The 67183-nt window shown below is 36.0% G+C and overlaps 6 protein-coding genes across 6 annotated transcripts; 3 read left to right on the top strand and 3 right to left on the bottom strand.

Annotated features, from left to right (window-relative positions):
* The first annotated feature begins 7459 nt into the window (after nt 1–7459).
* Nucleotides 7460–11067, top strand: LOC144448883 (coiled-coil-helix-coiled-coil-helix domain-containing protein 2-like). Its single transcript, XM_078139224.1, has 3 exons — nt 7460–7635; nt 9096–9496; nt 10685–11067. The coding sequence occupies exons 1-3, from the start codon at nt 7589–7591 to the stop codon at nt 10693–10695; spliced, it is 459 nt and encodes a 152-aa protein (XP_077995350.1). The 5' UTR covers nt 7460–7588; the 3' UTR covers nt 10696–11067.
* A 723-nt stretch (nt 11068–11790) lies between these two features.
* On the bottom strand, nt 11791–17125 carry LOC144449343 (DNA-directed RNA polymerase III subunit RPC9-like). The gene is made up of 6 exons (XM_078139871.1): nt 16996–17125; nt 15808–15844; nt 15212–15304; nt 14673–14767; nt 13146–13203; nt 11791–13003 (listed from the first exon to the last, which is right to left on the bottom strand). Exons 1-6 carry the CDS (start codon nt 17001–17003, stop codon nt 12863–12865), a joined length of 432 nt encoding a protein of 143 aa, XP_077995997.1. The 5' UTR covers nt 17004–17125; the 3' UTR covers nt 11791–12862.
* A 367-nt stretch (nt 17126–17492) lies between these two features.
* LOC144448957 (serine/threonine-protein kinase Chk2-like) lies at nt 17493–29762 on the top strand. Its single transcript, XM_078139345.1, has 13 exons — nt 17493–17796; nt 19214–19341; nt 19804–19876; nt 20462–20618; nt 21504–21612; nt 22286–22339; nt 22947–23011; nt 23851–23950; nt 25010–25048; nt 25463–25674; nt 26462–26577; nt 26940–27103; nt 27899–29762. Exons 1-13 carry the CDS (start codon nt 17622–17624, stop codon nt 28016–28018), a joined length of 1512 nt encoding a protein of 503 aa, XP_077995471.1. The 5' UTR covers nt 17493–17621; the 3' UTR covers nt 28019–29762.
* A 398-nt stretch (nt 29763–30160) lies between these two features.
* LOC144449577 (glutathione S-transferase theta-1-like) lies at nt 30161–34669 on the bottom strand. Its single transcript, XM_078140139.1, has 5 exons — nt 34413–34669; nt 32626–32713; nt 32275–32425; nt 31595–31762; nt 30161–30328 (listed from the first exon to the last, which is right to left on the bottom strand). The coding sequence occupies exons 1-5, from the start codon at nt 34522–34524 to the stop codon at nt 30161–30163; spliced, it is 687 nt and encodes a 228-aa protein (XP_077996265.1). The 5' UTR covers nt 34525–34669.
* A 630-nt stretch (nt 34670–35299) lies between these two features.
* Nucleotides 35300–39240, bottom strand: LOC144449427 (glutathione S-transferase theta-1-like). The gene is made up of 5 exons (XM_078139958.1): nt 39079–39240; nt 37861–37948; nt 36995–37145; nt 36177–36344; nt 35300–35470 (listed from the first exon to the last, which is right to left on the bottom strand). Exons 1-5 carry the CDS (start codon nt 39188–39190, stop codon nt 35300–35302), a joined length of 690 nt encoding a protein of 229 aa, XP_077996084.1. The 5' UTR covers nt 39191–39240.
* Nucleotides 39241–39443: 203 nt separating this feature from the next.
* On the top strand, nt 39444–60456 carry LOC144449772 (unconventional myosin-XIX-like). The gene is made up of 23 exons (XM_078140348.1): nt 39444–39530; nt 41116–41166; nt 41932–42036; nt 43037–43142; nt 44257–44402; nt 44822–44935; nt 46162–46220; nt 46780–46853; nt 47317–47386; nt 47751–47853; nt 48812–49015; nt 49530–49620; nt 49757–49943; nt 52034–52229; nt 52466–52576; nt 54680–54856; nt 55085–55177; nt 56381–56449; nt 56628–56806; nt 57776–57831; nt 58391–58527; nt 59272–59580; nt 59989–60456. The coding sequence occupies exons 1-23, from the start codon at nt 39444–39446 to the stop codon at nt 60454–60456; spliced, it is 3192 nt and encodes a 1063-aa protein (XP_077996474.1).
* Nucleotides 60457–67183: the final 6727 nt, after the last annotated feature.

The following is a 67183-nucleotide window of genomic DNA, read 5'->3' as shown; positions in this document are numbered from 1 at the left end:
GCTTTCCTCATGATTTGCAGTAAATTACGCTGTCACTCTATGAAGCATTGACACTGGTAACCTATGACCTTTACATGTACTTGTAGAGGATTATTCAGAGTCATGATGTCCAGCATTGTCAGCAAAAAACGTGTTTCAAACAACAAGATGCTTATTTTTTTGTCAACTTTTTTTGAGAATTTGAACTGTTTGTCACTCTGATCAATGAAATATTGTTGTCAAAAATTGAATCAAACGATACAAATGAATGTTGATGATACCTTTTTACAGTTAGTTATGAAAATTTCTACTCACTGAGTCAAAATATTTCTTGGAAGTGACTCCCACATTTTTGCTGACGTCTTGTTACCAATTGTCAGGGAAAATGCTTCCAAGAAATTTTGTGACTCTGTGAGTAGAAATTTTCGTTACTAAGTATGAACCTAGAGTCCATGAACATTCATTCTCACAACTTTACAAGTGTTTAGCTGGAAACAAAGAAAGTGTGGGAGAAAGCATGGCTTGAGCTTTTTGTCATATCCGGAATCTGCATCAGGGATAGCGTAAAGATTCCATACTCTGAACTACTGGCATTTAGAAGTTAATGGGTAATATAATCCGTATGTTGTGTTGGTGTCAGTTTATCAAGTACCCATGGGTTAAATCTCATGTATTAGTTTGAATCCCATAGTCGCCAACACTAATCTCATAACATTTAGTGATATTGCAGTCTCTTGCGAATTGACCACTATCACATCAAAATAGCTATCAACCATGATCTTGCTGTGTTCTGTCTGAAATTACTAAAAAAATTATTCATATCCGTTTAGATAATCAGGAGTTATGAACTTCATATGAAGGAGATGATTCAAGTACCTTTGTAGAGTTGCACCATACAACACTTTCTGCCTGTGAGGGCGCTACAGCGTAAAATCACAAAATAGTTTAGGTCAGCTACATCAACAGGTGGCACCTAAATTTAGTTTTTGAATTCTTTACTCTGAAAGTTATGTAAGTTGCAAGTTATACAGTATAAATTCTGCCATGTTAAACAGAATTTGATTGAAATTGGAAAAGCCTTTCAACTCATTATCAAGGCCAGTCTATATACCCACAAGTGTACTTTTGCTACCTTGTCACACAGGTGGATGTTATTTATAGAGCAATGCATTCCCTTGAGTTTGCAATAAGGATGTAATGTATGAACCAGTTTGTGCAATGAGAACTCATAGCTTCAAATCCGTTGCATCAAATTGAACACTCAAATTATGCATATGTTGTTCAAGATGCAATGTGATACTCTACTGTAGATTTTACGAATTAATTGTTCAATTTTGCCGAATGAACATTACACCAAACCATTTCTGGAAATGGGTCAGTCCTTCGAATTAGCTGAATTACCTGCCTACAACTACTAGCCATTGATGGTAGTGTGTACACTGGTTTGCTGTCCATGTGTAAACAGTTGAAACCCACCTGTATACTAGCCATTGATGGCAGTGTATAAACAGTATTAGTACACAGTCCAGACTGTGTAATCATTTGTCAACAAACAATTAATTTCTGTATTTTGATAAAGTTCAATAATTAGGCAATCATGCGGTTTTTGGGAATACAATGTGAAATTTTGTAAAAAATGAACAAAATTTGTGAAAGGAAAATATTCAGTTTATACTGATACTATAGCATCAGTTTAAGGGCTTGTTTCACATTGATTTGAAAGAACAATGCAATGTATGACATTACATTCACATATCTTCTAGAAAGAACACAGCAGCAGTATCATTACATGGCAGTTCCTCAGCTTGCCATAACGCCAGATAAAACCCCACCACATTGGATGTTTTCTCTGGGAGCATCGTGGACAAAAAAATGTATCAAAAATCCCATGAACCTACTGCAATGCTTGTGAGCAATTTTATGTTGGAACCCATTTTAAAAGTGTGCAATCTTCTTGGATGATAGAAATATTACTGTAAATGGTAGTCGACTTTTTGTTTCATTCATTTTTACCAAAAGCGTCTACGCTGTTTACAACTAGTATTTGAAAGCAATGTATTTGATGTTCAAAACTTTGTACATGTTATGATGTAAGAATTCAAAAGAAAAATATAAATTTAAGATTTTTTTTTAAAAAAATTAAAAAAATTTAATGTGATGTAACTGTACCTCACAGATTTTATGGTGTAAATACAACTGTTGATAGGATAGTGAAAGATTATTTAAGAAGTGGTGTTCATTAGTATCAGACCACAGTGTTACTGTCATATTGACAGTATCAGTATCATGTGTGGTATGATACTTTTAGCCTTTTGTAGAACGGAATGAATTTACTTCATTTTCTAAAAAGTACCGACATCACTGAAAAGACTACATAATTTAATAATGATCTAGTTAAAAGAACATTGATGTAGTGCTTCAAACACTCTGCTGATAATTGTCTTTTGTAAAATACTTTCTTATAGTTTTTTTCTCTATTTTCTATTCCAAATTGTCTTGAAGATGATTCTGTATATGTTATATATTGTCTGATAAGAGTTGTTTTACATGACTTGTTTGCTAGCTACAGCTGATTTAAGAAAATATGGAATGATGATGTTTACATAGATATTGTTAGATTACTAGAATTGGTTTCAAACTCTTGTCTCTACATTTGCAACATTGACAGTCAGTGTCAAAGTTACACTAAAACTTAGAGATAATATCAGCAGTAAACACCAGGGTGCACACATTTAGTAGTTGCCTTGTCTGGAAATACTAGTCCCATGTATTTCTGAATGATATGGCTGCTACAGTAGTAAGTAATTCTACTTTGAACCTGTGCATTCTTTCATAGCATAGTTATAATATACAGGTATTTACGAGGACTCATTCAAACACAAAGTTGATGAGCATATGTATCTCTGAAAAAAAATCAAGACTTAGTCAAGGAAAAGCAGACACCTCCTTGTATAAAGTTGTCTATTCATTCAGGTATATCCATTGACTGTTTATCAGTATCCGAATCTTCAAGTACTTTACTGTACACTTCCACAAGTGAAGTAAACTTGGAGACTAACTCTGAAACCAATACTATTAATCTATCAGTATATATGTAAACATTTTTGTTCAAGGCTAGATCAAATCAGCTGTAACTGCTTCCTGGTATAATTGTCATTAATTTTTATTTCACCAAATAGATACACATGTGAATAAAATCCGGTGTGTTTGCTTGCGCGTGCCACTCGGGATTGAGACATGCAAAGACATACAGTGTAGTTAGTGTCGGTAACTTATCAAAGTATGAACATCAGGGCATCCCAGATCCCATAACTCTGTTTACTGATTAGAACGTTGCATGAGATAACAATTCAGTACGACTGTTACTTAATTCAAAATACATCAGCTGGTACTACTACATCAACATATCAAATGACGACCTTCTATAGATATAAACGAATTGTTGAAAACATTGCGTCAACGTACAATCAGAGGCACTCGCTGTTGTTTTTGTATCAGTATATAATCCTGTTGTCTTTACCTAATATGTCTTTGTGTGAAGTTAATAGCTCACTTTATTCAAGCAAATGCACCGGCGATTTTTCACGAGTTGTAGGTTATTTACAAAGGGTATGCAATGAGGTGATGCATGTAATGCCCCCATTACAAGAATAGATAGAAATTTTGAGATAAAGCAGACAGAACAGTACTCTAAATGGCTAGATATGAAGTGTAGAAATTCATTAGAAATCAAGACATTTGCACTCCTCTTTCTTGTTTTTCTTCACATAATGACAATTCTGTTTATTTGTATGATATTTGGAGGATGTTTTACATATCAGGTCAGGTAGCCACATACTTGAAATTTGTGAAGTTTAGCCAACTTCAGTTTTAAAAAAAAAATTGTGGGCCTGACAAAAGCACAAGATTTGGAGAGAGAAATTTGTATGACTCAGGACAAAGTGAGAATGACGAAGGGAAATGCTTTTTAAAAGTACATTAATTTGATTATTAAAGTTTATTGATTGGATATCAAAAAGCCAGTACAGCACAAAATCTTTATACTCAGGATTAGGGATAGCAACCTAGAGTCCAGTCTTGTGGGGAAATTGCTCTTGTCACTCCCCTACCATGCCTGGTATTTCGCTAGTGGCCATTTATCGAAACCTATTATTAGATTATGATTTCCTGCAGCAACAAGTGAATATGGTAGTTATGTTTACATCGTATGGCTCAAGCCTCTGAGTTGGTTCTAATCACATGGTGATGCTACTGATGACATTTCACAGGGGGGAAATATTTACAACCCATGAATTTGTGCCTGATTTCTGGCCGAAGTGTCTTTAAATAAAACAGTCACTTACGTGGTAGGGGGAAAGCGAGAGCAAAAGCCCCAAATGATAGGCTAAGGTTACAGTACAGCAGCAGAAGGAAGGTACATTTTGTTTGAATTTTCTGTTTGGATATCTAGAATCCAAAATCTGTAAGAATTGCTTGAAAAACTTTGATGATGTTATAGGAAAGTGAACTGAGAAACATATGTATTGTCATGTTGCTGGTTTCAAGATACAAATACCTTCCTCACATCATGTATGCCATGAATAGAGGAAGCTGGACATGCAATCCTCAGGGCTATGTTGTTACACAACTGGTAAACATAGCCTGTGACTTTATATACCCAGGATTTACATATCAAACTGTTTGTTTTCTCAATTACACGAATTCAACAAGTCCAAACAAGTCTATACAATTTTCCATACTTTCCTGGCACAAAAATTTATTTCTTGTGAATTTAAGGACAAAGGAATGTCCACAGGAGCAGTATCCATTTGGGCAATACATCTTGGAATCGAAAGGCTGAACAATGCAAGTGTTGAAATAGTTTTAAAATATGTCACGTTTTGATGGAGGGCATTGTTTGTTGCATCCTGTACTCTAACTGAAATGAACAACATATATTTTATTGTTTATATGTATCACAGTGACAACATTTTACGTTGCAAAGACTGCTTGCTAGTTTGGTCTGTTATTCGACTAAACATACACCAACTTTCTCTGTCACTGTACAACTTTGATTATTACAGACTTGTTATATGTATTTGTGAAGTTATCGTGTCTGATTGATTCGTGACACCCTTTCTTTTCTGTCTTGTATGCGTTACATTTCAGTGATTGTGAGGCAAGTGGCATCACCAGTCACACTTTGTATGATGACAACTGTGGTATCATTTTGTTTGGTGTAAAGTCAGTTTATATAGTTGAGCATCAGATGAAAACACTTCTAGGTAATGTTAGTATGAAAACACGGGTATATGAAATGGTACATATCTGATAAATTCAAGCCAATGTTTTACAGTCTTCTGTACAGAAACAATAAAAAATGTAATATTTCTGTAATTTTTGCGTCTTGTGTTGTATATTCTGATTGTCCAGGTGTGTCTTTTTAAGGGGGGAAACTACTCCCGGAATTAAGGTATTTCCAGTTCAGGATTTGACATCACATAAATTTCATGTGATTGGCAAGAAATACCAACTTTAAACTTGTCTTCACCTTTGTTGTTCCAGCAGTGGTCCGGTGTTGCCTCATAGGAGTCTGCATTCATGCATATATAATGAGAAGATTAATGAATATTCATGAAGGTGATAATCACTTGTGAGTCATGAATATTCATATGTATGTATGTATGTATGTCTGCTGACTTCCATGAGGCAACACTGGGTATATTGTTAGAACAAAGAAAAAGTGAAGAAAAAAAGTTTTGAATTTGATGTGTCTTGACAATCATGTGAAATTTATGTGATCATGAAGTGATTGAATCAAATGCCTTGATTGTGTTGAGTGGTATTTACCTTAAACCATTCTCTCTTTCTCTTATCTTGCATTGAGGTCTTTTAAATGTGCATCTGAAAGAAGCACTGATTCATACTGTTAAGGCCGGTCACCCTACCCAACCTAGTTTTTCACTACTGACCCTAAACTTATTTTGCGTATTTTGAGAAAAATTAAATGGTGGATGCGGAAACTGACAATACAAAACTTCCAATCTATAATCTCTGTACATCTGATGGGAAGAAACCAATAACACAGAGACAATATGGAAAACAATGGAAAACATAACTACCTGAACTAGACACACATAAAAAAAATCTGCCCCACCTATTCTAAAATTGAGCGATATCGGAACATATTCAGGCCTAAATATAGATTTGACCCCTATCATAAAGGAATCTCAGAAATTTGACAGAAGAACGAGATATGAAACAATCGTGTTTCAATTATTGACAAGTGGTTGGTCTGAGTATGTATTCTGAGGCTAAAGTTAAAAACGTCTTACTCACAATGTGCAATGACATCATATATTGTAATCCCATTTATGTTGCCAAAGAGGAAAAAAATAGTAACTTTCATTTATGTAACAAACTTCTGTTCGTTATGCACTTTTGGTCATCACACCAAGAATGTATAAGAATTGTGTGCCCCTAAGACTTGGCCCAGGCTTCGCCTTTCTAACATATATAGTGTATCAGTATATCTAGATCTCACTTGCCTACTTTATATTCATTTCAAAGAGTCAAACTGCCAGTGGTATTCATCAGGTAACAACATCTGAGATAACATTACAACTAGCAATACTTCAGTGAGCATCACTGGTACATGGTGACAACTAGTGGCAGTAGACTGCAAGACATGCCGTGTTGCTCCGCCCTCACCGACCTGCTGTGGGGGATTGACCGATGTGTGAGGGCGCCCCGTCAAAGCGTGCCTGACAACACATTGACAGCCAGGTCGCTTGAAGTTTACCAAGTATGGCAAATATATCTATTAGTGCATACATGTAAAGAGCCATGGTTCAATACGTTATTTTCCAACCCAAGACTTTATAATCATCATTTGTGATTCCAATGAATGTTATGTATGGATCCATAAAAGTAGGTTTTACCAAGAGGAAGATAACAGTGATCTGTATGTTCCCCAATGGATCGAAGGGCCACGTTGTTCCATATGGTTAAACTGACCGTAAAGAAACTGAGAATTTATATATTGTACTGAAAGTATGTAAAAACATTGGCAAACATGTAGGGAAGGCCAAGGTATGTTGCAATGACCTCGCCAGTATGCTTGCCAGTTTATCAAAACCATAATGTGTAGATGAAAAAAACTGAAATGACAAGAAATCATATGTTTCACCATAGACCCTACACCAGGTGTAGGGTCTATGGTTTCACTGTGACGAAATTTGAAGTCAAGTCGTCTAATAGAAGTGCAGCAAATCGAGATTGTATTTGTAAAACAACTTCTTAATAGACTTCATTCTGAACTTCCAAAAATTAAAAAATTCAGTTATGTATTACATCCACGGTTTAGCAATAATTACTTCCCTCCCAAACGTAACATTCACGTATTTCTTTTCAAAGTTAGCGGCAATGTGCTGCATTGTGGGTAACTTGCATTTTCAGCCAATCACAACTGATTCACACTGAGTTTGCGCATTTCAGCAGTCGCCATTTTGAGAAAGTTCCAGACGAATTCTAAAAACGTGTGTCTGCAAAACGAAGTATCATAACAATCGTATCCAGTCCCTAATTATCACGTAATAGCAACACATAGCTTTCTTAACCATTAGCTAACATGCCACGAGGAGGAAGAAGTAGGGGAAGAGCTGCCTCTCCGGTCAGGTAAGTAAAATTCACCGACGAAAATGAAACATCACAGCGCTGGCGTCATCATGTCGTGCGCCGGTTGACGGTTGCACGCGCGCATGTCGCTCCTGGCCGTATGATATTGAGTTTAATGGTGGATTGACAAGGGTAACATCCAGTTTTATCATTGGTGTAGTGATTTCTTAACTAGTTCTCTTTTACCAAGTTTTAAGTGTGCGTTAATTATCATTGTAATTTCGACACAGAGATGATATTATTATGAATATGAACGGGCGTCTGCCAAAGAGGTTCACACGGTATGCAACGTCAATGATAGCTTGCGTAAGCATTACTCATGACGTAGTTTGAAATGCTCATCCATGTTTTGGTGGGAGACGAGTTCACTTGGATGTTTTAAAAATAATAATAAATAAAATAAGTCCTTCAATGAAGTCGAAATGAACCTATGTGAAATCAGAAGCAAGTTCAGCTCTACAGCAGAGTTTATCGAAAAGTGAAGTAAGGAAAACCAAAATCTCATTTCACAAATCAAGACAATTTTGTTTCTCACACTCGGCATTCGTGAACTGAAAATGAAATTTTGATTTTGACAATTGCATTCAAAGATAAGATGTATTGAAATTTAATTGCAAGTTCTTTGCTTACAAAAATTACATCCCACATACACTGTCAGACAGACACACTGATTCAGTGTCCAAAATCAAATTGCAAACAACAGATCAGATCTTGAGTCCAAATCCATACATAAATCTCAAATTGGTCAGATTCATATAACAGTATACATGTCTTATGGTGTAAGGGCTGTGAGAAAAGCCATACTGCAGATGTCTGCATATATACTATTCAAATATATAATAATGATAATAAATACGCTTTCATAGCGGCCATATATCCAGAAAGTGTTCATAGGCACTTTAAACAAACTACTGAAAGAAAGAACATTAAAAAGACCCAGAGAAATTAAATTGAAAAATGAATCAGATGTTGGAAAAACTCTTTATAAAAACAAACTGATAATCTAAAAAAAAGAGCGGCTGAACTCAAAGTTAACATGGCAAGAAAATGGATGTTTTAAAGTCATTGTTCACACACCTTACTTACAGAGAGCACAAAATGAAGAAAAGTTGGGACTTATTTTACTTATTTATTATTATTTCAAATCACCATGACTTCCGTATGTATACATTGACACTTAGTAGGCAATATATATTAATGACAAGAATATGGAATTTGTGATACTTTGTGATATTCATCATACTTCTTTCTACTATGAATTAGAGTATTTATCTCTCGACTGCATTTGAGTCTACTACATAATCCAATAATCGTATGAATGGTTTACTGCAGATGGTAGTTTTGGTCAGATAGTAGTTCAGCAATTCATAGGAGTGTGACAATAGGGGTTGTGATTACAGGTGTATGAAAAAAATGTAACTTAAGGTCAGCAACACTAACAATGATATTCTGTTATACAGGTCGTCACCACCTAGGACGTATGCCCCAGCACCACCCGTCCAACAAAGAGCTCCAGTTGCTCAAGCACCTCAACCAACAGCAGTAGGTCAACCTCAAGCTAGACAACCAGGACTTATGGCTCAGATGGCCACAACTGCTGCAGGCGTTGCTGTAGGTTCTGCTATTGGTCATACAATAGGACATGCCATGACTGGTGGTGGTGGTGGTGGAAGCCAACAAGATGTTACATACCAAGAACAAGCACCAGCACAGCAGTACCAACCTATGCAACAACAACAACAACAACCACAAGTTTGTTCCTTCGAAATGAAGCAGTTCTTAGAATGTGCACAGAGTTCACATGATATTTCATTATGTGAAGGTTTCAACCAAGCTCTCAAGGATTGTAAAATGCAGTATGGTAAGTCAGAAAATACTTCATTTCATGGTTGTTGAGGAGAAACTCAACTAACTCTTGGTTATGAAAACTTGTCATTCATAATTTTTGCATTGATTTCTTTCATAAGACCACCTCGGGGTATTGAAATATCAGTTCAAGTGTTTCTTCAGCAAAGACGGTGTATGAACTACAGCCTACAGGTGTTTAAGAAACTGAACTGATTAACTGCACTGCCTTTACTTTTGCCATGTCCTCGAAATATGAATATGTAGAATATAGATTGATAAAGATTGTTCTTTTGAAATGATAGAACTACTATAACATAATCCAGGTAGTAGCGATAACAGTCTATGAGTTCCTACAATATATTAAAGGGACACATGGTACAGATCCAGTGTGCCCTCTGGTGATAGCCAAATTTTGTTGTTGTGAGTCAAAATGAGAAAAACTGGGATTTCTTGTGAGTCGTAAGAGATAGGGGAACACCAAATTTTGGTGCGTCACTAGAAATTGTGTGCATCAATGGCACACTGTACAGATCTTAACATTTTGTAACAGGATATCCCCATATGAATTACCGATATCCCTCTACTTTGCTTGACCATATTTTGTCATGGTGTATGAGTAACGAGATCTGATGCATCTCAGTTTCAAATGCTGTGAGTGACAATTTGATGAAATTTGATAATGGGATTGAGATTGTGTGATGTTATGTCCACTTAAAGACTCAAATTAACGTGAATGTGATACTAAATGAGTCATATAGAAGATATTCATTTATGATAATAATTATGATAATAATTTCAATACATTTATAAAATGCCTTCACAATAGACATTGATCATAGCACTTTACAATTGTTACTCTAGCACAGACTTAGATTGGCGCAATGGCCATATAAAACCTCAGTTCCCTTAGGAACATGCGATTCATTGCAGCCTCTGAAGTGCATAGGATTAACGCACACACATAACCTCTGTCCTACCAGGTCCCCAGTTATACAGTTTGGTTGACTTGACACAATCGTGATTCAAATCTTGCCCAAGGACTTTAGCCATTCACAAACAAATGGCTGCAGCAAGGCTCAAACCTGCAAACTGTAGATTCAAAGCAATTCGGTGCATACTTTAACCATTGAACTGTCACGACTCTACATGTATTATGTCAAGGTGGAATTAGTAACTTTTAATAATTTCTTCTCACCAACAGGTCTCCAGTGATGAAAGGAGTTTCTCTCAATAGATCTTATATTCCACTGTGGATATGTAATGGCTTGGTGTGTGTTGTATGACTAGGATGCTGCTAAGTGGACGAACGGTGCAAAACAATGACAAATGACACTTTGATCTGAACAATTTTTAATGTACTATACTATACATAGTTGTATGGTTGGAATAGTCTGTGTTTTCTAATTTATGCTATCTCTCGGAATGGTTGATAGGAAAGGTACATCATGTCTCTATTTATGATTTATACCATCAATCCTGTACTTACTTTGTGGGTGTAGCTTTAATAAAAGAAACGATTGGAGAGTGATCATTCGTTGTAGATCAGACAGGTTGTTTTGAATAAAAGGAGAGTTTAATTTTGAATATTTGAGTTACTGCATTATCTTTAGTGTGATAGCGGGTGTGTTTTTTTTTTTTTATCCACACTGACCTTTGCCCTTGTTAGATAACAGAACACTTGATAACTTGATCTCTTTGCAGAGCATGATAAAATCTACATGTTCCCTCCAAACATACAGTACAAGTTATGGAAATCTATGCTAGTTTTACCTCACTTTCCCCTCTGTCACTGGGTCCCCCAACCTCAGCAAAAGTACTGTAGCTACTGTACGTATTGTCATCTGAATAGCCCTGAGACTTGACATACAATGTCTGATTAACAACACTGTGGCTCAAGCCAAATAGCAGTCTCTGGGCTACACCACAGTCCAGGAATGATTGGTGATACTAGCTAAATGAGCTCACAAAGCTAAGATGGTTAAACAACAATTACAAAATTAACCGTTCCATTGTCTTTATGTTTGTAATACCCATGGACATTGGCAATTTTGTGTGATAATTTTCATAGATGCTTGTCAAAAATAGCAGGATCAGGCAACATTGACTGCCAGATGTGTCACATTTTGACCCATGGTGTGATTCTGCATCAACATGTTGACATTGCTGTTCTATGTTGGTATATTATTGGCAATTAATGGCACAATTGCCCCTGAAAACACTGAGGCAGAGTATCCAGTATCTTAAATTGCACTTTTATTATAAAAAGTATGTATGAATACACAAACACAATATGATGATATCTGAAATAAGAATACAAACGGTAATTTGAAATTGTCACAATGGCCACTAGGGGGCGCTGTACTCTTGGTCCAGGACAAAACCTTGCATGTGGGTTCCAATGTGGTCGTATTTAGACGACATCAAAGGATAGCCGACCATTATTGTACAAGAAAATTATCATAATGCCAATACTAATGATTTGAATTAGAAAAAGTACTTGTATGCGCAAGTTTTCATGCTGCAGTGCTGGCATCAAACTAGTTTAAAGTTGTACCCATCAACTATCATCTATGTTCACCTATCCTACATTTCAAAATGACTGAAAAGTTCAATATCACATTCAAAATTTCTATTTTAAAGCAGGACCTGTTCTATTCTAATAAATACAGAGAGTGTGACATACAAGTACTGGAAAGTTGGTCACGATAGCTACCGCATACGGTACTTTTACAAAAGTTACATAATTGTAAACACAATTGTAAACTTTTCAATAATTGAACCAATTTTTTTTCATTTTTATAGCCAATTATATACTGCATCCACATTAAAGGTGTTATTACATCACAAACCATTTCGATCAAAACACATGGTGGGACATAAAAGTCCTATAGCATGGGTTGTAAGATGAGATTAGCGCTGGTACAAACAGAACCTCCAGCTGGCAGTCTTTGAAATAACGATTGATCTAAGTGAATCTTACACTCAGTTCCCTGGCTATTGTGTGCAATTGCTGTTCTGCACCCTCGACTGTCTTTTGTTCACTCCATACCGAAAAGTCTGTAGCTACTTAGTTGATGCCTGATCTGTTTGTTGTTCTGCATCCCAACTGTCTCTTCTGTGTCGGTGTCAGGCAAATTTTTCGCTTCTCAGTCCATTTGTTGTTCTACACCCTTGACAGTCTTTTTTCAGTCGATAACAAGCAACTTTGTAGCTTCTTGGTCTATGACATATCAATTTGATTTTGTGCACCCCCCCCACCCCCATCTGTTGTGTCAATGTCAGGCAAATTGTAGTTGCTACAAAGTCAAACATCCCATCTAATCTGTTGTTCTACACCCATGACAATTTCTTCTGTGTCAATGTCAGGCAAACCTAGCTGTTAAATAGCTGACTGATCCATCTGTTGTTCTGCACCCCCAACTGTCTCTTCTGTGTCCATACCTGGCAGCTTTGTAGATATCAAATCCAGTAATTCTTCAATTTGTTCTTCTGTTAATCTCTCCTCACTTTCCTCGATGATCTGAAAGAAAACATATAACTGGTTAGTGATATTAAAGATACCAGCATTGAGTCTCGGGGACAGATTTCACTGAAAATCAACATACAAACAGACAGTATGATTTCTCAACAGTAGAATTTTTGTCTGTGTCGACATTACTTACCAGTTGTATTTCAACTGCACTTGTTGGTCTTTGATTTAATAATTGTAACTTCTCAGCTCTGCAGTCAAAGAAAGAAAAAGTTTACATATAGCAAAAAAATATAAAGTAGAATTAAAATCATGAAACCTGAAACATAATGCCTGGCTCCACAAATATCTTACTAACACTGGTCCATTTTATCGTCTGACTCAACAAAAATCTTACCAACACTGCTACATTTTATCACTGGCTCAACAAAAGTCTTAACAACACTGCTACATTTTATCATTGGCTCAACAAAAATCTTACCAACACTGCTACATTTTATCATTGGCTCAACAAAAATCTTATCAACATTGCTACATTTTATCATTGGCTCAACAAAAATCTTACCAACACTGCTACATTTTATCATTGGCTCAACAAAAATCTTACCAACATTGCTACATTTTATCATTGGCTCAACAAAAGTCTTATCAACACTGCTACATTTTATCATTGGCTCAACAAAAGTTTTACCAACACTGCTACATTTTATCATTGGCTCAACAAAAGTCTTATTAACACTGCTACATTTTATCATTGGCTCAACAAAAATCTTATCAACACTGCTACATTTTATCATTGGCTCAACAAAAGTCTTACCAACACTGCTACATTTTATCATTGGCTCAACAAAAATCTTATCAACACTGCTACATTTTATCATTGGCTCAACAAAAGTCTTACCAACACTGCTACATTTTATCATTGGCTCAACAAAAATCTTATCAACACTGCTACATTTTATCATTGGCTCAACAAAAATCTTATCAAAACTGCTACATTTTATCATTGGCTCAACAAAAGTCTTACCAACACTGCTACATTTTATCATTGGCTCAACAAAAATCTTATCAAAACTGCTACATTTTATCACTGGCTCAACAAAAATCTTACCAACACTGCTACATTTTATCATTGGCTCAACAAAAGTCTTACCAACATTGCTACATTTTATCATTGGCTCAACAAAAATCTTATCAACACTGCTACATTTTATCATTGGCTCAACAAAAGTCTTACCAACATTGCTACATTTTATCATTGGCTCAACAAAAATCTTATCAACACTGCTACATTTTATCATTGGCTCAACAAAAATCTTATCAACACTGCTACATTTTATCATTGGCTCAACAAAAGTCTTACCAACATTGCTACATTTTATCACTGGCTCAACAAAAATCTTATCAACACTGCTACATTTTATCATTGGCTCAACAAAAGTCTTATCAAAACTGCTACATTTTATCACTGGCTCAACAAAAATCTTACCAACACTGCTACATTTTATCATTGGCTCAACAAAAGTCTTACCAACATTGCTACATTTTATCATTGGCTCAACAAAAATCTTACCAACACTGCTACATTTTATCATTGGCTCAACAAAAATCTTACCAACACTGCTACATTTTATCATCTGACTCAACAAAAATCTCTGCATGTTGTACAGAAAAGAACCTTGAATACAATAATAATGTTTTCTACAACTGACATACTTACTTTGTTAGATTGAAAGGTTGAAGTGACTTTAGAAATTCACCAATGATTTCTTTACTTTGCAGTGAACACGGTGTTTTCTTCAAATATTTTATTGTCTGTTGGGAAAAGAGAGCATATTTTTACATTTGCACACAATATACATATACAGCATTCAATTCCAAACAAGAAGTGCTTGACTTTGGAGAAAGTGACGTAACAAACGAAGGTATCAAAGGTTAACGTTTGTTCAAAATACAACGTAGAAAGTTAATACATGTATCTCTGAAATTTTTTTATTGCACATGTCATAAGTACACATACATATTTTATTTTCTCTTAAGATGTATTGTAACTATTTTCCTGATGTCTCTTTTCTGTTGAAAAAGTCCATGTATTATGCATGTCAAGTGTAAGCGTAAGTGTCTGTGTGTATGTGTGTGTGTGTCTGTGTACAAATGAAAATTGTACGAAATATATAGCATCACCACAAGAATGGTATGGTGAGATGTATGTCTTTGGTATATGTGAATTAGAGTGTATATTATATTTTATGTTTTTACCTCATATGATATGGTTGCCAGGTTCTGTTGGCCAGCGTTTGCTTTTCTTTTGCCTTTCATATTAGTTGTCAGTTCACTGAGTAGGGTAAAGACCTGAAAATGCATACCATATCATGATTATAATCATATAGGACTGCTATTTGTACCAAAAAATAAAGTCTTGCTCACTACTAGCTCTGAACATATATACTTCGATAAATCTGACACATCTCTGTTTCTCCACTATGATTCCTCCTATAAGGAAAATGCACAACTGTGCACAGATTTCATGTGCATTGATTTTGGGTATAAACATACCGCCAATGACACTGTAGCACAACTGTAGTTGGCTGTTGCTATGGGTGTGGTCGTGTTACTTAGATTTATGATGCAGTCATATACATATAGTCATTAACTTGAAATCTGTGTGCATTCTTGCGTTTTCCTTATACGAGGAACCATAGCGGAAAAATGGAGATGTGTCAGAGTAATTGAAGCACATATATCCAGAGCTAGCTCACTAGACACCGTAACTTTCGGTAACTTCTCCATTAAGAACTCTTTTACAGCAAATATTCATTTGTTATTAGAAAAAAAAAAAACTTTGATAAACTAACCTCATAATTGCTCAGCATAGCAGCATTCTCATCTTCTCTGTGAAAGTTAAAGAGTAAATTTTTTAAAAATCCAATAAATTCTGTTGACAGTTAACAGTTATTCCACACTTATTTAGTCCATTTGCCAACTGCTTGTCTTTAGCTGTTATCTGTTAATTCTCTACTACAGTTGTAATAAGAGTACTAATAAGGTGTTAATTTGATTGGCACACATGTATCTCTCCTCTGTCACCATTCTTGATAGCATGGAGGTAGATAATCCTGCTTGTAGTAAGTCAGGACTCGATTTTGACAATGACATTGTCCCTTTTCTTTCTCCGTTCTGCAATGAGACAGACACATTTCCTACCTCCATGTTCATATGACAGTGGTAGACAAAAAAAGTATGTTCAGGGATTGACAAATGGGTAAAAGCTTGTTTGGTGGTCTGGGGTGAAAGGAAAGCGGACAGTCGCAATGTCAGAATCAAGTCCCAATTAACTAAAATCTACAAGGAGGACTAAATGTGCTAGTGGTGAATGGAGTGATACTACATGACATAGCTGCGACATTGGAGACATGGCTTGAGACCGAGGGAAAGGGGGAGGGGGGGGGGGTTTACTCCCGCTTATTGGGTATATGTATATGTGACGCCCTTTGGGGTGGGGTTTTTCTACCTTTGGTCTAAAATGGGCACTGACTACTGCATTTTTTAGAGATAAGGAGTCCAAAATGGGGTCAATTTTACACAATTTTCTATTTTGTTTGGTCTGAAATGAGGTCTTGTAAGGAACCTCATAATAAATTCTCGATTAGTTCGAAATTTTTCTCGGAATTTCCTCCAGCTAATTCGCTGGTTGACAATTTATTTTTCATATCGCATCGGTGATTATGTATTTTGCTCTACAAAATTGTACAATGGGGGGGGGGGGGGTGTCTTCTAAAAAAATGAATGGTTTAAAATAGGGTACTTGTTTTTGGTCAAAATGGGTCTAAAATGGGGCCTGGGGTTGACAGCATCGGCCACACACCCCTACCCTTACTCCAAGACCAGACGTAGCCAGTGTAGTGGTAACCCCCCCCCCCCCCGCCCCCGGGCTCTGTCTCGAGTACAATCGAGATTCGAGTAACTCGTCCGCACAGTTACACAAGCGAGTCCCGTGATAATTCCAGAATTAATCATAACCAAGAGTAATTTCTAATACTTACACTTCCATTCTAGAGTAGCACTCAGAGGAGAATACTCCGTATATACGATGAAACACGTCTACTTTTCAAAACAAACAAAAATCTTCAAATGTCAAAATGTAATCATGCAGCTCATGGGCGCCGCCATTGGTATCCCACAATCACATTGTGGAATGTACGATGTTCAGAGAGGGGTGTCGATGCATGATAATAAAAAAATATATCACATTATTCAAGATTTTTCATCTTATCGTACATCCATGATTACAGAATCTTATTTAGTTAGCATAATGATGGTTTCAAATAGTTTTTCTTTCGAAATTTGTAATGATAGCAACTACTATAGAATGTCCCTCTCCCGTTACATCCTTTCGTTGCCCGCAGACACTTCCGCTTTTCCATCAAGGGGTCTCACGCCACGCATTCATTACGAAGTCGTACTACCGATGTGTTTGTGGGACGGTTTTCCAGGGAAGATACCACATTCACTCCACAAAGTGAGAGAATTTTCGTCCTTATTGAACGCCTTTGATATTCGACAGATATCAGTGTTTATATATGCGTTAATCTCGGAGTAAATTTCACCGGGGTACAAACGCAAAACAAGTTTGTACATGTTTCATACTTATACGTCAAAATAGTTCACCATGAGTCAGAGCGGCCATAATACGAGTAGCAGCTTGTCGAGCGGGGGAACCCTATCAAGTATGGAAACTTTACCAACGCAGGACGTTGTTGATGGCGATTTTGAAGACGAAGTTGACAACGGTGAAGTCATATGGGGGCGTCTTTTTCCTCTAGGCAAAAATTTTACAGCTCTTGGTAAGAAATTGTGACTTATTTTTGTGGCAAAGTAAAGCTCGGTGTCGACAGGTGAATCTGAATAAAAATGTGTATGACGTGAGACCAAGTTGTAGGTGATAGTCACAAGCCTTTCTGCTTTCTATGCCTGTTTATAAAACCGAATGTCGCCCACATAATAAAGATTGCTAAAGACATGTAACCAGATCTAGGATCATTTGTTTTCGCGAATGTAAAAAGTAAATACTAATACACCGTATCAGACTTAAAATGATAATATATGCATGTCATTTAACTGGGTCAAACAAAATTTAGATTTCACTTTCCGCAAGCAAGCTAGCAAGACTCTTTACCATAACACACGCACAACGATAAACAGAACCATGGTCTCATGGTGTAAAAGTGCAATATAAATACAGAAAGTTACACTTAATTTATTAATATCCATTAGGGTACATGTAGCTCTGGGCATGGATGTATTAGTGACTAATACATCCATGCTCTGGGTATGGATCACAGTCCCTCTATCAGTATCACATATGCACTCTGATAACGCCAACATATTTCTGTTTCTCCAGATATGTGTTGGAATTATTGGAGTGCATATATCCAGGACTTGGGTACAGGTAATCAAGAAGTACACACACAACACACCAGTTGTCATATATACTGTTGTGATGTACATACATTCACACCCCTGTGTCTCGAGGTCAAGGGTCACCATGTGAAATATGTGTATGTATCCAACTGATATCATGTATTCCAGTCAAATGAGCTACCATTGTCAACATTTAAAAATAAATAAATATCAGAATTCATGGACCATCCAGCACTGATCACCATGTGTGTGGTATTAGATAAGTACACACACAGACGATTTCTTCCTTATCTGTGGTACAGAGATGACATGGCAAACCCTAGAAATTTGTTTTCAAAACCATTTCAGTTATAACAGTGTAGAAATAGTGTATGATAGTATTTACTAGTTTAGATGGAATTGGAAGGTGTTTTTTATAGTCTTTGGGTTTGGTAGTTTACTAAGACTTATTCTCAGTCACTGACTTCACTGTTTGTCATTCCATTGTAGTAGTAATTGTAATACAGTGTAGCTGTATAGCTATGTCTATAACCCCGTAGAGACACTATGGTGTAATGATCACTTTTAACAAGACTAACCATTTTTAGGGATTGCTTACTTAGATTTATTCATTATATTTTCAGTAACTATCATAATTGTTTTGTTTCATTACAAGTGTACTGATCATTATTCATCGTCATTACACACACACACACACACACACATTTTTCAACCTCCCCCCACCACACACACACAATTTTTAACCCCCCCCCCCCACACACACACTCTATTTACCACTCTATTTACCATTATTCCCCATCAATTTACATATGTTCCCTGGCCTTTTGTGTTCATATTCAGATCTAATCAAAGAGGACTACTTATTTGGTAGGGAGACGTCATGTGACTACTGCTTTGATACACCACAGGTCAAGAAAAATGTCACTTTTTTCCAGGCATTAAGTAAGAATCACTTCAGATTATTTAGGGTAAGTAGAGATGGAATCAAACTTTCATTTTGTGTGAAATTACTTGATAAAGTCTGAAATATTCCCTCTGACTAAAGTATGAAGGGTGCCTAGTAATCTTGTGATAACTGAGAACCCTTTTGGGGTATGAATTAAACTCATTTCGTTTCTTGTAAATATAATATAAAAGTAGCCACTAGTCCTAAGATTCTCCTGCTCTCAAACTGGCAAGTAAAGATTGTCATTGGTTGTACTGATCAATGAGCGCCCTCTACAGAGATCACCAGTAATGATAGAAGGTATTGCAGGTATCACCAGTCTCTTAGTCTGTAAGGTATGCTGTGTCTGGCAACCCCTTTGATAGCTGATAGCATGTCATATCTTACAGACTACCAGTCATGAAAACATTATAGGGAGAACACTGAAACTGAATTACATATATGTACCAGTAAGTTTTTCTTCACTATTTTATCTCTTATTCAGGATTCATCCAACTCGCACACTTTCATTGAAGACAAAAGTTCAAATGGAACCTTCTTAAATGGAGAAAAAATAGGTGACGTATGCAATACACAGTCCTTGCTTTTGGGGAGCTGAGATGAAAACTAGCGTACAATTTCTTTGAACGTTTGAGAAAATGTTGTAGTGGTCTTATTTGAGTTGTGCTAACTTCTGATGCGATCCTGTGATCGAGAAATTTTAAATAGTGATATATACTTATAAATGCTTGTAACTTGTTACATGTGTAGTATTGTCAGCCTGTCTTTTTTGAGATCTGCTAGTCAAATAAATAATTCTGTTTTTGTGTGTATTTTTTTTCAGTCTGTTTTAGTATAGACCCTCCACTTCAGCTATGGAATGTTTTGAGCATTGTTGCATTCTTTTTTCCCCCTCAAAATAAAATTTAATAATAATAATAATAATAATAATGATGATAATTATTATATGATAGAAGATGTAACATTTTGGCAGACAGATCAAAAAGACATGTAGATCACTTTACATCATTGTTTATGTATTTCATCTTTTTTTTTGTAAGCCACCCAGACAAAAGCTCATAAATTCAGTGTTTGCTACTTTACACTAATCATTTCCACTCCAAATTCTGACACAACTCCTTAATATTTTTTTTTCTATGTAGGTAAGAATAAAAAACAAGTTTTGAACAATAACGATGAAATTTCGTTAGTAACCATGAAAAACAAGGCGTTTGTTTTCATGGACAGCAACGAATCCGATCAAGAGAATCTACCAAAAGAAATGAAAGACAAATACAGACTTTCTAAAGTGCTTGGCAGGTGAGAAGACAACTGAATCAGTAGTCCCTTGAAATTTTTAGCACAACTGAACAAAGGTTTAGTAGTTCTGTAGTCATGGTAATGTGTGTATCTGCAAGGCCATCAGGCAATCTAGTTTGTTAAAAGTCATTTTTATCAAAACGCACAAAGAAAATAGTGACATCTCTGAATAAAAATACAATGTTCATTAAGATTTTGGTATTTGAATCAAATTCCTCAAGAAAGCCCATTAAAGCTACACGAGCTGTAACTGGATCATTTTTTGAAACTTTTTTTGTGTGAGATATAATGACTTACTCTCAATATTGTACACCCTGGAATGTATTGAATAATTTATAGGTAAACATGTATGTATGTGTAGTTGTACACATAACACAATTTTTCATTTTGCATTTTATGGTACAGACCCTAAAATCAGTACTATATTGACCAGAAAACATTGAATTTGAACAGAAAACACAACCATTCCGAGGACATGTGAAAGAATATTGGCAATTGCTGTGACGTAAATTTGATGATCTAGTTTGTCTTGATGTTGAATATTTAATGAGCACTACCATATATAGGTATCAAGGCAAATCAAACTACAATGGTGATGGCTTCAAAACCAAGCTTTCACTCAAGATTTAAATCTATCACGACACTAACCACATATAAAATTGACCAGTTATTAACAGGTACAATGTTCTTTTATAAGTAATTGAACTATTTTTTAGCAAACATGACTTTGGTTGCTTGATCAAAAAAGGTTCAAAACTAGTGATGAGAATTAAAGCAATTCTTATACTTATTTACTACTAAAAAAGAAATATTGCAGATGATAATTTATTTGCAGATGATGAGTTATATAACCACATATTAACCTATCTTTGATTTGATTTCCAGGGGAGCATGTGGAGAGGTAAAACTGGCTTTTGAAAAGGGAACATGTAAAAAATTTGCAGTCAAAATAATTCAAAAGAAGACATTCTCTATAGGTGGTCATGTCAAAAAGGTACGTCTACAAAATGAAAAAGGACTATATAAGCAACCCTTATTTGTTAAAATTATACTCAATATATGTAACATATCTAAGGGGTGAGATCAAAAGTTCAGTGTAGGATAAAAAATAATTCTTTTAGTTTGCAGTGGGGTGGGGTCGGGTTTGGGTGGGATGGCAGTTTGAACTGTTTTAGTTCTCATCTGACAAAAATTATTTCACTTTCAGTGGAATCTCTCTTGAACCCATAAATACAAATATTTCAAAAAATTGAAGACTTTTCACTATACCGGGATAGGGGTTGGGGGTGGGAGTAAAAGTACATGCATGGCCCTAATGCATTTTGGGTATGAGGCCAAAATTCACTGCCACTTCTGAAAAACTCTTCTTCTTGGCCATCCATGATGATCTTAGCTAAATGTACACACATTGTTTATGCTGTTGTCAGCTTTTTACAACAATCATTATAGTGTCATTCAACGAGTATCTTTCTCACTACGTACTGGCTTCATATTCATAGTACTACTACACACTTATTTGAAATTGATTGTGCTGTCTGAAACAGTTGTCAATTTTGGAATCAAGTTTAACATTTCGTTAAAGAATTTTTATTTGAAAACGTTGGTGATTTTACTTACTTCAGCTACAAGTTTTGCACTTTTGACCGATCAGTATTCTTGCTTTTTAGGACATGACTGCTGCTGTCAAGGAGGAAGTCAAGATTCTAAAAGCATTGCACCATGTAAGTTAAAATGATAGTGAAATAGTTGAAACATATATGATGCTGATAGGGTTTGAAATAACTAAAGAAAATTGTGGATGCACCAAGAAATTATGTCATAGCATCCTTTATTTAGTGTTCCTAATTGCTCTATCACACACACATCACTGTTATGGTACTAGACAGGTGGGTCCAGTGTCTGTCATCATATGTGGTCGGTGTTGTCATGATCATAAACAAATGCACATGCCTGAACCCAGAAACACTATATTGAAATATATCAACATGATTACAATGATAAGATTATGTATTTATGGACTTGAAAAGCAACGTCTGATGTTAGCAGTTTGGGTTACAAAAAAGGCCAGGGTAAACAACAAGTATCATGAAACCAGCGTTCTTCACTTACTAGTCTCAAATAGTAGAGATGATATTTTGGATAGATGAAGGGAAATGATACAAGCGTCATTTTCAGAAAGAACTCTACACCATATTTCATTAGTTGCCATGCCAAATGTGCCACAGAATTACTGTTATGATGGCAAGGGAAAGGCATGTTGTTTAAGCTCACTTGAATAGATATTTTGTCGTTACGTAATTCTCACTTTTTCACTTGCTTGTCTTGCAGCCATGTGTTATAGCAATAGAAGATGTATTTGAGTCTGAAGATATACTCTATATTATTTTGGAACTGTGAGTATTTCTTTAAGGAAAAGTCAAGTCAGACTTATTTCTGTCTTTAGTACACTTGTATTGATTACTGCTATCAACTTAAAGGAAAACTTAAAGTCCAGTCAGACTTATTTCTGCCTTTAGTACACTTGTGCCGATCAGATCCCACTGGTGAAATTTACGCAAAATAATGTTGTGAAGACCACAGTTATCACAATGTATCTAGTTCCCTCAAACGAGACGGGTCAACACAATCGATAGTATTTCTGTCGTTAGTAAACTTGTATTGATTACTGCTATCAACTTAAAGGAAAAGTCCAGTCAGACTTATTTCTACCTTTAGTACACTTGTATTGATTACTGCTATCAACTTAGAGGAAAAGTCCAGTCAGACTTATTTCTACCGTTAGTACACTTGTATTAATTACTGCTATCAACTTAAAGGAAAAGTCCAGTCAGACTTATTTCTACCTTTAGTACACTTGTATTGATTACTGGTATTTAAATTACGTATGATTTTGGGTGATAAAATAACTCTTTAGTAACTTACTCAACTTTGAGTTGTTGTAAAGAAGCTCTGCTTCATTTATCAAAAGGACATTATGAACAGCACTTCTAGTGGCAAAACTGTACAAAATTTTTTGTTTCTTTAATCAGAGTAGTGTCAGAGATTGGTACCAAGTTCATGCTTTCTGAACACTATTGTTAATTCTAATTTTGTCAATCTTTTCCAAACATCTTCAGTTATACTGTATATTGACACATTATGTGCAAGACTTTTATCAATAATTTCAAATTTTCCAGATTTTAACAGTTCAATGGCATTTTGATATATTCTGTTCATGTTTTGTTTTTTTCAGTGTTGAAGGAGGTGAATTGTTTGATAGAGTAGTTAGTATTGGAAAATTTGATGAAGCAACAGGAAAACTTTTATTTTACCAAATGGTTGTAGCAACCAAGGTAAGTAGTTATATGGTGTACTTGAATGGAGTTAAACCCCCAATGTTTGAATCCCACAGTCTTTGATTAGTGTTATCTTATGAGTGGAGCCTTAAGGATTAGATAGGACCATTCTGTTGTTCTGGATAAACTTTTACTATAGCTCTGTCAAACCACTGTCCACTCAATCCTGATCCAACATAGCCTTTAAGATTGACTCTATACTTAGTAATGTACCAGTATATTATACAAAGAATTACATCATATTAACCATGCACAGGTTAAGTTGAACAAAAAATATGGAATTTATACCCTGGTCGTTCTATATCACAGCAACACGCATCTATGTCACCGACTCATGACAGTGTGTGTCTGTGTCACTGATTCTGCTGTGTTCAAATATCAAAATTGCCATTACTTTCCCGAGTTTTTCTTTGATATTACTGGTGCTGGTATAATTACATTATTCCCCAATATGTTTCTTTATTCAAGTGGAAAATACTCATGACCTAAGGGTTGTCACTATGAGGCTAGCGAATTGTAGTGACAAAGACCCCTTAGGTCGCTCCTATTTTCCTTGGCTGAATGAAGAGAAAATATTGGGGAAGAACACCTAACTGTGATGTCATGATGTGAACTTCATGTGGTATATCCCAATCAGGGATGTAGGTAAGGGCCAGTTACCAGCTACTCTGCAGTTTCTTGCCAGTTACTTGTTCAGGAATTTATGTACAAAGCTTCTTTGGTTCAACTACTATATATCCATTGTTGGTCAGATTCATGTGTCTCCCTCATAGGTTTTTTCTGCCTACTTTTCGATTTTACGGCCTAATTTTAAAAATGTTGCTACATCCCTGCCAATACATTCTGTGACAGGTTCAAACAAATCCGATGAACTACTATTGTATCATTTGCAAGAAAGTCTGTTTTAAAATTAGAAGATTTCAGATTTCTGTAATTTAGACATCCTATTAATTCTCCTGTTCATTAGTTATCTTCTCCTGAAGCTGGATCAAATAATGTGTTGATTTGTGAATGACAACCACGTAATGAAATATGAAACACTTAATTTGTTTGCAGTATCTACATGACAGGGGTATTACACACAGGGATTTGAAGGTAAGTCCTGTCTGAATTCATAGTTTTATTATCGCATATAAAACACATCAGTTTTTATTTCTGTGTGTCTACAAAGCTAGTTAATTTATAAATAAGTCAAAAGTATGATTGCTTTTGTTCAATATATCCAGAGATAAACTATTACTCTATGCTTTAGCTGCACATAACTACGTGGGCGGGAAAAACACAAGTCAGAAAATTATGCACTGTCAAAAGTTGTATTCTAGAAGCTTCACTAAACGTTGAATCAGATACATACCGGTATACTTGATTATATGTGAATACAAACAATACTAGTAATTTGTACTATAACTAGTAACTAGTACTAGTAATTTGTTTTCATCAGCAGTACTACATTTCCCATAATACACCATTCAATATGGCTGGTTTAAATTTGCATAATTTTCTTCACAGCCAGAAAATGTGCTCCTAGCCACAGATAGTCATGAAACTTTAGTGAAGATAACAGACTTTGGTTTATCAAAGTTTGTTGGTGAGAATTCATTAATGAAGACACTGTGTGGAACTCCAACGTATCTAGCACCAGAAGTTCTCACGTCAGCTGGTATGGGTGGTTATGGCAAAGCTGTAGACTGCTGGAGTCTAGGGGTTATTCTCTTTGTTATGTAAGTTAAATTATAAGCCTTATGATTCATAAAAAGATCAACATCTCAATTCTTCAGGAAAGTTGAAGATCAGTGTTGTTGCCATGGTCACAGAACTTCAAAATTCTTATTTATCCCTGTGGAACAATTGTATTGGGTATGGCAATCAACTTACATATGATTTTGGATGATAAAATATCACCTTGGTATTAAACTTACGTGACTTGGAAAGCTTACAAAGAAGCCCTACTGTACTTGACATATACTTGGCCATTTTTGAAATTTCCTGCAAAGGTTTATGGGAAAACCTCTGGTGATGACGTCACATTTAATATAACATTTTTTGTCTTGACAAATACAGGGATCAGAGCATGCCAGAATGAATACCTGTATGGTATTGCACCCTGTCAGGGCTTTGAATTAACATATTTCTTTTGTAGTCCCAGTGGACTACCAATTTCAGAAATTAGTAGTCCAAGGATGGTGACCAATAGTCCTATATTCCTGAATTGAAAACAGAGTTCCTCGATTGGATACATGTCTGTTATTAAAATACTTTCATGTCTGTAAATCTTCCATCCTCATCACATAATCAGTGGTAGCCTGAGTGGGCTACTAGCTGCAAATTATGATAGTCCCATGACAAGAATTGGTAATCTGTGGACACAGGACTACTCTTAATTTTGAGCCCTGCCTGTTTACCCCACTCTGTTCGTTTCATCCCACCAAATCTATGCAATTCCCATATAATAACACTGTTTTTAGTAAGTTGTACGTTTACAGTGGTTTGTGATTGATTTGATTTCAGTCTTGGTGGGTACCCACCTTTCTCAGAGGAAGTCAAAGCAATGAAACTACATGAACAAGTTACGAGAGGTTTTTACAGCTTTCCGAAGAACTACTGGAAAGGAGTATCACAAGATGGTAAGGAAGATCATATAGTGTCATATGAATCTTGTGAGTGAGTGAGTGAGTGAGTCAGTGGGTGAGTGAGTGAGTGGGTGAGTGAGTGAGTGGGTGAATGAGTGAGTGAGTGAGTGAGTGAGTGAGTGAGTGAGTGAGTGAGTGAGAGTGAACGAGCGAGAGAGGGAGGGAGGGAGGGAACATACTGAATTCACAAGGTATACTTTCACTTTAATTTCACATAAAACACTCAACTTACACAAATGATTGGCTTTGATCATAACAATATATGATGGTATTTATATATATATGGTCTTTTTTATGCTATATGTGTTGTGTACAAGAATTGAGTGTATAACTCTTAGTTTTGTTTGTCTTGGCAGCCATTGATCTCATCAAGAAACTTATGACAGTTGATTCTAAACGTCGATTCACCACAGCTGATGCATTAAATCATGTCTGGCTGAAAGATGACGTCATAGTGAAAAAAGCTCACAAATTAATGTATCCGAATGCAGAATACATGCCACCACCATCAACTGCACCGGTAAGTAGTCGATGGTTATCCTTGTAGATTGATATATAATTTGGTATCAGGGTAGCCCTTTTCATATTTGTTTTTCATGACCTACATGACCCTACAGTTTTTTGATTCCATAAAATAGTTTTAAAAAATCGACACCCCTTTCTGACCAGATTAGCATAAGAAATTCCATCTTACCACTGATGGTAAGATGGCAACACCACAAGTTTTTGTCTTGTTGAAAATGATAATTTATTGCTGAAATATGACCCCTTTAATAAAATGAATGGTTTTATAGTTTCCTTTTTTACCTTAATTGTCACTAAGTAGAAGTATATCAGTGAAATGCAGGAAAACATTCATGCCCTTTTAAATGAAATTCCCTGTTCATGCATGTTTGCCACAAATTGTTCATTTTTTTTGCAAAGTGATTGGAATATATAGGTTTTCGAAAGTTGGTCCTCTCAGCTAACTTATTGCAAATATACAAAAAAGGTGATATCATGGTTTTCGTATTCAAGTGTCAAGACCATCGGCTGAACTCATGATAGCAGAATCACATTTTCTAAAGACTGTTGTGGTAAAACTTCATAAAAAAATTCGACAGATGAAGAAGGTACTATTGTACAGATACTGTGAAAGTTTCGAGCTGGCATCTCTCTTAGAAATATCAAAAATGCTCTTCTGAAATCTTTGAGTTTAGCTTGAGTGACGGTTCAGTGCGACGGTTATTTTTAAATTGATTCCTTTGATCTTGCCGGCCATTCCCGCAGGCTAGCGATCTGACTATAAACTGATTACTTATGTCTATGTTTTCAGGCACCAGCCAAGAAACGAGGTCGGGATGTATCATGTGATAGCACAGATAGTGCTGAAAGTCTCCCCAAAAGACCATCAGTGGATGATACAGACAGTGAGAGTAACACCAACAATGTGTAGATATCAACCTTGGGTTGAACTGTGACTATGCTGTATATATGTTGTGACCCATAGACAATGACTGGGTAGTTGAGATTTACCCCAGGACGTTATAGACAAATGGTTCTTACTGTATGATTTCTTTTAAACGGAGAGAGATTTTAGTCTGTATGGTATGATATGTTGGAGCGCCCTCGTGCATCAGCCAGTCCCTTTCAAGATCAGGCCGTTGAGGGCAGTATGCATCTTACACTCTTCAGATATTTATGTAACATTTATGCTTTTGTTACTGTTGTTCTGATAGAGCAACCAAAACTTACATTATGTGCATTGAGTGTATCGCCTGTTTTGATCGTTTGGCTTTGTCAAACAGTGTATTTGATTGTTCTAGAAAGTGACCAAACTTATCAACACAATCACAACACAAACATAAGGATATTTATGTTTTTCGTGGTGGACATTTCAAGCAACTCTTATCATTCTTTTGTGGGAGAACACTTTTTATGTTTTTAGTTTTTGTTTCTTTATTTTATGCAAACCAAACTGCCAGAAGTGGGAGAAACAATTTGTTTCTAGATGAGGCTTTTGATAGTAAAGGGGTAACCACTACCATGGGCATTGAATGGATAATGGAAGTACGAGTAATATGTTTTGTATCATTTAGTACAGAATTAGAGTATACGTTTAATACAGAGTGTACATTGCTCACATTCATACATACTTACACATCACAGAATCTGTATTCCTTGATAAAGTTATTGCATTGTGTATTCTAGTGTCCTGATTCATGATTATGGCGGTTCAAGGAATGCTGATATGTACATTTCAAGACACACTAATGATTGTGTACATTTCATGATATCAGAAACTCTGATTATCGAGTTCTAATGAACACTGCATTGTGTACATTTCGTGATATCAGACACACTGTGATTACTGAGTTCTAATGAACACTGCATTATGTACATTTCATGATATCAGACACACTGTGATTACTGAGTTCTAATGAACACTGTATTGTGTACATTTCGTGATATCAGACACACTGATTACTGCATTGTGTACATTTCATGATATCAGAAACTCTGATTACCGAGTTCTAATGAACACTGCATTGTGTACATTTCGTGATATCAGACACACTGTGATTACTGAGTTCTAATGAACACTGCATTGTGTACATTTCATGATATCAGACACTCTGATTACTGAGTTCCAATGAACACTGCATTGTGTACATTTCATGATATCAGACACTCTGATTACTGAGTTCCAATGAACACTGCATTGTGTGCATTTCATGATATCAGACACTGTGATTACTGAGTTCTAATAAATACTGTGTTGTGTACATTTCATGCTATCAGACACACTGGGACATAGACAAAGCTGTGTCCACCGGACTCCAGTAACCAGTGTGGCTTAATTATATGATGAAACAGACAACAAGCATACAGCCTGTAGTAAGCAAACAATAACAAATTCAGATATATATTGTGCCAACTGGCTGTACAAATAATACAATTGCAAGGATTTTGCTTAAGCTGCGATTTTATCATTGCTTGAATATACACAGAACTGAGAATTAAACAGTTTTGTACCTGTCAATCATATCTTGTCATACTTGTTTACAACAATGTAGTCATATTGACTTTAACAAATTGATGAAAATGTGAAGACCTTGTAAATGAAACAAAAAGGGTTTTTTAAAAATTCAAAATATGAATACGCAAATAAGAAATGTTTTAAGAGTTGAATTTGAATTATAAAATGATATTTTTTAGTGTCTGTCTTTTTTTGCTATCTCAGGTTAGTATGCCTGAAATGTAATGTTGATTGTGTTGGCATCTAATGTTAGCCATAAATGCCATTAAAATATATACAACTTATATCATATTGTCAGTTGCATAATTTATTTTCAATTCCCATTCTGATCCATATATTTGTTACAAAATATTGCTGACAAAGATCAATTTACAAGTTCAAATACATACATCTCATTTATTTTGTCCTTAAATTTACAACTTACTCTAGAAAATAGTTAACTAGTTCCACATAAAAGTAGAAATCGTTATCATTTAATCAGTTTCTGTCCTCCACACCAAGGACAGTGGTATCACATACAGAGATCTCAAACATGACCACTGTCACGTACTGCACCAGTTACAATTTGGCTCCAGCAGCCTTCAGTCTCTTCTGTCTCATTTTGTAAATTGGAGTATGAAATTCATCAAATGATGGTTGTAATCTGCTCTTCACCCTCTCTATCCAGGCTGTCAGTTTGGGCTGGTTCTCAGTGATATTCCTTCCTGTAGCAGCCAATTGCATGATCTGTTATAAAAGGAAATACTGATATTAACCCAAATGCAAGTGCACCTGTTTTATTCATATGGGGACCAGTGAGCAGTATACATACATGCTTGTCACATTTAAACCAATCAGAATTATAGTAACACCTGGTGTAATCAACAATCGACTGGTCAGTACTCTTGGTGATTCTGCCTTTAAGTTTGACAAATGAGAAGTATTGTAATACCTGGTGTATTTAGACCAATCCGCACTTCAGGTGATTATGTCTATTAAAGCTAGACCAATCAGGAGTATAGCAAAACCAGTTGTAATCAAAATTAGACCAATCAACAGTCAGGGTGATTTTGATATGTCAAATGCCACAAACAATTGATCCAATATAGTCACTGATAGTGTAGTGTTATCTGTGGCATCGAAGGCCAAGATCTCTCTATGTCTAGTTCAATTATGAGATCCTGAGATGAAATTTCAAATTCAAATGAAGCCACCCACAGTCATTAGCATCATGTCTTTGTTAATCAATCACAGAATTCTGCCCAATAATAAGTTAGTTTTTATTGTGGGCAGTTACATAATGTCCATATATTGTATATTTATCAGCTCAGAATGCTACTTATACACTTTATATCATTCTAACAGTTGGGGGTTTCATATTTGCATGAACAACTTTTTGTTCATTTATTTCTCACTGAGCTTGTCTTTGTTAAGAGATATGATATGATACCATGGATAGCATCTAGACTAAATCATTGATAGAATACCATTAATATATTTATCCAATCATCGTCACAGTTGACCAATCAGAAGTGTAGTAACACCTGGTGTAATCGTAATTAAACCGATCAGAAGTGTAGTAACACCTGGTGTAATCATAATTTAACCAATCAGAAGTGTAGTAACACCTGGTGTAATCATAATTAAACCAATCAGCATTTCATAATTCATTATCAATACAGGCAACTGATGTATTTTTTCCACTATTTTTTAGAGTGAACCTTTCACATCATATCTCACACTGACTATAAATAACCCGTCATAGTCCAACCACTCATAACTTTATTAATTTAGTATCATATTTATATTCACATTTGGACCAACAGAAACTGAAGTACATATAACATGTACAATACTACTGCTACCCTGCATGTCGTCTGTAAGGTATGCTGTGATTGGGCGCCCTCACACAGCAGTCAACCCCTTGCACAGGAGGCTGGTGAGGGCAGAGTGGCATGATGTATTTTACAATCTACCAGGTGTATGCAGATGTGTATTATTTACTCCACTTACCTCTGGTACAGCCAGTACGTCGGCGATAGTGATATCATCTCCACATAGAAACTGTTGATCTTTAAGATAGACATGTTCCAATCTTTTCAATGTTTCTGCCAGTACTCCTAGTTGGTGTTCTAGTTTTGCTTGATCCACATCAGTTCCTCTCATTCTGGGAATGACAACCTAAATACAAATCATTTTCTGGTCAGTAAATCACAAATTAATGGTCAAGTCGTTTCACGGTTGTTTCCACAGGTTGTTTTCAGTCATCTTTATCGGAAGTAGTCATGTGGGGTGTACTTATAATGGGCTGATAATAATAATAACAATCTTTATTTGTTCAAATAAATTTGGAAATTTGTTGAATGGTCACCACAAGAGCAGCACCCTAGTGTTGAAGAAGCAGGAGGAAACTGGAGTACCTGGGGAAAACCTGTATTGTTCAGCAGGGTCAAACTGAGCCTCACCCTTCATACATACAGACTTGGTTAAATTTTGATCAAACCCTGCTGATATTTGGCGGGTTCGAACCCACTGAGGCTGCAGAGGTATGAAGCGTATGAGCTAACCGCTCGGCCACTGACAACCCTGATATCAATACTTGCGACATGTGCAACGAGTAATTCATTTCATTTATACCAAGTAGGTGAAATAGATGGTGTGTGTTGCATTATACAGTTCTATCAAATACTAACCTCTGTCCAGAATGCTTTAATAGAATGTTCTCTGGTATTCATATGATGCCAGGCAATATACTGATCTACCTTGGCCCGTTTCTGTACATCACTTGGATACCAATGGTCTGCTGTATTGTACTTGGCTGCCAAATACTTCAATATGGCTGCACTGTGGAGTAAAATAATATAAGACTTGTATAAATCAATGAAACACAGAGGGGGAATAAAGGCCATGGGACCGACTAAAGTCCTCAAAAGGCAATGTAATAATACAAATACTGCCACCATTTTTTCAAATTTAACTTCTTTTGTTTTTTTAAGGAAATGTATGCATACACATAATCATATAGCTGACAAAAGATGAATCACCTTTCAGACAATGTGAATTGTCCATCTTTGATTGCAGGGACTCTCATTACTGGATTAATAGCTTGATATGCCTCTTTTCTAGTATCACCTAGGAGGAAGAAATCAGAAAAGAAGAAAAATTATGAATATAAATGTTGCTCTCACGACTACTACAAAGTCTGAAGGTGACATTGTTCTATTGACAATGCAGGCTCAGTGAATAGAACTGACAGAGTTTCAACTGTTCACATTTCCCTAGTATTTGTGGAGTCATGGCCAAATGGTTAGAGTGGCTGGCTAATGGAATCAGCAGATTGCAGGTTTGAGAGCCCCATCGCTGCCATTTGTGTCTGAATGGCTAAAGTCCTTGGATAAGATTTGAACCACTTTAGTGCCCCAGTTAACCAAGCTGTATAATTAGGGATCTGGTAGGATAGGGTTGCTTTGTGAATGGTTTAATCCAAGGCTGCAATGGATTTTATGCTCTCAAGGAAGTTGATGAAATATAATGGGCCATTGTGTGGCTATATCAATGCAAGGGATAAAAAATTTAAGCGTTTGCCATGGAGTTTTCTGTAAGACAGGAACATTATATAAACACACAATATTATTATTATCATCATTTTTTATCAAATCACTTGATTAAAAGACTGACATTTCATCTGAAACACTACTCATTTCCCATAGTCACATTCTCCATTAATAGTGAAGTCTGAAAGTACCATTAAAATTGTATGTGCAAGTTTTTCATCATGTACATAAATAAAATTGTTATGGGAATAAATGACCAAAGAATTTTACAGTAGCAGAGACTAAAGTCATAATTTTACATGTTATATTATCACTGGATATTAAATCTAAAATGTAAAATTACAATTTTAGTCTTTGCTAATCTTACAATTAGTAGAACTCTTTGGTGTTAATATTATTTCTGGATAATTCAAGTCCTCCTTGCACATGGAACAAGCCGAGATGTGATTGATATTTACCAGATGCTCTTCTTCATCTGTATGTTGGAGGCGAGCTGAGAGGGGAGAGCAGGTGTGTGTGTGTGCAGTGTTTGTGGGGGCCATAAAGGGGTGGTGTCAGAGTTTTCATAGTCTATTCCCCTATACCAGGAATTGTTATGATTTACACCGCCACCCACTTTAGGGAGCCGTAATTTTTTATGACCGGGGGAGGAGGCGAGGGGTGGAGGAATTGCTTTGAATTTGAAGGTGGCGATCCCGGGGGGTGGGGGGGGGGTGGGGGGTGGGGGGGTACTCCTATAGAATGGGTATACACGTATGTACTGTGGTTTTGACCCCCCCCCCCTTTTTTTTTGACTCATGTAGACTTTTGAGTCTTGATTTTTAAAGCATTATGTAGAGGTTTGACCCACCTCTTTGAATTCACGTGCAACTTTTGACCTCATATTTATTTTGAACAAGGTTTTTTCAGTCGTCTTTATCGGGGGGGGGGGGGGGCAGCCAATGAACTTACGATGACTGAAGCATGCACATGTCACGTGAAAGTGTATCAAAAGTGTTCAAAACTCATGACATTTGACCCCTGTTTCTGGCTAAAATGTAGACTTTTGACCCCAACATTTTGAATTTTAGTAGTTTGTGGTTGTAATATTTGTATGGTAAATTATTTACCATACATTTAAAAAAAAAAGTCATACAGATTTATTAGAGTACCTGTGGAAATAGAGGTAAATAAAACATTTAGCCGCTTTCACCACATCAGATTTTAATCAGATTGGTGTGCTACAAATCTTGTTGGATATGACCAGAGTCAATATTTGCAGTTAAAAAAATACTTACCTGCAAAAACTGATGTCACTTTTTTCTCATATGGGATGTTATTGACCTCACAAAACATCAGCACAGACCTAGAAGGCTGTGACATCATGTCAAAATACACTTCCAGTCCCATTATTGTGTCTTACAGTAGCTCCCCTATAACTTAAAATGCAAACTAGTACTGTAACTAACACCTGTGGACTCGACACATCAGCACAACGAACTTTAATTTCTAGTCCCTTGATTTCCAACCTTTGATCACGGAGGTCTTGTTTTGATGTGGGTCAAAGGTCAATTACTTAAAAGTCAGGTGACTAGCAGTATGCAAAGTAGTTGAGGTGAACTTTAACCTTCAGCTAGCTCTGGATCAGTGATGACGTTTATAACAAATATATATGTTATAAATGTATCACGAAAAGATATATTTTTTCAGGCCAAAATAATTCTCCATAAATATTATACTTAAAGAAAGAACACTACATTTTGGAAAAACTTGATATCTTTCAAAGATTAAATATTTTATTATGTAAAAAATTTCAGATAATTTCTTTTCAAATGTGAAAAATTTAAAATATGTGATGGTCTAACAACCTATTGCATAAAGACTTAAACCTTGCACAAAGTCCACAATAATGACTGAACACATATCAAGTGGGAGAAGGGCAGAGGTTGTTTTTTTTCTTTTTTTTTCAGGATTTTGAGTTGGTTACAAGGATGCTATTTTATCATTCCAAATTATTTGCAAGTTGATAGTAGTAACCAATACAAGTGTACTAAAGGTAGAAATAAGTCTGACTGGACTTTTCCTTTTAGAAAAATGTAATCACAGTGTTCATTATTGTTGATGGAAAAAAATCATGGCATATCACTATCAAAATGATATCAAATACATCATATCATAATTTTTCTTATAATTTTGATGCAGCTGCTTTTTTCAACCTCTTCTGTCGTATTTTATTAATTGGTATGTGGACTTCATCAAAGTATGGGTTCATTCGATTCCTAACTCTTTCCATCCAAGATTTCACTTTGCTATGATTGTCAGTCACATCACGACCAGTACCAAGGGCTTGCATCAACTATAGGTATGTAAAATATAAGAAGGAAGAGAAAAATTAAACCAGTACACTGAAAAATGTAAAAAATAACAGTGAAAATTACTGAAAAATACTCTTTTAACATTTTTTACCCATGATTACCATTTCAGAGTAAGGCCAAAAAAGAAAGAATGAATTGTTTCTGGTCAGGACATATTGTCTAAAGTGATGTGACACTCCCCTCTGTGTTCATTAATACATTTGTACTTTATTTTGTTATTTTTTGTTAACTATTATTACTTTAGTTTATATATTTACTAGTTTGTATTATCACTAAAACCTTATTGCAGAAAAATCAAATGAAGAAACGTAGTTTATATAATATATATATATATATATATATATATATATATATATATATATATATATATATATATATATATATATATATATATATATATATATTATCAATAGAAGTGCTCTTGTCTTGCAAGTAAAACAACTAGCCAAATTCTCAGCTCTGATCATGAAATCTAATGTATATGTAATATACAGCCTTCTTGTGAACACTTTCTGTTTTTTAGCTGTAACTATGACAATGCTAGAGACTTGAAGCGGTTTTTTATTTCAAAAATCCAACTCAAAACAAACTTTTTTTTTTTATCCTTTTAAATTCAACTTTCTCTTTGCTGCATCCTACATTTGAGACTATGTTTCAAAACAAGTGAAATAAAAGTAACTTCCATACCTCACATACTCCCAACAAATCAGCTATACTGATTTCATCGCCGCACAAGAAACGTGAATCTTTCAGGAACATAGATTCTAGTTTATCTAGGGCATCATTCAGTTGTGTCAAAGCGTTCTCTGCAGCTTGGGTGTCCACTGGTTGCTTGGTCATTGCTGGCATCATAATCTTGAAATAAAAATGGAATGTACACTGAACAAATATACTAGTGACACAAAACAAGAAATTCATCAAGAAATATTAGACAGCCAAAAGACATCTGTACCTATTTGTTTTCCTTTTTAAGTTATTCATGATGAAGACCACTGAGGGCAGAACAACACAACATATCTTACAGTGTAATTACTGTACTACTGGTTACTTCAGTTTCACGTTATGAGTAAATTTTCCAATATTTTTATTTCATAACTGGTAGAAAACAGTATACAATTACACACTCAGCATGGAGACAGTCTCTTTGTTATAGTCTGGAAAGTCCGAAAAAATCTGCCTGACTTTACCTGGTGAATCAGTGTTATATGGAACATGATAATGACGTAACATATTAGAAAGATTGTAGCACACATGTTTTACTGAAATTATGAAAGCAAAGTTACATGATGAACACAACCTGGAATGTCCAGTATATTTCAAATAGGTATTACAGTACACAGGTAAATATTATCAAAATAACTTTGATTAGCCATCATAATTGTAGATGGATACTTGGTCAAATGTTGTGGAGAGAAAATAAACAGACTAAAATGGGCATTTTATGGTATATTAACTGACAGAACCTAGGTTTCTGGGAATGTATAACACACTTTTACGAATAATACCTCAGTGAAGAATAGCAATCCACATGGTGGTCTAGTGTTGGTATGATGCCAGGCTAGATATTCATCTACTTTTGCTCTCTTTTTTATGTCTTTGGGATACCAGTGATCTGCAACGTTGTATTTGTTTGCAAGGTATTTCAGAATTGCCACGCTGTGTGAGAAAAAGAAAACTGTGAAATAACTCTAGAATTTTGGTATAATCCTTCCTATGGGCATGAGAATCATACAAGTTGAGTCATCACAGAGAAAAAATTAAACAAGCCAAAGAAACAGACAAATTTTTCAGTGAATTTTCCTGATGAACCTTGATTCCACAGTTAATATAATACTATTATATTCTCTTACATTCTTCTTGTTTCTCTTAAAATTAACCCACTATTCAGCATATGACTTTATGGACACATGAGCCTAATAAGGGGGTCATAGGGAGTGTAAATTGTGCATGGTGTGGGCTGCTGCAGGTCACTGTGGGCCTGGTATAATGATACTGGAGGTCATAGGTGCCTGGAAGTAAATCACCCTCCATCTCTGTTCAATGATGGTTTAAGTGCCCGGATGCAGATGGCTTAAATTCCTTCACTACCCGTTCAAAGTGCCTACTTTCAGGGTCTAACTGTGTCAACGTCAACATAATGTCCTGGTGATTCAATATATGCAATTGGCAAGTTTGTGTTTGGAACAAAAGTTCAATACGATACTATGATTTAACAACACAGATGAATTTTCAATTGCAAATGAACGATGAAATGGAGAGTCATTTCATTTCAATATGCACAGAAGTATATTCAATATACTGTAAAACCAAAGTTACAAAAAAGACTAAGAAAAGGTGAGAAACTTTATCTTGAAAATATTCATTAAAATACCTTTCTGTTAAATTGAAGTCACCATCAGAAATTGCAGGCACCTTCATCATTGGATTAATTTTGCTGAATTCTTCTGTACGATGTTCACCTACAATAGAAGTGAAAACACAGGTATGACTAGTGCTGCTTGCAGATGGGGTAAGTCGTCCCTTCCAGGTGTTGAGCAAAATGCATGCAACCATCTGCATGCAGGACAAGGGTATGAAATATTCAAGCCATAGTCACTGGTATAGGGTATAATGACATTTTTAAAGGTGCAATACCAACAGTGGTGAGTCAATTTATGACTCTCGATCAAGTTTACAATTTTAATTGTCCTGCAATATCAGAGAGTAAGTGCAGCTAAATATGCATGTATTATTTTGTGAGTATACATATAATGTACAATATATATTTGCAATGTGGTTATATTGTTTTCCCAACTTTGTAGTTTTTTGTGTACAAATAAATACCCCCCCCCCCCCCCTGAAAGAGGATTAATTAAGCTAAATTGTATAATAAGGAGACAAGATGAAGGCAAACAAGTAACTGTTAGGAGTAAAAAATATTGTGTGGTTCCGATTACATTCAATTTTAAAATAGGTGGGGTATGTTGATTTTTTTTTATATTATTATTTGTTTTTTAATATGCGAGTGTCTAGTTCAGGTAGTTATGTTTTCTGTTGATTTCTATATGGTGTTATTGGTTTCTTCTCATCAGATGTATAGCCATTACAGATTGGAAGAACAGTTTATATAATATTGTCTTTTTCAGCTGATGTCAGTTTCCGCATCCACTATTTCTTGCGAGACTTCACAATTTTCTTATTCTCTTCTCGAATACGTGAAAAAAAAGTTTATGGTCGGCGTGCAAAACTAGGTGGAGTCGGGTAACCGGAACCAAACAACTTTTTTATTTGGCCTTATCCACTGGTATGAATCATTGTTTTATTTCTTTTACAGCACTCGGCAACAATTTGAACAACTCAGTGAATTTTGGGTTCATTCAAAACCATGGCTACATGTAATGGGGTTAGAGGAACAATCGCAAGCTGCAAACTTTGTGATTTGATTGATTCTTTTCACAGTCAAACTTCTAAGGTTCTGAAAATATGCGTATACTAGAGCTAACACAAAAATCACATCTGCGCTGCAAGCAGGACAGGAACTCGAGTCATGTATACAGTCCATTTGCATAACATGATGATCATACTATCATACATGCACTAATATTTTTACCTTTGCCTAAATCCAACGTCTTCCGTGTGTAAGGTATACCATTTGATTCAAGGAACATCAGAACAGCCCTGGACGGTTGCGAGAGTATGGTGAAATAGACCTCAAGCCCCATTTTGTACTTATTCTCAGCCTATATGGGACTATGCCTGTTACAGTGTTAGATCAAAGTCTACACGGCTGAAAGGTCTTGCGTGAATTTCGTGACCTTCGTCGAACTTTTGTCAGGTGACAGAATTTGACATCCAATCAGATAATGCGTTGTATAGGACATTAACATAGGGGATTTAATTATTATTTAAAACGCTCTTTGATTGGCTTAGACGAAACCAATCGGGTCATTTGGCGTTCTTTTCGAAATATTCAACATGGCCACTGTTTTGAGAGAATCCTCCAACGACTCGAGGAAATTGAATCGTGTTTATCCCAAGAAAGATCCGATACCGATCCCAAAGGTATGTGTAAGTCATGTCATTATGGACTAAAATACCACTTAGGTGAAAAAACCTAGCAATTGACGTGAAACTTAGGAGAGTGGTCGGTAGATGTGTCGTGCGTACGCGTGTACCACTTGCAATGGATGTAATACATCCATGCCCAGACGAAGTCGACCAGCCCGCTACGCCCGATTTGATTTGACATGGATGATTAAAATCATACAGATTGATTCAAGTGCCTATGATATTGACGGTACGGAATCTTCGATGTCTTTTGGACGAGAGAATCGAAGACCCCGTAGCGTATGTAGTATATTAAAAAGTCGAGAGCTATACCACATCGTGCACCGTGACTGTTTGATGTTCACTAAGACAGACGTCAACAGAGTTGAGGACAATTCAATTTACCTAGCTCTGGATGTATATGCTACGAGGTCTCAAACCTCGTACATCCAAAGCTACAATTTACCATACTTTATGACTGCATTTAATCTACAGTATCGTAATGTTACCTTTTACACCCCCACTCACAAATGGTTTAGTTTAATAGACCACGGTGGCATCCAGACTAGGCTGCAGTCGTACCCCTGGGCGGTACCAGTGGCCAACTCTGGTAGGGGTGTGTAGCCAGTGCTGGAATACCCCAGGCCCCATTTTAGACCCACTTTGACCAAAAATCAATACACCATTACAGGTTTTTAAAAAGATGAAAGTTTAGACAAAATACATTTTCCTTAGGAGGCAACATTTTGGGACAATTTAATGGCAATGATTTGGTAAAGGACAATGGACCACATTTTAGACCAAGCAAAATAAAAAATAATGGAAAGTGGACCCCATTTTAGACTCTTTAACTCGAAAAAAAACAGACCCCATTTTAGAACAAAAGGGCTAGAAAATGCACCCCAAAGGGCGCTACATATACGTATACTTATATGAGGGGAGTAGCCTCGTACTACTACTACTAACCATGGATCATTTATGAGACCCATACCTGCAATGATTGTAGGGTTATTTTTTTTTATCTTTCTGGGGTGTTTTTGTTTTTGTTTTGTTTTTGAGTTTCTTACTGTGAGTGTGCACTGTGAAAACCCTGGAAAGCTGAAAAGCTCAAAAACAAAAACATCAAAAAATGGAAAAATAACACTACAATTATTACAGCTACATTAGTAGTACCATGGTGGGTAAGTTCCATGTTAGTACACTCATGGATGTATTAGTGAATACTAATACATCATTAATTCATCCATGGTACATTCATGGGTGTGGGCCGGGGAGAATAGATCCATGTTAGTACAGTAATCCAGAGTTTCAGAGCCTTATCTCATGGCAAACACTTCAAAACTTGAGACAAGTGCACTGGTACTGGCGAGAATTTTTTGTCATTATCTGAATATCAATATCCTGTTGATACCTATTATAAAGACAACTAGGTTTACCGTACATCGTAAAAAGTAAAGTAAGGAGTTTCACCTGTGAACGCATTCTCAGTAAAAATTCACAAGTTCAAGTAGTACATAGAGCTCACCCTCTCACCTGACTATGAACTATGATACTTTTAACATTTCAACATTTCAACAATACATTGTATTATCTCTTTCAGAGTACTAAACCAAACATTTCTAGAGATGGATCCAGAAAGAAATTTGAAAAGGTAAGATGTGTCAGTTTGAAAGTGACAGTTCAGTTATTCAGGGGAAAAATGTCTGTTATCATAGGATTTCTTACTAGGAATACTATAACAGATCTATACAAAAAATGTTGCTACAAATGAACACATTATGAGTTCTCCCCTCTGAACATATACACTCAATATAGTAATAATATTTTTCTTTACACTGGCAGCAGAGTAGTACAGTACATAAAATTGAACATAAAATTTGTAAGGTACATGTTACTTCTGTTACCGACAGGGTTCCAACCAAACAGGAAAAATGCTGTATACTTGTATATTCTAGTCTGTAATCAAGTTGTACATGTACTTTTTTATCCAAGGAGTCCAACTGAAAGCAATTTGATTTTAGCATGGATAGCATGGTTATAGTATGATTGTAGAACAGTGTACCACCGGTACTCAATGAATACACAATTTATTCAATTTCAAGTTATGGTAGGATGTATCACAGTGTGTTTATCTGTGTACTGTCTGAGTATCCATTATCTGCTGAATACATTTCAATGAGATTTGGTATGGAAAACTAATGACAAAATTAATGTTATCCCAATGTCTATGTGTCTGTCTGTCTGTCTGTCTGTCTGTACCAATCATCTAAAAAAAAACGATTTCAACGTAAGTGGTATGCAGATGTTATGAGAGTAATGATATTTTGGGACAAAACACTGCATATTATTCAGACTTATTAACTAATTTTTGTTTTCAAGTAATATTATACAGATCTTATTATGTATTTCATTTCAGGGAATGAAAATTTGGGTCCATGACAAATATGAAGTGTGGACACAGGCTGTAGTATTGGACACCATGAAAGATGGCAGGATTATCATCAAATATAATGATGATGTGGTAGGTGCTATAGTGCAATATACCCAGGCTGATTTCTTATGGAAAAAACTGAACATGAAGAAACATGTGACTGACCATCATACGGCCCAATGTCTTTTTTCCCATGTGGGTTGGGGTTGCATATTGCTGTGCCTGTTTGACTGATTACTAGCACTGTTCCCAGTTTGATATACTGGTAACAAAAGATAACAGTCAATCAAGTGATGTTTTTTTTTAATATAGAAAATCACTGGCAAAAAGACCTGGGGATAAATGTAAGACCATCGTCATAAATGACAGCCTCTTTTACGGCACCTTCCAAGACATACATATTTCATTGCTTAAGCAGAAATGTGTGTTCTGGCTTGCGAGAATGATGTAAAACTTATGTTTATGTATGGGGGAAAGCTATTTGGCGACAGTGGCGTGTCAAATTAACTCAGAGGGTACACTGTACCTTTCATCAATTATGCCCTTGTAGACTACATTTTTTATTAGAAATGTTCTCATAACTGAACAAAATGTGCACGGCATGCCATACTCAGTTATCTGAAAGACAAGATTATATAGTTTGGCCACTGGGAGTGCTGTTCAGAAGCAGTTACTTTACCAAAAGTGAGGGCCATGATAGTGGTATCACTGTACTATATCACCTTTGAAAGAATAGCCATTTAGTGTTTCATGTAATAATGTGAAAAGCTGGTTGCATTTTAGAACAGTCAAAACATTCTAATACCTTTGCTTCCAATGAATCAATGACATGTTTTTTAGGAACTCATTAAGTTGACATTTTGTTTGACATCTTCCTGTACTGTCATGTCATGGTAGTCCTCACTTTTCCTCTTGTAGGGCGCCCTCTAAATTCTTGTGACACTTCGTCTAAAAATGACTGCAAGGTGAGCAACCAGAGTAGTACATGAAGTATCACTATGGTGTATTTCTTTCATGCAAGGATAATTGAAGTAGTGGTTCCTTGCTATGGTATTGATCGTAATAATTTTGTTCATTTGATATTGTCTAGGAGAATGTGGTGAAGTCATCCACTCACTATCCCCTGCTTTGTGGCCAAACTGACTTTGAAAACACCTGTGATTTGACAGAGTTAACTCCACTACATGAAGCATCAGGTGAGAACTGTACAAGTGTTGAGTTACACACAGTACAAGGCTCGAAATAAGGGCGTTCTACTTGGCCCAAACAAGTGATTTGAAGCACTGGGCATGCCAGCATGTGATTTGAGAAAGTACTTGTCCCAGGGGACTAGTAGAATTTCTCATGGTTTTTAAATTTAAAGCCTTGACTCACTCATTCATTCTAATATAAGTAAAACAAGCGGAACTAGCTACAAAGAGAGAAAATAAACAAATGAATTGGATCATTAATACTTGCCATAGTACAGAGACATTTAAATTACATGTACATTTCATCGTTTGATCCGAACATTTTTATGACCTCCACGTAATAGTTCTCATTCACAAATGGATTTCAAATTCCCCTTAATCCTCAACAGTGCCTTTGGCGCTATGCAACCTGTGGTCTCTTTAAGTTAACAGAATTGCCTGAGACTCTAGCAGCCAAACTATTAAATAACAGTAAAGTAGTAATTATGGAATTGGAAATCACAAAACATGTGGTAAACGTGTATTCCATAATCAATTCCTTCAGCTGATCTCAAATGTGTAGTACTTACAATTAGTATTTGGTGCTATGAACCCTTTATCCAGACAAGAAAGAAAGTGTAAATGTCAAAATGGAAATCTGACTGTCTATGGTTTTCTTGCATGTAAAGCTAGCATCTCACTCTATATTATAGTAATTGTTAGTAAGTTTTGATTAGAGTGCTTTCCCACACTGTACTCCGAGTTCTTACAATTATTACCGGTACTCCCCAGATGGACCAAAAACGGCACAATCGACATTCTTCAACTCCCTGAGGAGTATACACAATCTCTGCTGTCTTTGAGCAGCTAGGGTTAAATCCTTCATGTAGTAATCTCTATCCTACCAGGTTCACGTTTATGTACATATACCTGACTGTAGTTGCTTTGACAGGAGCACAATTGTGAATCAAATCTTGCCCATGGTTTTTATATGTAGCTAGTCACAGATAGCAGCAATGGGAGGCTAGACCTAACGTTGTACAGATTCTGAACCAGCCACTCTAAACATTCAACCATCATGACCTGTCTTTTTACCACAAACTAATAACTGTTCTCCCTTGATTTATTTATTTATTAATAGTATTGGAGTCACTGAGAGTCCGGTATAACAAGGGAATCTACTACACACAGGCTGGTATTACATTATTAGCGATAAATCCATTCACAACTGTCAATCATCTCTATAGTCAGTCAAAGGTCAAACTGTACAACAGTCCTCTCATAAAGGTAAGCATTTCAAACTCAGAAATTGGGTGACCTGTGGTGACATGGACTATTCTATTTATCAATAGGAGATGACATCTAAAGATAGGGTGACATTGAAAAGGGCAACCCTATGTGATGTCAGTCACTTTAATGTTGACACAGTAACATACTGAGGAAGGTTTCAACTTTATATAATCAAGGAGATATATGTAAATGTTGCCAGCATACCACATAGCTAAGCTGTAAAGGCCTTAGGAATAGTCCTGACCATTGCAAAGATTTATGTAACAGCTTAAAAATTAGCAAGCTAGCTGTCTTTAAGGAAATTACCAAATTTAAAAAAATGTGGGTTGTCATCACTAAACATAGCAGGAGAAAACACATGCATTTGAATTCTTCAGCATAACATATCGATCTTTTCTTTTCTTTTCACCTAATAGAACAAACCACCCCATGTGTTTGCTGTGGCAGAGAAGGCGTACTGTGATCTAAGAAGACAAATTGGTCCAATCAATCAATCAATTATTGTCAGTGGAGAAAGTGGTGCTGGGAAGGTAAGGGGCTATATGTTTGGCTTGTTAGAATCTAAAATGATGACATGATCCAATCAAACACTCTGTAATTGTCAGTGGAGAAAGTGGTGCTGGGAAGGTAGGTGGCTATATGATTGGCTTGTTAGAATCTCTTTATAAGTCAAAAATAAAAAAAAAAGTGTTTGTTTACGAGATAACATGACTTCAGAAAAAAGGGTAGGTAGGCCAGGATTTTAGTTTATTTTACTTCTTTTTTTTTTTTTTAATTACTTTGTCCCAAAGATAATACTTCTGTAACAGATGATGAGGTGTAAAAGAAGTAAATAAAGACAATTATGTGATTCAGAAGTAGACAAACACAATATACAGACTGTGCTGTTACAAGCTGAAAAGACATCGTTTCTCTCTGGAATGTGATTTTAAAAAAAAGTAATCAAAGATACTTTGGCAAGAAAATCTACTGGGAAGTAGAAGTAGATTGACATAATTTTACCTTTCTGCATGTAAACATGTTTAGAGTTGGCAGCTTAAACAAGGGTCGGTCGGGTTATCAGAAACGCACTATTTTTTTAATTTGACCCAATAATATTTAGAAGAACTGTAAATAACTGTATGATAATATTGATATGGAATATTTTAATCAGGATAAACATACAAGCTAACAGGTTTTGTCTTGTCAATATATGAATTTATTATCATATCACTAGTCATGTATAACATATTGCCATACAGCCTTCAGTGATTGGCTTAGACCGAGTCACATGGTATGGATAAGTGACCTTTAGTGACCTGAATTTGCATACAAAGGGCAATATTCATTATCTATTTTCCTTCTGGAACTATTACAGTAACATGAGTCTAATCCTACTGATGAAATACTTTCATTTTGGAAAGAATATGTGTCTGGAATGTGATGTGTTATAAAACACTTATTGCCTGGCCTTATTTGGGCACTAGTAGATGTCATATTACCCCTGTGCTGTTGTATAGCAACTATTTCCAACAGCTTTCAGCCTTGGGGAAAAAGTTGTTGCATAACAGCCTTTGAGGTAATAGACATCTATTAGGGCCCTCATAGTTGGTTAATAAGTGTATATTAAGATGACTCAGTTACTGAGGATTGTTCATGCCATGAATTTTGAAAGGGTATGGTGAAATTAACTATCAGGATTTAGTAAATTACAATGTTATTGAAATCAAAATTTTGTTTAATATCTCTTTTTGTTGTTATTTATTTTATTTGTTAGACATGGACAGCAAGATGTTTGATGAGATACCTTGCTACAGTAGCAGTCACTGCCGATGGGTAAGACTGAATTCACTCATAATTATCATATTGCCGATATCACTTCCAATGTAATTCAGTGGAAAACACATCAAACCTGTGTGATAACTTCCGGTACTATGCTTTTAAAAAAATGTTCCTGTTGTAGCTAATACAGCTTTAAGATCTGAATGTTTAGTATATTTATCTTAAATAGGTATAAAATATTAATAAACTAGTCAACATAGAAAAAAGTGGAGACACAATATATACCAGAATGTAAAACCAACTATCACAAATCAGACTCCACAATAAGTCTGTGAACTGGTACCATTCCACTTTTAATGGAATATTACACACAATCGACACTTCAGATTTCTTGAAACTTTGTTCTTAAATATAATGAATTAGTCCTAATATCATACACCTTGAACAATATCAAATCACCTGTGGGTAAACATTATTTATGTTTAGCAATACACATAGTATAGGATCTGCACCCAAAAATCATATATATATATATTATATCAAATCATGTTTACAAGGTAAATGTCATCTTTTTTATCATTTATTTGTCAACATGATTCTTTTTTGCCAACAGGTTCTCTCCATGTTCATCTGTGTGTAGGATAGAAAAGAGAATATTAAATTCCAACCCTATACTTGAAGCATTTGGTAGGTGTCAGTGTCTACTCAGAATTTGTACAAGAGTGATGTGCTAAAGTGATGGTGGGGATACCTATAAGCACTCCTTGTTTTATGTCCCAGCATAACTCTTTGTTTAGAATGTTGTAGTCTACTTGTTATATTGCTCATGACTGAGATTGAGCTTGGGTTATTTTCATAACTTTGTAATTGCCTCTAAAAGTTATTTTTGTTGTGTAAGTTGTGTAAGTATAAGAATTAAGATTGTAAAACTTTGATTTAGATTACAATTTTATGTTCGCTGTATTTCGTACTCAACAATTTTATATTCATGAAAAAGTACAATTTTCTAAATAACAAAAAAAAAAGAAATGTAAAAAAAAATATTATCATATGACAAACCATTATATTTTGCAAAATGTAAATATGGAGCTATTTTTTCCCATAGTTTACTAATTATACAAATTATGTTTTGTCATATGTTTGTTTACAGGTAATGCTGGTACAACAAGAAATGCCAATAGTAGTAGATTTGGTAAATACATACAGCTACAGTTCAGTAGGTAGGTAATATGTTACATAATGTTTTACTTTGTGTTCCAAAAGTCAAGTTTCTGATTGTATGATACATTGCAGATGTAGACATCACTTCACAAGGTAATTTTGTTTTATTACCGTAGCAAACTGTTAGCGCCCTCACTCGAGCAAGAACGCAATACTTTCGTTTTAGCATCATCACATTCAAAATAACAAGTTCAACATACAACACTGGGAAGACCTTTTAAAACCAAGGAATCACAATGGTTGAATGATAAGAATGGCTGGCTTGAAATTTGTAAGTTGCTGGTACAAGTCTAACTCCACATTGTATCTACAAAAGTTTTTATATTTCAATGACTAATTAGTACTTAACTTTTGTGTCCTCAGTTCTAACAATATTGTAGGTGCCTTGATCAAAACCTATCTTTTGGAAAAGACCAGAGTTGTTCATCAAGGAGTGAAAGAAAGAAATTTCCACATATTTTATCAGGTAAAACTTGTTCTTCTTTGTCATCTGCATAACCAACATGTTACCTGGATATTTATGTTCGTATCACACACTCATCATGTTAATAAATACCATTACAGTAGTTATTGTTACATGACCAAGTGATCTAATTACATTTCAATAGCATTACTCCTGTTTAGGTCAATAGGCTTTGACAAACTGTCTGTTTCTGGGTCTACTGCTAGGCTTTACCACAGCATTGAATACTGTATGCCATGTAGAGGTAAAGCTAGCAAACAGAGAGTTTGATAAGTCTAACCTATAAGTCGACCTAACCAGGTGAAACATTACGTGTAAGTGATTAGAACCCTTGGTCGTATCACCAAACTAATTATTGATATGTTCTACAGACCTGATGTAGGTATTGAAGGAGACATCCATCTTGATTTTCAACCTACATGCGTGACAGAGAAAGCACTTTTCAATCATGAGAGATCCTTAGTCGTGTCAGGCACCCCTTGCAGATCAGCCAATAACTGTTCACAAACCATAGAGGATGAAACAATATAATAAATCTTGCAGTCTAAATGTTCATACATGTCTCTTAGTTTTAAGTAACTCTTCCAAGAATAATGATCTACATTTCCATAGGCAGCCAAGTCATGGTGAAATATTGTCACCATATTTCACCATGACTTGGCTGCCTATGGAAATGTAGAAAAAGCTCTGTATTATATGTATGCGTTCCATCCATGTAAATAGCATACAGTGTTCTTTACTATGTTTAAGTGTTCTGCATTATAATGTTGTTATTCATTTGATCTACCTAGCTCATAAATATTTTTAGTTATTTATATGAAAGCCCTGTACAGCAAGAAAAAGCTGGTTGCCAAAAACTGGAACTTGTACTGGGCATAGTATATCTGACAAGATCTGGAAACTTAATGTACATATTTGATGATAATCTTCATTACTGTATGATTTTGTCACTTTTATACAGATGCTACAAGGTTGTACTGATGAAGAGAGGGAAGACTGGGGTATTGCTGGTGACCATGGTGACTGCTTCAATTACCTACCTCTAGACTGCTACCACCAAGACGGATCCAGCCAGGGAAATACAGATAAAGACAACTTTCAAATGACCAAGTCAGCCATGCTAGGTGTTGGACTGTCACCTCAAAAATTACATCAAATATTTCAGGTATGCCATTATCTACTGAATCAGTAGTTTTGAAATTCTTTCAAATTGGTGGTGGTAGTGGTGGAGAGGGTGGGGGTGGGGGTGATAGAAAGAGAGAGGAGAATTTTGTGCCTTTCCAGTTACCAAGATACTTCTTGCATTGTGTGTAAAATATTGTAAACAGCATAAATATAACTTTACTTTTCTTGCACTCTAATTTCCTTTTGTGTAGATAAATTGAAAAAAAACTCTACTATCATTAGAAATAAATTTACAGTAAAATCTACAAAACACTAAGTCTAACAGGGGCTGAGGTTAAGGTGTGGGGGAGGGAAGCCATGTGATGGTGGATAAAAATGTCATGACATACATGCCATCTAGAGACAACTACCTGTACTTGAGGTTCACCTCTCCGTGTCCACTTGATAGAAAACAAATAAAAAATACATGTACACAAGTAGAAGTATGGCATTCAAAACAGCTGTAGGCTTTAAGATTCTAAACACAGTCAGATTTTACCTGTTTCTGTTTACAGTTACTGTGTGGAATTCTATATCTTGGTAATATTAATTTCATATCTGATGAAGACTCTACCGGACCATGTGAAATAGATGAAGATGATGAAGGTATTTGAATACATCTATCATTGTGAATCCTGTTTGCTCTGCTACCCGTCTCATTTCTTTACTTTTCTCTTTCTCAATATTTTCTTTTCCTTACTTTTTGTATTTTCTGTGTTGTTTTATCCCTTCAAATAACCAGCCTGTGTAACAGCCGTTGAGAAAGCTTCATCATTACTTGGACTTCAGGACGACCAGATGTTACAGTGTGTGACGTTTAGAAGAATTACAGCCTCTCATAGTCGTAGAAAGAGTGTCTTCATGAAACCCTGCACACAGGAAGAGTGTATTGTCAGACGAGACTGCCTGGCCAAATTACTCTATGCAAGGTTAGTGTATACACCCCCCCCCCCCCACCCTCTCCTTCAAATGCTATGCAAGATTAGTGTCTAGGCCCATGATACATCATCTAAAATGTTGGTTTGGTGTTTCACTCATGTAACATGACATTTTTAGTCACACTCAGACAACTTCTAATGCAAAAGAAACAATTACATCTTAGGTGCCACACACAGTTGGGATATAGAAATAGTGTAGTTGATATGTTGATTATCAGTTGGAAAATAAATAATTGAAGCCATTAAAATCATCAAGTCCATGTGTAATGTTTTCATTAGAAGCCTGGTTTTACTGCTCTGTGAAAGAATAGCAATGCTCATCCTGTTGTGTTTATTGTGTCTCGATTATTGTTAGTCAAGAAGTGAAATATGTCTAGCTCTGTGTCAAAAAAAGGTAATGTCCCATTAGTGAAACACCAAACCTACATCATTTTAGCTGTAATGTCCCATGAGTGAAACACCAAGCCTACATCATTTTAGTTGTAATGTCCCATGAGTGAAACACCAAGCCTACATCATTTTAGCTGTAATGTCCCATGAGTGAAACACCAAGCCTACATCATTTTAGTTGTAATGTCCCATGAGTGAAACACCAAGCCTACATCATTTTAGTTGTAATGTCCCATGAGTGAAACACCAAACCAACATCATTTTAGATGTAATGTCCCATGAGTGAAACACCAAACCAACATCATTTTAGCTGTAATGTCCCATGAGTGAAACACCAAGCCTACATCATTTTAGCTGTAATGTCCCATGAGTGAAACACCAAACCAACATCATTTTAGCTGTAATGCCCCATGAGTGAAACACCAAACCAACATCATTTTAGCTGTATTGTCCCATGAGTGAAACACCAAGCCTACATCATTTTAGTTGTAATGTCCCATGAGTGAAACACCAAGCCTACATCATTTTAGTTGTAATGACCCATGAGTGAAACACCAAACCAACATCATTTTAGATGTAATGTCCCATGAGTGAAACACCAAACCAACATCATTTTAGCTGTAATGTCCCATGAGTGAAACACCAAGCCTACATCATTTTAGCTGTAATGTCCCATGAGTGAAACACCAAACCAACATCATTTTAGCTGTAATGCCCCATGAGTGAAACACCAAACCAACACCATTTTAGCTGTATTGTCCCATGAGTGAAACACCAAGCCAACATCATTTTAGCTGTAATGTCTCATGAGTGAAACACCAAACCAACATCATTTTAGATGTAATGTCCCATGAGTGAAACACCAAGCCTACATCATTTTAGCTGTAATGTCCCATGAGTGAAACACCAAACCAACATCATTTTAGATGTAATGTCCCATGAGTGAAACACCAAGCCAACATCATTTTAGCTGTAATGTCTCATGAGTGAAACACCAAGCCTACATCATTTTAGCTGTAATGTCCCATGAGTGAAACACCAAACCAACATCATTTTAGCTGTAATGACCCATGAGTGAAACACCAAACCAACACCATTTTAGCTGTATTGTCCCATGAGTGAAACACCAAGCCAACATCATTTTAGTTGTAATGTCCCATGAGTGAAACACCAAACCAACATCATTTTAGCTGTAATGTCCCATGAGTGAAACACCAAACCAACATCATTTTAGCTGTGAAACCCCCTCGTCACCCCATACTTAAAGGTACAAGATAACACCAACACCCAACACCTCATACTACCTTCTGTGACACAAATTTCAACAATCTAGTTAACCAATAAAAAAACAAAAGAATGGCAGACAGAACAGTCAAATTAGTATACATGTAATAGATCCTGAGATGTAATTACCAATAATAATACATGTGTAAAAAAAATCCATGTAACATAATTGGTTTGAACAACCTGATAAAACACCTGGGGAAATCAGGTAGATTTTACCTGATTTATACTAACTAAGGGTCTATGTATATATGAATAACAGAAAGGCTAAAAATGTATAGATTGTGTAACTCACTGCCAAGTTTATTTTTCATCTGAGAAAAGATCTTTGTCCATAATATTTGACCACTTTTTAAAATGCATGCCTCAAGTGAGATATATTATGCATATATTGTTATGTATTTCAGGCTGTTCAGCTGGCTGGTTGAGTTTATAAATAAGAATACCAGTGCTAGACAAAACGGGTTGAAATCTTTCATTGGTATTCTGGACGTCTACGGTTTTGAAAGTTTTACTGATAACAGCCTGGAACAGCTGTGTATCAATTATGCTAATGAGAAACTACAGCAACATTTTGTGGCACACTTTCTGAAGGCTGAACAGGTGAGTTTTTAAAATATTTTTTTTCCTCTGGCAGTCCAAACAGGAAGTATTATTGGGGACTTCAAGTATGGCAGGCATACTATACTTTGGTAATACTAGTAATTCAGTCCAAAAATGGGTTGAATTTTCATCTAGTTTTGCACCATGAGGGAAGCTGTATCTCACCATAATTGTTGCAATGATAGTGTTTTTGAAAGCATTAAGAAGTAATAAATTAAAAAATTTGTATCCTGCAGGAGGAATACAAGACAGAGGAGATTCCATGGCAATATTGTAATTTTACAGACAACAGACCATGTCTAGATGTACTAGAAGGAAAGATTAGCGTGTTTTCTCTTATGAGTGAGGTTTGTAAAAATATTTCATTGTCATCTAGTGTTGTACACAGCTTTTCCAAACAGTGGGTCACAGTGATCCAGGCCTTCTAATTCCTCTGTGGTCATCCTAAAATGTATGGGAACAACACAAAAACAGGGTTCGCACGGTCCTGGAAAACCCTGGAAAACCCTGGAATTTCAAACCCTCCCTGGAAAACCCTGGAAAAATGTGCCCTACCCCTGGAAAACCCTGGAAAATGATCATGTTCAATCGATCGATTAATATTGACGATCGTCATGTCCGTGCTCGAGCCACCCATTCATATGATTCTGAATCTCGTAAATGTGAAATCACGGAAATATTTTCAAAGTCATTCGCCACGCTGGGTGATGAATCAAAATTCACGCCGATTGAACCCAGACAGTCAAGCGATCGTTCCACGAGACACTTTGCCCCACAGACCGTGCGTATTAGTTGAATGGGCGCCGCAGTGTTTCTTTCGATCTTGCATATATTGCTACTCCGTACATCTCCCAGTCGTCATTTCAGGGACATGATATTGTAACAGTCCCGGCCGGGGTAACATGTACAGTAGGTCTGTTAACAAGATTATCGTAACACTGTAGCGAGTATCAAAGCATCATCAACCTCGATTAGAAATTGTTACAAGTTCGGCGCACGAGTCGACTTATACTAGTACTACAAGCTCGGGTTAGGGCCTAGGGAAGTGCAGTTGAATTTCCGGGTTGTGGAAGTACGGTTGTGACTTTTATTTTGTCGATAAATGGGTATTTGTGTTACATGTTCTAAAAGAATAAACTACTGTTTTATGTTGTCGCCGGTACAGTAACATTCGTCAATGGTCAAGTTGAGTTGAAATCGCGATGTTCCGCAACTCGTGGCATCGGTACATAAACATCGAGACGCAAGCGATGAATGTATTCACTTATTCATAGCTCGAAATTTCGTTACGTAAATGACGTTTTTATTCAAAATTTTGAAGAAAAAAATTATTTTAGGCGTCTTATAAATCTAGTTACATCAAACCAAACAATAATGAGGACAAACTTTAGTTTTTGATTTATTTTTCTGGATATGTCTGAATTAGACTGACGAATGCTGCGACTCAATCTTACACGATCAATGCACTAGCTTGACGAAACGGCTACTTAGGGACAGAGGTTTCTCCGTTAATCTTAGCGTGTAAACGTGGTTTTGAAACCAATATCTTGCATAGTGTCGATTGCCTTTAAAAAATTTTTGTGACATATGGGAACTGTTGCTGATTTTTCTCGTCCACATCAGACAATTAGATGTCATTCAAAAAATATACTTTAGTGTCAACACCCCTGGAAAATGGCCAAAATCAATATGAATACCCCTGGAATACTGACGAAAAACCCCTGGAAAGTCCTGGAATTTTGTTTTGCTTTGAGTGTACGAACCCTGAAAAAAGACCATTTATTTTCATACAACTGATAGCTCTGTTCTGTAGGCAGGTGTACTCATAACCCATAAACTTGTCTTCGACTTGGTGTTACTATAGCACTATACACCAAGCCAAGGCCTATACACTTTGAAGCACGGGAATGTGTTCTGAATTTGAAATTACCACTACTATTAAAATCAAAGTGGATCTTATATTGACTTTGACACTTTAAATTGGCTGCATGTAACTTCCTAAATCTAAGTCACATGGAGGCCATATAGTAGGTTTACGTATAAGATTCACTTAGATTTTAGCAGAGCTGTTGGTTGTAATTTCTTATTCAAAACACATCCCTGTGCTTTGAAGTGCATACAATGCATGTATGCCTTGACTTGGTGTATTATACATGTATAGAGCTTAATACCATGTTGCCCCTGACAACCGATCGATGTGACCATTGGGTGTGAATGTTGGTGTCTTTGGGAAAATAATAGATGGGGATGCATTTGTATAATGAATATCATCAAGTCATCACCACAAAAGGGGCTGTGGTATTAGTAGGATATACAACTCAACACTCACATGCCCTTACATAGTAACACCAAACAAGACTCTGGGCAAGTATACTCAAACACCATGACTTTGACATCCAGTCAAAATTTTGTATTCACGCTGATCATTGATATTTCCTTTCTTTCAACAGGAATGTCGGTTGAACAGAACAGCTGACACAAAAGCCTTCAATGACAGATTACACGATACGTTGACAAGTACATGCATTAGTAAACCCCATATCTCTGTTACATCGCCATCTTTTATTATTCACCATTTTGCTGATAAAGTCACCTATCAAGCTGAAGGACTCATAGAGAAGAATAAGGTAATAATTTGTGATTGGCGGGAGGGGGAAATATTTTGGTCAAAATTTTTTTTTTTGTCGCCAAATGTTGACAACTACTGAAGACATTTGATTGTCAATCTTTATGTGAAGGAATTGTGTTTTTTAACAAATTACATTATATACCAATGATTGTTTTTTTCTGCTTTATAAATCTGTTGTGTATAATCTACAGAAATATAAACTAGTTGAGTTTCTATCACTTCACAGGACTGTATACCTACAGAGTTAGTAGAGTTGGTGAGAGACAGTGAGAACCAATTCATCTGTCAGCTATTCCATGGATTCTCATTGGATAGCCAGGTAAGGTTTTGGTTAGACTTGTGTATAAATACTGATATACTTTCTGTCATTTCATTGATAGGGACATGGTCAGCCACTCCTGAGTATTTGTCATCATTTTTCCAAATAAAATGTTATACTTATATATTACCCTTCACTGTCACTAGTAGCTCACTCCCATCGTATTAACAGCTGTGATACTGTAGTCTAATGTATAAGTATAAAATGACGTCATTTTGTTCATATAGTTTGAGAAAACAGTATCACAGCAGTTAATATGGTAGGAGTTTTGGAAGTGATTTCTAGTCATAGTGACAGTGAAGGGTAAAATATAAGGAAACTTTTATTTGGAAAATGATGAAAAAGACCATGTTGATTTTAATCTTACTTCATGTGTTTCACTCAGTGATTTACAAATAATGTTTTAAGAAAGTGTAAACTTTCTAGCATGTTTAAACTTTTGGATGGAATGAATACAAAAGCTCATTGACTTTACAATTGTATGATTTAGAAACATTTGGAATATACAAGGAATTGCCAATTAATTTATTTGATGCAAGAAAAAACCTTTGTCGTGAACTTTTGTAAATTTTTGATGATGTTTCAGAACAAATTTAGTTATTATCTACAGGGTGTTGGACAGGGATGCCAAAATGTCATATGACTGAGTTTGGTCATCCATGTAACAATTGATATGACCAAATTTGGTCATCACTACCAGAAAGATATACAGGTATGACCATATTTGGTCACCAATGGGAGAAAGTTTTATGACCAAATTTGGTCACCAATATCTTATGACCAAATTTGGTCACCAATGTCTTATGCCCATATTTGGTCATTCGTGTCATCAAGGTATAAACCAAATTTGGTTATCCATGCCAGCATGTTGTATGACCAAATTTGGTTATGTATATAATCAAGTTTCAAACCAAGTTTGGTCATCCATGCCCGAATGTAATTTAGCCAAATTTTGCCATCCATGTCAACAACTACCGGTACATGATGCAGTTTTATGACTAAATTTGGTCACCATGTAACAATTCGTGGTTCTCAATGCCAGAATATCATATAACCATATTTGGTCATAACAAATACTGCTCAATCTAATGTTATCAATACTGTCTTTAGATTTCATTCACAGTCACTTACACATGAAATGGATAGCATTAAAAAACTGCAAACCAAAAGACTAACACATAATGAAATATTTTTATTATTTAGGACATTGCACAATCTAGTGGTAACAAGAAGGGTAAACAGTCAGCTGTCACTGTTGTCTCAAAGTTTAAGGTAAGATGTCATGATCGATTGATTCTTAGACACCCTAAAAATAATGGTTAGATGTACGTGTATCTGACACTATAAATGTGACCATGACCTAATGCCATCTGATACCATAGTTCTAAAACCACCACAATACTACCAAAATAGTTGATTTAGAAATGTTTTTATCCTTTTATTCCCCCAGAGTTCCCTTGATGAGTTAATGGGTGTGCTACATAGCACTTCACCTCAGTACATCCGATGTATCAAACCCAATTTACAATGTCAACCTGGTGTATTTGACAGTGGACAAGTTGTCAATCAGTTACAGGCATGTGGAGTGTTGGAGACTGTCAACATCAGCAAAGCTGGCTTTCCAGCCAGGTATGAAGTCTTCTTGGCATAAACATACCTTTAAAGTAGTAACCGTCGTCTATTGATTCAGATACTACATAGTTCTGGACAAGACTCAAAATTAGCAGTAGTCCAGGACACATAGGCTACTAAACTTTGTACTTAGACTACCAAATTAGTAGTAGTCCAGGACACATAGACTACTAAACTTTGTATTTAGACTACCAAATTAACAATAGTCCAGGACACATAGACTACTAAACTTTGTATTTAGACTACCAAAGTAGTAGTAGTCCAGGACACACAGACTACTAAACTTTGTATTTAGACTACCAAATTAGTAGTAGTCCAGGACACAGACTACTAAACATTGTGTCTAGACTACCAAATTAGCAGTAGTCCTGGGAACATAGACTACTAAACATTGTATCTAGACTACCAAATTACCAGTAGTCCAAGATACATAGACTACTAAACATTGTATCTAGACTACCAAATTACCAGTAGTCCAGGACACATAGACTAATGAACATTGTATCTAGACTACCAAATTACCAGTAGTCCAAGATACATAGACTACTAAACATTGTATCTAGACTACCAAATTAGCAGTAGTCTAGGACACATAGACTACTAAAACATTGTATCTAGACTACCAAATTTATAAGCTAGTAGTCTGTTAGAGCAATGGAAATCAATAGGAAATTGTAGCTGAAACATCTCACATAGCTAAATCTGACTTCAAGTGTAACAGTTAAATTTGAGCCTTGCTGGACGTGCACTTTCTATTTGTTCCACAACCTTATCAATCACAAAGTTTGACACTAAAACTTCATAGTTATAAAAAAAAAATTATTTTGTTGCAAGAATAACAGCTACCTGTTGCATTGGCAATGGTCTAATGATATCTTTTCCGAACTTAAATCACCTCAGTACCTGCCATCACTCTCCATCGTCAGTAAGCCGGGAGTTAATATTTCTTAACCTTTGACCTTACAGGTTATCCTACCGTGACTTTGTTGAGAGATATCGTATAATTGTGAAGTCAACAAATAGTGGTAGTCAACAAAGAACAAGACAAGATCAGAATAAAAGTGAGTCTGTATTCAATATTACTTGCATAGATGCATGTGTGTACTAGTGGAAATGTTTGCACTGCAGTTCAATACTGTAAACATTATTTACATACCTGTATACAAATGTGAGTGCATGGTCATTCCTATTATGCAAAATTGTGTGATCTCATTGTATGATGTTTATGGAAAGTTGTTGTTTTTGGATAAACATGTGTCATGGTAACAGAACCCTATGGTGTGTGTCATTTGTATACTAAAAATTATATACAGCTACAAAAAATATGCAGATGATGATAATGATGATATGATGATGATGTTGTTGATGATGATGATGATGATAATATGATGAATCGATGATGATGATGATGGTGGTGGTGGTGGTGGTGGTGGTGGTGGTGATATGGTGTAAACAATAAAATATTACATATATTGATTTTTATAAAGATAAATACATTTAATTTGCATAATCATTCTGTAAATATATAATTCTGCAGTTTGTACATATTGTATTAACAATCCATAATACATTGTATGGCAGGTTTGAAGCTTGCTGACAACTCAATCAGAGGCACTGTAGCAGTCGTCATGGAAACAGTGTTTGGTGCATGTGACAAAGAGAATATGTCTGTCAATGCTCAATATGGTAAAACAAAGATATTTCTAAGAGAAGGCCAGGTAAGGAGGTCAAAATGTTTTTTGTGTCATGATTGGATTGTCAAAAGATTTCTAAACCAATATTTTCTGAGATATGTGAGATAAATCATACATATACATAGTATTCTATACTGAAATATGACAGAACCCCCATGATGACAGGCAAGTTCAATTGTAGTGTACTTGGGGTATTTGTATTGTATTGTCATAATAGTAGTAATTTAGGGATTCTATACAAATAAATGACATTTTACTTTTAATCCTGCCTTTAAAGGCAAGACAGGGATATGAAAAGACCCCCTAACATTGTGGTTATTGTCAAACTTTGAATGTGTACTGTACAGTGAAAATGCAGCAATTCCTCTATGAAAGTCCATGACAACAATGATGATTTTGGTAATAAATTTAGTAACAGTATGTGTGGACATGTGGATGTCTTCCAAATATGTGTGTGGTTACAGCAAGTTGATATTTATATATGGTATATGCAATTTTGGACAAAGCATAGTCGGACTTGGGCTAGTTTGTTACTTGTACTAATGGGTTGTTACTATTCATTACTCTTAATTATTCAAGATTAGGATATTGAGGTGCTAGCAACAACCACATGGGTGGCCAGCTCTGATTGGAAGATTAATAGTTGTGGGTGATCCACATTGTTGTTGCTTAGCAACAGCACCCACAACAACAGATATTTCAGTCTAGGCTGCAAGTTTAAGTTCAAATGAATACAAGACTAATATGTCATTTCACTTTTGTTCGTAGCTTGATCAGCTTGAGGCAAGAAGAGTCCGAATCTTATTACAGTGTTCATTTACAATCCAGTGTGCTTGGAGAAGGTACGTGAAGAGAAAAATTCTAGCCTGCCAAATCCAGGCAGCAACCACCATACAAGCAGCATGGAGAGGGCATACTGTACGAAAACAGGTCATCAGGATGCATAGAGCTGCCAGGATTATCCAGTATGCCATGTTGAAATATGTTATCCGCAGGAAACAACAGGAAAGAGGTCTACTGGACTTGGAAATGTCAGCAATTGGAGAGGAAGAGTCTGTTATTGAAATGTCCACAGAGGTATGTTCTTTGTATTAAAGTAGAAGTAACTTTTTAGTGTGTTTTGGGACTTGATTGATTCTCGGACGTATCATTATCAACAAATTCTCGATACCTGAAAAAGAACATGACTGATAACATGATTTGCATAGATTTCTCTATGTGTTATCAGAAATTTGGCTGGGAACTCTGGTGAAATACCTGGTGAATTCGGGTATGTTTTACCTGCTTACAAAAACGGTACACCTAATGACAAAATTATTTTAGTTTCTGGATCTAGACAGTGCATAGATATGAGCTATCAAGAAAAAGAACTCAATTGTAGAGTTTACATCCTTTGAACAGCTATCCAACTCGACACCCTTTGAAGACTGCATTATCCATTGCATTGCTTTACCGCCGACACTAACATGTTTTTTATTCCCCTAGATATCTCTTTCAATGGCTTCCAATAGTGAGGATGATACAACATACTCCATTGGTCAGTCCACCTGGGAATCAAGCACTTCAGCCAATGACAACTGCACTAATAGCAGTGCTGAATTATCCAGCTTTGAGTACAATACTAGTGCCAGTCACAAATCGATGCCGATGATAATTCCAAATAGGTACTATGCTGGAAGTATGATTCACAGAACATCACCCATACATCTTCTTGGATACTTAAGACACAAAAATGAAGGCAAGATGGACTGGGCTGAATCAGATGAGGAGGAGGACGAGCTGGAAGGAGAAGAAGATGATGATGATGATGATGAGTCAATAAACATCCAAGACGGTGACAGGAGAGAGACAAAACCAAAGACTTTGAAAGATGTGCTAAAGATGCCAGCTGTTGACATCGCAATTGGTGCAACCCTGCTGGGTTTGTTGGTACATGGACCACTTCAGTTTTAGGTCCCTGTGAATTTTCTGAAAGGCATAAATTTGAATTTGATAATCATGAAAGTTATTCTCATTAACAAAATAATAATGATAAACCATAAATATTTGAGATCAGCCCAGTTAATTATAAAACTATCCTATTTATGTTTTCAATAAAATATAAAGCTTTGAAAATTGACAGAAACTCCTTGTGATATACAGCTGCAGACGGGCAGGATGAATTGCCTTTGTTAACTTGTTTGACTAAATTGATTGTATAGATTTCAAGCATAAAACTTGACACAATGTTTTCAAAAGAACAGGACACCACTTCCTTTTGAAAGTAGTTTCAAAGCCAAAGTTGTCCTCAGCCAGCTCTGTGGTTACAGTGAATAGTTAGTCTTGTGTTATAATTGAAAGTACATCATAAAAGTGGGATAAGCACATCCTATGAAGTCACAGCTGTTCTACATGGTCCAAGTTGGTATAAAATCTTGCCTATTCAACAAGACAAGCGTACTAAAAGTAAGTCTGACATTCATGGGATCAGGAATAAAGTATTTAATCATGTGTATCTAATGTGAAAGTCTTCAACTGTCAAATTTTGAAAGAAGCTAGTTGACACAGATTTGATTACAGTGTAACCATCATGACCCAGTTGGGTGTCGACTGAACAGCATTAGTATGTTTATGATAAGAATACCACTTGTCATTTACTGACTGAAATCTACCTTATAGAATCAATTTACTCTGACTAGGTACACAATCGGATTCACACACTTGGATGTCCAAAGCTGTACTATGATGTGACTTTTGAGTACATAAACTCAATGTCAGTGCATCAATAACAGTGATTTATATAACCATAGCTACTTAATATTCAAAAGTTGCACAAATGACTAAAACTATGTATTTTTGCATATGTACCATATTTGCACCAATGCACATACATACAATGTATTTGCATAGCAGTGCAATACTGAAAACATTATTGCATACCTACATGCAAATTAAATGTAAATAAGAGGACAGTTGTTCTTTTCATATGAAATCATGTAATCAAACAGTATGATTTTTACGGAAATTTGCTGGCTTGGATAAACATATGTAATAATAACATCAGAACCCAATGCCACACGAGTGTCAATGTGGATACTTGGGGAATGTGCACTTGTGCTTGCAGTGCATGGCATGTGCTCATGCAAATACCCCCGAGTATGCCACACTTTCACTCACAAGTTAGCTCTCCCGTAACATTGTCAGAATCTGCAGGGATGATTCCTCTGTCTTGGGTCTTACACATGTTCTTTGTATAATATCTATACTCTATCATTAATCTAACTCGGTTTATTCAAACATTGGTCAAAACAGTATGACAATTATTGCTGTACAGTAACCAAGCAAGTAACGAAATAATTATTGAAAGTAAGTTTTTTTGTCTAATGTAATTAACCTGGGATTTATTCCCAGAATTATCATAAAATTAATGATAATGGTAATATTATAAATATGGTTGTATACATAATCATGGACTTCAAACCTTTCCATTTTTTAAAAACAATTTTTTAGACATATGTTCTACAATGTATTAAACCCTTTACAAACATTATTTACTTGATATGTACATTTGCATTTACAAACTTTTTTCTCTTCAAAATTATCCTAGCACTGCCTATCCAGATAACATTTAATTAAAACTGATAACTTTAATGTGTATGTCAATGTGTTTTTATTTTTGTAATACTAGTATGTTTTAGTGTCATTGAAGAGACCTAATGGATGTAGATTTGCAACCCGTGAAAAAACACCGGTGCATTTGCTTGCTTGTTGTAAGCAGTAATGAGACAAGTTTCCTGCAATGACATGATTTGCATTAGATACTTATCAAAGCATAACGGCACAGTAGCTGTAGGGCCGAAAAAAAGAAAATTGTTTCTGGTCAGCACACGCATCACTTAAATACACTTGTGTGTGTGTGTGTGTGTGTGTGTGTGTCCAGCCCATGCAGCCTGCAGATCTGGGAAGAGGGGGGGGGCGACAGAAAATTAAATCACCCTACTTCAGTGAAGACAACTGCAGCGTCAATCACGAACAACCAAAAAACACCAGCCCACATACACACTGAACAGTAATTGCCACACAAATACATGTATATATTGAGTGACAGATTTGTTAAGGGAAAAAATGCTTCAGTAGAATTATGTGCTCTGGCTTTACGGTCTGGTTTGCGAGAATGGGATTCTATATGCAAAGTGTTTTGAACTTATGCGGCACCACCCACCCTGTATGAAAATGTGAACGGCTCTTGGAGTGGTCTGGTCCCAGGGGGTCCACTCCAAGATTGGTGGAGTGGACACTTTTTTGCCGCGAAACTTGACAGAGATCGATAGAAAATAATTGAAATCTCCTTTTCATTGTCTGCTGTGGGCATGATACTTGCACCTGTCTATGCAGTGTTGTCAAACATATACAGTTTGCGGCTATCAGGAAACTTTACTGTAAAAAAAGTTAAAATACAGGTTCGTAACCCTTTACACTTACTAAAGTAACTGTCAGTAGGCTTATAGAACAGTGCAATATACCTACAGCCCTGTCCCCACCACAAAGATTGCGTTTACACGACGTACGATCGACAGTTGACAATAAAGGAAAGAAAGGATTCAGAGAAAGGTAACCATCTTGTTCAGAGAGTTAACTGGGGAACCATAAATCTCTGTCTGTTCAATTATTCTTGCGAGCTTGTGTGACCACAGGTATGACAAGCCATTCAGGCCAAAATTATTATTTTATTTTAGCTGCAGTATTTTATATTTTTCGTACTTAACTAATTTTAACCGTTTATGTACTTTTATTCCATGTTCACATTATTTTAATTGAAATAAGTTTCCATTTATTTGAGAATATTGTTTTATTTTTCGTCAAACCAGAATTTTTTTAAGGATTATATATAATTGAAAGTCAAAATATATTTTTTGTTAAAGTTTTTTTTTCAACTTTTTTTTTGGCCGAGTCTGCTGACAGGCGGCGGTCACGAGCACGTCGTGCTCGTACCCGGCGCCTTGACATCCATTACGACGTGTTTCGGCGTAAAATACACGTTCTTATTACCTTCGAAATACAATTTCCAGTTGAAAACTGTGTTTTGCAGAGACAGCAAAATGTTTTACAAGTTGAATTGCAATTACAGTATGTTGTGTTTATCGATATCATGGTATATGATATAAACATACATGTAGGACAGGTCGTTCATTTTCTCTTGCTGGTTTTAGTAGACCAGCTTTACTCTACTAAAATAATTATTAATTTATTTTTATCAGTGAGTTAGTTCTACTTAGCGCTCTCAACCGTTCACCCTTCCTCACACACCAGTAATCTTTTATCATTCTCGCAATTCAAGCCACAGTGCAATTTTTTTTAATCACGGGACAAACAATAATACCTCTTGATAGTGCGTCATACATATATGTATACAGTTCACCAATAAGGACTGTGCCTACCAAGGATTTCTCCACCGATTTTGATAGCACCAGATATGGCAGAAAACAGTGATAGAGTTCAGGCTACTGTCATCATATCTCGTGGTGTTTTTTGTACGTACAAGTCAATTTAGAAATGATCTGTCGAGTACGTAGCTGTTACAGCTTGTATATGACTCTGGAAATAAAAAAAAAATCCCCCATTCGCATGATATGTAAATTTTATTTCTCTCATGTTCAAGGTGTGAATGGGTATAGCTCATGGTGTGGTCCGCTGCACTCGAATGAACCATTTTCCCCAGGAAACTTGAAAGGAATAATTACAAAAACAACTATAGAATTTCTTCATTTCAGTCTCCTCAACAATATAGAGTCAGCAGAACTTCTCGATCGTCAACAGTGGTTTCCTGGTATACGGAAACTTTTGGAGAATTCAAATTTAGGTACGTATTAATCTGGGCACAGATAAGGATATATATCCCCGTATATCTCCATGGTTAGATGTTGGTCCAGGTGGGCTAGGGGTGAGGGTAGGGATAAATGGTCAGAATGGCTGGGCCTGTCTTTACATCACCCTTGAGTGTATCACACGTATTCAGTGATCAACGTCCAGTGGCGTTATGTGTCGGTCCCCCCCCCCACTGTCTATGGTTTCCTTTCGCCACCAACATATCTCTTTATTTACTAAGAATTGCATTGTTGTTATTGTGAAACTCGTACCAGCCCAAATTTGTATTTATTATCTGCATGTACGGTTCATTATTAGTTCCTGGTAACTATTTCCATGGCCCTCACCAGAAATGTTCTGTCCGTTGCTTTCAAAGTTCGTATATATATTTTTCTTTTCTGGTGGAATAAATTTCAATACATTCAATACATAATTTGCATTAACTCGGTGAAAGAAATGGGGGAAATGAAAAAAAAAATACTACCATGGATCCCATCATAGATCCGTAATATGAACAGTTTTAAGTTAAGGTTAAAAAAATAACTATCGAAATATTTCTGTAATTTTCTATTTGGTTTTGAAACGTGGTTCTGTATTTTACTTCCTGATTTAATCACGATTGAATTTGTCAGCTTTAAAAGTATGAGTAGCACCAAACAATTTTGTCCTCATCAATTGGCCAATAGTCGTTTATAAAACGGTAACATCAAATCTCAGACCACCAAAAATGTGTTTAGTGGTATGAGATGAAATGTAAACTGTAAGGTTGTATTTTCAGGACTTTGCATGCCCAATATCAATGTCCAATAGACCTAATTATCACCTTCCAGCTTATTGTACAATATGCTAACATCAGTTCTTTTGTTCGTGATCTCCAACATGTGCATATACATATTTTATTTATATTGTTCGTAAAACATGAACAGTAAAACGTTTTCTTGGGAATATTTTAGCACTTTCGTGTGCTAACGAAGTGTGAATTGACAATTTATCCAAAATGCTGACCCTGCCAAGTTCTTTGGTATTGGCATAGGGTAAAGGAAAAATAGTCAATTTTGTACTCGCGATTTTCCGGATTCTAATATTATTTTCTCTACATTTTCAAATAAAAGTTGTGAATATTGTTTCCTCTCACTTCCCCCTATTTTCAACTGTTACCACTGGGCAAATAACCAGGGAGGTTGTTCTGATTAGTATAGCAAGCTACTAATTAAGACAAAGCTTACCTAGGGAGTGATAAATAACACGTCGTACCTTTTCTCTAAGTGTGAAATGATCATTGTATTCTATGTTAGTGTAGATATCTGCAAATGCTATTGGTGCAGAACGTCCGAAATCCATGTTAACCGTGGGGGGTCTTTATCGTTTCACGACATTTCAGCTTACCAGGAAGAAGGAACCTCTCAGTATCAAAAATGGCAGATGTGAACGTATCAAGTGAAGTGAACCAGACGGAGACATTTGTCAACAATGACGTCAATGTAACAGAGAAAAGAGAACCAGACAGCGATGAGAGGAGGACTGAAACAGTTGTTTACATGGATAACGATGAGGAGTTGATAACTGATGGGAGTGATAGTGATTGGAGATATGAAGATGATTTAGATGGCGAGTCTGATGATGGCAGCATAAATGATGAGGACCAGTATGCTTGTGATATTTGTGGAAGACGTTTTAAACACAATTATAGTCTAACAAGTCATAGAAGAATACATACAGGTGAACAACCTTTTAAATGTGACATTTGTGGGAGGACTTTTACCCACAATACTACTTTGCATACACACAAACTAATTCATAGAAATGAAACCAATTACAAATGTGACGTGTGTGGAAGGAGTTTCAAACAAAATTCTTCCTTACACAGTCATAAAATTTTACATACTGGCGAACGACCATACAAATGTGAAGTTTGCGGAGAGAGCTTCACCAGTCGAGCAAGTAAAAGTATGCATGTAAGACGCTGGCATATCGACGAACGACAAAGGTGTAATATTTGCGGACGATATTTCGCGGGGAACGCATGGTTGGCGGATCACAAACGAACCCATAGTGACGAACGGCCATATAAATGCGATGTATGTGGGAAGCGTTTCAAAATCAAAAGTTACCTTAGAAGTCATAAAAAGGTTCATACTGGCGAGCGACCAAACAAATGTCAGATATGTGGGAAAGATTTCCTTAGAAAATCGGCGCTGAAGATTCATAACAGAATACATACTGGTGAACAACCATATGCGTGTGATACATGTGGCAAGAAATTCAGCCAGACGTCTGCAATGAAAGCACACATGGCAATTCATACAGGACTTGAAAAGTCTTTTGAATGTGATACGTGTGGCAGGTGTTTTGCACGAAAAGGTGACCTAAAAGGTCATCAAATGATCCACAGTGGTGAAAAACCATTCAAATGTAATATATGTGGCAACGCTTATTCCAGAAACTCTAGCCTGTTAATCCACAAGAAAACACACATAGGGAAATATAGTGTGGATACCAACTGTGGTTTCTAACCACAGACTGAAGGTATAAAACGTAACGATACTGTATAGGAACTAGACTAAGGGGAAATAGGTAATGTACTTGATATATGGAAATACAAATGTAATGAAGAGTGCTACTAAGGAGCATTTACGAGGTGGGTGATAAACGTGTAAAATGTTATCCCCCGCCATTCCGTTTTCTAAGATGTTGTCGTTCCCAGATTACATGTGTATACAATTTGACAGCAGACTCTCCCTCCTGTTGAAATATTTCATAAATATGGACTAAACTGGCTATTGTCAGATTTGAATGGGACACAAGTATCAGAATCAATGGTAAGGATTTGATAAAT

This window comes from Glandiceps talaboti, chromosome 18, assembly GCF_964340395.1.
Source record: "Glandiceps talaboti chromosome 18, keGlaTala1.1, whole genome shotgun sequence".
Lineage (NCBI taxonomy): Eukaryota > Metazoa > Hemichordata > Enteropneusta > Spengelidae > Glandiceps > Glandiceps talaboti.
This window is presented reverse-complemented; position numbering and strand designations above follow the sequence as displayed.

Excerpts from the sequence above, each read along its gene's own strand:
- LOC144449577 (XM_078140139.1), bottom strand. The coding sequence starts at position 34,524 with ATGGGACTGGAAGTGTATTTTGACATGATGTCACAGCCTTCTAGGTCT. Across the intron at positions 32,426-32,625 it reads CAATTCACATTGTCTGAAAG|TGCAGCCATATTGAAGTATT; the intron begins GTGATTCATCTT and ends TTTACTCCACAG. Across the intron at positions 31,763-32,274 it reads TTAAAGCATTCTGGACAGAG|GTTGTCATTCCCAGAATGAG; the intron begins GTTAGTATTTGA and ends ATTTGTATTTAG.
- LOC144448957 (XM_078139345.1), top strand. The coding sequence starts at position 17,622 with ATGAGTCAGAGCGGCCATAATACGAGTAGCAGCTTGTCGAGCGGGGGA. Across the intron at positions 17,797-19,213 it reads CAAAAATTTTACAGCTCTTG|ATCTAATCAAAGAGGACTAC; the intron begins GTAAGAAATTGT and ends GTTCATATTCAG. Across the intron at positions 21,613-22,285 it reads TAGGTGGTCATGTCAAAAAG|GACATGACTGCTGCTGTCAA; the intron begins GTACGTCTACAA and ends CTTGCTTTTTAG.
- LOC144448883 (XM_078139224.1), top strand. The coding sequence starts at position 7,589 with ATGCCACGAGGAGGAAGAAGTAGGGGAAGAGCTGCCTCTCCGGTCAG. Across the intron at positions 7,636-9,095 it reads AGAGCTGCCTCTCCGGTCAG|GTCGTCACCACCTAGGACGT; the intron begins GTAAGTAAAATT and ends TCTGTTATACAG.
- LOC144449427 (XM_078139958.1), bottom strand. The coding sequence starts at position 39,190 with ATGGGGCTTGAGGTCTATTTCACCATACTCTCGCAACCGTCCAGGGCT. Across the intron at positions 37,949-39,078 it reads GACGTTGGATTTAGGCAAAG|GTGAACATCGTACAGAAGAA; the intron begins GTAAAAATATTA and ends CTTCTATTGTAG. Across the intron at positions 37,146-37,860 it reads GACTTCAATTTAACAGAAAG|CGTGGCAATTCTGAAATACC; the intron begins GTATTTTAATGA and ends TTTCTCACACAG.
- LOC144449343 (XM_078139871.1), bottom strand. Across the intron at positions 15,305-15,807 it reads CTATGCTGAGCAATTATGAG|GTCTTTACCCTACTCAGTGA; the intron begins GTTAGTTTATCA and ends ATGCATTTTCAG. Across the intron at positions 14,768-15,211 it reads TGGCAACCATATCATATGAG|ACAATAAAATATTTGAAGAA; the intron begins GTAAAAACATAA and ends TTTTCCCAACAG.
- LOC144449772 (XM_078140348.1), top strand. The coding sequence starts at position 39,444 with ATGGCCACTGTTTTGAGAGAATCCTCCAACGACTCGAGGAAATTGAAT. Across the intron at positions 49,016-49,529 it reads AATTACATCAAATATTTCAG|TTACTGTGTGGAATTCTATA; the intron begins GTATGCCATTAT and ends TTCTGTTTACAG. Across the intron at positions 57,832-58,390 it reads AATTGTGAAGTCAACAAATA|GTTTGAAGCTTGCTGACAAC; the intron begins GTGGTAGTCAAC and ends ATTGTATGGCAG.